At 38.8% G+C, this 72,089-nt stretch overlaps 4 protein-coding genes and 1 long non-coding RNA gene across 8 annotated transcripts in view; 2 read left to right on the forward strand and 3 right to left on the reverse strand.

The window, feature by feature from the left end:
• Positions 1 to 1,882: 1,882 nt before the first annotated feature.
• Positions 1,883 to 6,061, reverse strand: LOC108665161. The gene is made up of 4 exons (XM_018151886.2): positions 5,946 to 6,061; positions 3,699 to 3,816; positions 2,526 to 2,663; positions 1,883 to 2,406 (listed from the first exon to the last, which is right to left on the reverse strand). The coding sequence occupies exons 2-4, from the start codon at positions 3,814 to 3,816 to the stop codon at positions 2,327 to 2,329; spliced, it is 336 nt and encodes a 111-aa protein (XP_018007375.1). The 5' UTR covers positions 5,946 to 6,061; the 3' UTR covers positions 1,883 to 2,326.
• Positions 6,062 to 6,875: 814 nt separating this feature from the next.
• LOC108665165 lies at positions 6,876 to 18,078 on the forward strand. Of its 2 annotated transcripts, none has more exons than XM_018151890.2 (12): positions 6,876 to 6,998; positions 8,657 to 8,743; positions 9,160 to 9,207; positions 10,435 to 10,486; positions 10,955 to 11,308; positions 12,346 to 12,416; positions 13,304 to 13,382; positions 14,251 to 14,296; positions 14,620 to 14,915; positions 15,117 to 16,581; positions 16,734 to 16,858; positions 17,474 to 18,078. In XM_018151890.2, exons 1-12 carry the CDS (start codon positions 6,915 to 6,917, stop codon positions 17,812 to 17,814), a joined length of 3,048 nt encoding a protein of 1,015 aa, XP_018007379.1. In that variant the 5' UTR covers positions 6,876 to 6,914; the 3' UTR covers positions 17,815 to 18,078. The 2 variants fall into 2 exon arrangements, with proteins under 2 accessions (XP_018007379.1, XP_018007380.1); XM_018151891.2 differs by having other exon boundaries at positions 8,660 to 8,743.
• Positions 18,079 to 18,176: 98 nt separating this feature from the next.
• Positions 18,177 to 31,833, reverse strand: LOC108665163 (trithorax group protein osa). Of its 2 annotated transcripts, none has more exons than XM_018151889.2 (6): positions 31,597 to 31,833; positions 31,240 to 31,334; positions 22,464 to 22,605; positions 21,494 to 21,607; positions 20,430 to 21,220; positions 18,177 to 20,175 (listed from the first exon to the last, which is right to left on the reverse strand). In XM_018151889.2, exons 1-6 carry the CDS (start codon positions 31,669 to 31,671, stop codon positions 19,809 to 19,811), a joined length of 1,584 nt encoding a protein of 527 aa, XP_018007378.1. In that variant the 5' UTR covers positions 31,672 to 31,833; the 3' UTR covers positions 18,177 to 19,808. The 2 variants fall into 2 exon arrangements, with proteins under 2 accessions (XP_018007378.1, XP_018007377.1); XM_018151888.2 differs by having other exon boundaries at positions 20,424 to 21,220.
• Positions 31,834 to 37,423: 5,590 nt separating this feature from the next.
• LOC108665162 (zinc finger protein 268) lies at positions 37,424 to 42,977 on the forward strand. Its single transcript, XM_018151887.2, has 4 exons — positions 37,424 to 38,269; positions 39,854 to 40,070; positions 40,967 to 41,419; positions 41,726 to 42,977. Exons 1-4 carry the CDS (start codon positions 37,434 to 37,436, stop codon positions 42,038 to 42,040), a joined length of 1,821 nt encoding a protein of 606 aa, XP_018007376.2. The 5' UTR covers positions 37,424 to 37,433; the 3' UTR covers positions 42,041 to 42,977.
• An 8,927-nt stretch (positions 42,978 to 51,904) lies between these two features.
• The window catches only part of LOC125178208, a 29,584-nt gene continuing 9,399 nt past the window's right edge, over positions 51,905 to 72,089 (reverse strand). The window contains exons 2-3 of one of the 2 annotated variants that reach the window (XR_007156824.1): positions 54,848 to 55,087; positions 51,905 to 54,516 (exon numbers count right to left, since the gene is read on the reverse strand). This is a non-coding gene — a long non-coding RNA (uncharacterized LOC125178208). The remainder of the gene's footprint in view (positions 54,517 to 54,847; positions 55,088 to 72,089) is intronic. The other variant, XR_007156823.1, reaches the window with a different exon arrangement.

Below are 72,089 nucleotides of genomic sequence, written 5' to 3' on the forward strand. Positions count from 1 at the left end.
CTGACTCTCTCACTTTTCACACCGATTACCGACTGTCAAAAATTGGTACTCACTCACTGACTCACAGTCATCCGCTGGTAAGGAAACAAGGCGATGAAAGATTATAGTTCGCAACGGGTGGCACCTAGTACTCTTTCTAGTTTCTTTCTATGATGGTTCTTCCTCGTTTCCCTTTGTTTAAAAAATCTGATTAATCTGTTATTTTTTCAGTGCCACTTCAAATTCTGTCGACCTCAGCCACGTCTCGGACAAATTTACGGCCGGACCTGCGGCCGGTCTTGCGGCCGGGCTCCAAAATCAGTGTGCATAGAATATTTCACAAACTACTGAACGTAGCACGATGAAACTTGGTACACAGAATCATTATAGCCTAACGGTGATGTTTAGCTCGTGAGAGTTTTTTTAATTTCGCCTTCATTCGTCAGTTATATGACAATGGGTGCCGAAATTTGCAGTGAGCATGACATTTCTTCTAAAGTACAGAACAGATTCCAATGAAATTTTGAATATAAATTTTTGAATACCTAACGGTGATGTTTACCTCGTGATAATTTTTTCACTTTTTCCTTCGTTCGCGAGTATTTTTCACTTTCCCTCATTCGTGATTTAGCAGCAATACCTGCTGAAATTCGCAGTGAGCATAAAATACCGGCCGTAAATTTGTCCGAGACGTATAACAGCCCATGCCTAGACTTGACAGCCGGGAATCGTATTATGACACTATGTGGTAAAATATTCACAATTATTAACAATGGTGAATATCTTACTAAATCCGTCTCACGAGCACAGCTTCTGCATGAAATGATAGACAGTGACTCTTTACTAGACCGGATTTCATTGATCCAATAGGTGAGCTGTCGAAAACCCCTCTATCAACTAAACCATTTCAGATCTAGTGATAACAATAAAGTTTAAATATTTAGTCTCCTCATAAGAATCCAACACATCAATTGCATAATAGTAGTTGCCTTAGTCCCTCCGTCGTCAGCCTTGACCATGTAAATGGTATAAATCTCTTGTGCCTGACGTTATTTTCGAACACTACGTTTTCAAAAACACTTTTTTGTACAGCTTCGTATCGCCCTTGATAACAGCCCTGACGTATTGAGGACATTCCTGAATAATCTGATACATCAGGGTGGCAGGGTGGCCCAGTGGTTAAAGTTCCGAGTACCAAGATTGGCGCAGAGAGGCGCGGGTTCGATCCCAGCTCTGTGCGACAGTTTCTGGTCAGAATCGGCGAGGAGGCCGGGCGGTTAAGCATAGCAGAATTGTAGCAGTGAGTTGCGAGTTCGAGACCGCAAAATGCTGTGAATGTTCTGTGATGTTAAGAATCGGCGACAGGCCTACGGTCTAATAACGCTGAAACCGCTATTATTATTATTATCAACTCGAACAAGCCAGCCTCATCCCACGCATTGCACCAGGTCTCTATTACAGAAGGTAGTAACAATTCTTTCAATTTATTTCACGCATCGAGTCTTGATTGAAAAACTCTTCACCTGCATTATCAGCTCCATCAAATCAATCCATTATCGCATCGATTATATGGATGGTTTTTTAGAGAATTAAACCAGTTAATAACGTTAATTTGTCGGATGATCTGTGATTGCTAAACTAATCTTGAGAAATCTTTCTCCATTTACTTCTTAAAGGGATAGATTATTCCTCAAAACTCGATCAATCCACCATACTCGATTAAGCACCAACTAAAATTAACCTTTCCTAAATTATGAAAACATATTACTCTACAATAATATACGCCCTCCTAGCGAGAGCCATATGACTATTTTTGCAGCATTAGTAGTACGTGAACCGTGCGTAAATGACGTCCTAGTTGTTAAAAGAAAGTAGACATTTAAGGATCAAATGAAAATACTGCTGGTCAACGCATATTTATTTGTAAGATCAGTAACTTCAATCTAATATATGCAATTATTATTTGTTACGTATATCTTTAGCGATTGCAATGTGCCAAATATCAAATATATTTATGGCTTTACAAGGGATTGACGACCGCGTATAATAAACTACCGTAAGTGAAAAACACTTAGATGCCTGAAGACCCTGACGCGATCTAGATATCTTATAACTTGTTCTTTTCATTTGTCTACAGATATTTTGATTATGTATACTTGACGAAGCAATGGCACAGAGTTCACATAGTTTCACCAATTTCGAAGATGAAACAGTTTATTGCGTAATATTGATGGTAGTGCAGTTAAAAGCCGTTTAGATGAAGACAGAATTTAGTGTCATGGCAATGCTGCAGCAATAAGAGTGTTTATTGATGGTCAAGAATGTATTGAGTTGTCATGACGTAGCTTCACAGGCCAGCGAAATCCGAGTCATCAAACGTCGAGGCGCCGACTTTCTTCGGTGGCGCGTAGGGCTTCTTACGTGACGCTGCCCAACCAATTGCAAAATATTTATATAGATATATATTTTTAAATGTAAGCATATGAATGATAAGGTATAATTTTTAAGTCTCGGAAGTATGGGCATATTTGATTACCGCAACTGACCTGTGATGAGTTTGGTGGGCTTAGCAGGCTTAGTAACGCCCGCAGGAGGCGCTTCAGACGCGGGCCCAAGCAGAGAGGAGACGGTGAAGGTGGGTAAGTCATCCAGTGGTATCACCGTAGACGACACGGCCTTCAGTACTGTAAACAAATCATCGCAATGAAACTTATCTTTAGTAGCAATTAACTCTGCTCATATGATTCTAATTACAGCACGATATATTACTTAATTTTACAACTAAATCTCAGAGACGTTAATCGATCGTAGAGTGTAGTTCATATATTGTAGTGAAACCTTGCGCCTTCTTCCTCGCTTGTAATTACATCCGGTGATATGCTGGAATCTGATAACTTTTCGACCAGGGAAATAAGGCAGCTTTCATACACGCCAATAATACACAGCCAAATACAGCTTTCGTTCACTATTTATATAAAAATAACAGCTGTATCATAATGAATTTATCCGGTTTCAAATCAGTTCCATATTTTCATTTTTGTAACTTTTCTTTTGAAGTCAACTGATTTATATGAATACTTATGTTACTTATCTCAGAGTCAATCGACGTTAACCATTCATTCAATGCACCTTAGGTAAGTTATGGCTAGATATCATTAAAAAATTTTTCAATACGCAGTTGGTTTAATCGTAAGTTTGTATTGTTGAAACTTAATAACAGGATCAAGATAAAAGTTTATTTTTTATATTCGATTTCAGCATTTATAAATTGCAGTTTATCGTTTGTACCAGGCATTCGTACTGAATTTATTTCTGCAACCCATGCTGCCATGCAGTATACCACCGGCCTTACCTGTGCGTTGTTGCTACCTGACACAGAACTGCCACTAGCCTGGTCTGTGTTGGTTGCTGCATCAACACAGAGCTGCCACTAACCTGGTCTGTGTTGGTTGCTGCATCAACACAGAGCCGCCACTAACCTGGTCTGTGTTGGTTGCTGCATCAACACAGAGCCGCCACTAACCTGGTCTGTATACGTTGCTGCATCAACACAGAGCTGCCACTAACCTGGTCCTGTCTCTTATACACATCTAGATGTGTATAAGAGACAGCATCAACACAGCTGCCACTAACCTGGTCTGTATTTGTAGCTGCATCAACACAGAGCTGCCACTAACCTGGTCTGTGTTGGTTGCTGCATCAACACAGCTGCCACTAACCTGGTCTGTATTTGTTGCTGCCCGGGTTCTTCTTGTACAGCTTCATCGAGGCTTCCGAGCTTGTGGCGAAGGCCAGTATCACAGCCAACACCGTCAATATCAGCAGTAATCGTCCCATCTGTTCAGAAATCAACAATTTATTTTTTTAATTCATGTAATTTTCATGAAAGATGTTAACTGATCGATGTGTTCCAGATTTTTCCTATCATATTTAAATCAGTCCTCCGGGCGATACCAATAAGATACAGACAAATAGGCCTCTTCTTCCCACGACAATCTGAGTCTAATTATAATTCAGCTGGCCTCTTCATGTTTTTTATGTTCCTTAATCTTTTACAATAATTTTCTTGCATTCACTCGTTATATTTAACTCGTTCATTAGATACGATCGCTAAAGCCGCAGCTACTACCAGGAATAGGCGCAGCGCTTGTACAATAGTCGAGTTAGTTAAGTATTGTATTTGCAACGCATAGAACTCAGTGTGATTGGAATCTGAGCATGGATGCAATCATCCAGTGCATACGAACAATGCATTTGTGTTCGTTACACACTCTATTGTTAGGTGCGCTGCGCTGACTATTATTGTAGCCCAACTTGAAGGTACTAAGACAAGAACAACAGGCACCGTGTTATAAACTTTAAATATTTTGTAAGGATGCAACGGTATCGATCCACCGAAAAAATATTCTTATTTATGAAAAATATTATAGATTTTTACGAAGAGTAGTGATTGCTTTATACAATTAATCTTTCATTACTGCTTGCGCCCTTGTTATCCGATGTTAAGTAGCGAGACTAATTTCATATGTCGATTAGACATTAATTACAACCTGACGCCTCATTGACAAACCAGACAGTAATATTATTGGAGCGATGGAGCCATCGGCCCTCGGGGACTCCTTTGTACTAGTTCCTAGTTCAGCCATGATTAGTATGGCTGCGCGGACAAATTGTTCATTGTTGACCAGTAAGAACGAATGAACTGACTTGAGGCAGCAACTTCACCGTTTCTTCGTGCGAATAATTTTGGTCTTCGTGGCTATTGATTGCAAGGTATTGATTTAAGATAAAGTTGCATGGTGAGACTGGCTCGTGGTGTGGCCGTAACGAAGTGGGTTATGAAAGGCCAGGTGAGTGCGTGGTATTCTGACTGCTGCAATGCGTGGGACGCAAGGAAGACGGCCAAACGATTCAAGGACACGCGTCTTGACGAACAGCTCACCGCTACGTCTGTGTTTCCATGAACACGTTGCAAACTCCAGCGTCGGCCAGATGCTTGAAGTTAAGTTTGTTGTCGCATGAATACGAGGCAACCACAAATCAAGAACATATCGTTTCTTTTTCCATTCGAATTCACCGTACGAATTTATAGTTTACGTACAGAGTAAAGCGTGCGATCACCGACTTCGATCACTTGAGAAGCTATCACTGGATCAGTAATATGACCATGGAGCCTCATTATAAATTCTGTTCCAATAGAGCTACCGCTCATGCACAACATAAAGACATCTAGATATTATACAAATAGGCGATGAGAACGATAACCTGAATTCACAAATTCAATCACATATTTTCTGATAAAACGAGTTGATGTTGGAAACGAATGATGGACGCACAAAGGCAAAGTATTAAAAATTTTTTTTTGAGACGCAAGGTTAGCGGTCGAGAGTTAACACCTGCAACGTTATTAAAGTTTCTGAACTCCATATCATCTATAACGTGTCGTGGCAATGTTCCCGCTAAACAAACAGAATTTATTGTGATTAATAGCATATACGGTACACATCGTGAATCATGAGGTAAGAAAGTGACAATCTTGGTTGCGAATGAGACATTATCTACAAAAATTGGCATCGCTCAATTACAATCCAGCCATCCGCTGAAAAACGCCAGATTCCGAATAAATAAGCAAAATGGTAGCTAGTAACGAAACTGAGTTCGGCAACGAAATTCTCATGACTTTAATTCGCTAGCGATGACTAATCAAGCTCGATTGTGAGGCCCACTCATGTGAAGGAAAATCAAATTTACACAATTGTCGTTATTATTTTATGATTCATTTGACTCATATTAAATTAATATGTATTAGTGAATTTTCAGTAAATCGGCAGCAAAACCACGGGATTCATGTGCAATATTGATATTCAGAGAGGAAGTGAAAGTGCATATTCATGCTTTGTTTGAGTTTTAGATCAGTATTCTTAATGCAAGAAAACTCCTTATATGCGAAGGTATATATATCTCACCGTTTATACGATATAAATGCTTAGGAATTTACAGAATAACTGGTATTAAATGTCCCGGAGCTAAACGCGCAAACCTCCTTCTCACGATAGACCACATGCGACTGGCGCTCAAGGTTTCACTAGAGTTCTCAACCTCAAAGTCCAACATGCGGAAAGAATCAAGATCCCGAGTGGGCGCTTGAGGCGCAGGAGCTGGTTTTGCGGGTTGTGTAATCTTGGTGATTATGCATCCAAGAGTAAATTTCATATAATCACAGGAATTCTAACTACCCATAAATTATATTCTACGAAAGTTGTTTCTAGTGTTAATACTATATAAATAAATGAATGACGTACTTGTCACCAGGTGCAGGGTCGAGCGTGTGTAGTCAGTAGTATACAATGGGGTGTGGTTACAACAATGTAGAATCATATACTAATCGGTTGCAATCATATTTCGAATGCCGTATATAGGAGTTTATTGCTCTTTCGATCCATTTGCACCTTTTTGACTTTAAATGGATATTCCAATCGAGGCAATACTTAAATCATGAAATCGCTTTTCACAACTAATTGAATGGTTTAAACAGACCGAATTTAAAAAAGCATGAAGGCAAACGATTGTTTTTTTAATACAGACGACAGTTCTAACTTTTAAAATGTGTGAAAATTAATTTTCGGCTACGCCTCGTAACCTCGTTCTTACTTTCTCCTGACGCGTCACAACACCACTTCGTTGTCACTTTCAGTGAAAGTCTCCCATTGTCGTTGGCCTCACTTCCACTTGGCCATTACTTTATGCTGGCTGCTGGCTTCTTGTCTAATCAAGCATCGCTAATTGAGATAACAAAAAATGAAACTTGGGAAATAATAGTGGTTGCTAAATTAATTTTTTGCCTGTAATCCGCTAATTATTAATGTATTCCGCAAGAATTATCAAGTATTTATTACATAATATTTCCCAGCCTAGCCCCATCCTATTTAAATTGAATGGAAGACATAAATTATTGCGTTAATAGGCAAGTTAAAAACAGAAAAAATCAAACTAAGTCAACTGCATCCCTCTCAAAACGGGTGAGATTTTTTAAATCAAAATATCTAGTGACTGATTTTTAATTTATTTTAAAAGATTCTCTGGAATTGCTAGGTATATTTCAATAATTTCATATTAGGCTAGTATAGTAAGTATACTACCAGACACCAGTATATCTAGGCTCTAGCCTACCCTATGTCATATAATAATTTAGGTACTAGATATTTGTTGAAATTTTCCTAAGATAATTAAATGAATTATTACGTTTAAACTGACAAAAATTAACTCTATACACTTTGAAAAACAAATGTTGGGAAGTTGGGAATCTAGAAAAAACAACATGCTTATTACTCATTAGGTCATAAATCTCCTAATTATAATATTAGCCCATTGCCCACAACTTCACAAGCCACTGCCACTGTGCCACAAGTTCACAACTAGGAGTAGGCTACAAGCTGCAGGCTCAGCTGGTACTGGGACAGATGGACAGTGGGACTGGGAGTTGTATCATCATGCATATTTTGGCATAATTTTCTTACATAGAATGATGGACCAGGTTCTGACTAGGTAATGTCACAATTACGTTACTTCTATCTAATCCAATAGTTTCAATGCACATGTCACAACTCACAATGTTGTTTGTTTTTTTAACTAATGAATGGTTCTTCCTGGCTGACTGGCTGAGTGGCTGTTACTGCAGTTTCCACACTACAGATTCAAAGAGCTTGAAGGATTATTGTACTGCCATATATACAGGCCTTTCCAGGATTATTTTTCAATGCCAAAGAAACTATAGAGTATACTAGGTATACACTATACAATATATTACTAATACAAAATACAGCTCTTTTCAAGATACCTAATGCCTTAAAAAGCAGCAAAAAATCAAGCTTCAACAAAAATCTTGCAACTTATTGACAAATTTAATAAAAATTACACATTAAGAAATCTACTTGCTAAGCCATGGCTCACAATGCCTCACATGATGGCTGGAGCTTTCCTGCTACTTTTGAAGCTGCGTCATCTGCATGATTTCTACTATCATCATTTGTCAATGACAATGATAAAAGTCCCTCACCGCCTCACAGCACAGCAGATACGTATTGCACTTAACCCACTGCCTGTCAGCCTGTCAGGTCACTAATGACCACATAAAAATAGTCAGAACTATAATTTATAGGGTTTGTTACCCATGTACAAGGCATTTTTATTGTGCCAGAAAGATATGATTCATACTATTCAGTTTTGTTGTACAATTGATTGCTTATATTGAAGGCCAGCTCAGGCAGCTGTGGTGACACTATCAACAAGTGCTGTCTAGTAGACAGCATTTATCTTCAGAGAAATTATAAATTTTTAAATTGTTATTTAATCTGATTTACTGAGCCAGTGAGCTGCAAATTTTCACATTAACCAAAATATAGGAATGTAAATTTGCAATATTTATGTAAAAAGTTTGCTTGCTTTAGTCTTGCTCTCTACTGAAACTTCGAAATCCTTGCTATTTCTGTCATCACATTATTCACATGAACATATCACTTATGGACAATGCCTTAATTACCTTTCTGACTTGTTGTATTGTTTTTAGTGTTAACTGATAAGCTTCAAGATTTGTGCAATGACTACTCAAGGGGTCATTTGTAACTGATGGTAGCTTGTTAATTTCTTATTACAAAAAAATTAATTTTGATTTTTTCAGCAGAGAGCTGGAAAATCCAATGATGCCTCCAGCGTCTCATTTTTGACCAAGAGAAAGGAAGTACAGCTGCTACAAACCAAGGATCAGGTGTGCACCAGGCCAATTTTTCTTGCCATTTATTATCTGGTTCTTATATTTAATAGAAAATTACTTCAATTTTTATTTTGGATCAGCAAACTCTTGTACAGCAAACTTTCATGGCTGTGTTACTATAATGGTGGGTAGTCTAAAGTGGCAGAAAATAATAAATATGCTGATTTTGTGAGTGTGAAGTATAGGGATAAAAATACCATAACAAATAGTTTTTTGTTACATTATCATATCTTGAATATTAAGGACTAATCAGTGATACGTAGTAGTTTCCATTTTCCCTTTATATTGCTTCATATTTTGGTAATATTGTTTAATAGTTTTAAAGTAAAACTGTCAATTTCTGGATAAGTTCTTTACTGCAACTCTGTTATTTTTCTTACTCTCTATTAAAAAGAGACATTTGTGTGCAGCAACTGCTACAGGATGATCCAAACCGAGTCACTTCTGGACGACTAACAGTGAGTAATTGAATTTCATTTGTATTCAAGAATGGCAGGGAACATTCAGTATTGATGGTTCGGGTATATATCTTTTATATTATTTTTGTTTTACAAGATAGTAATATAATAAGGTTATATTTACTCTTTAGAATGGTTGGTAAATATTTTCAAAGAAGTCTTGCCAAGATTCCTTATATAATGTAAAGTTAAGGCCTTATATAACACCCGCTTCTACTTTGGCTTCAAAATACACCAGTTACAAGGTGTTCTAAATATTTTTTGGTACTCTAAGTTGCTCTGTTGTCATTCTGGACGTATTGCAATCATGTAAAAAAATAACTATCAGATATTTCCTTCCTTTCCTTCCTACCAAAGTCCATGCTGAGATTTTTGTGATTTTATTTGAAGTTAAGTCTTACATCTTTTGTTACCGTATTTTTGTTGCATCCTTGTTGAAGAGATAAACTTCACAAAGTTGTAAAGTAACTATTTTATGTTAGCCACTCATAATATGTTGATTTATACTACTCGTTTTAAACTTTAGCGTTAAACTAATTCACATGGTAAATTTTCCCTATACCCTGTATAGGCAAACCTGTATATTTAAATACCTATATATATGAATGCTGTAGACATATATTATTGTGAAACATTAATGCACTCAAATAATATTTCAAAAGTTTTATTTCTGTAACCATATTTGTTCTTTATACAGAAAAACGCAGCTTTGCAAAATTTTGCTGGTTGTAGTGAAAGGTTCACTTTTTGGCCCATTTCTTCAAGAGTTATGAGAAAAAATGAAAAGTGTTTTTGAAGGCCTGCACTACTTTAATAACTATTATTGATGTTCTGTGCATGACTGCAAGTTTGATTTCTTCTCATACACGTTTTAAGTTGTGCCAAAAAATATGTACCTACTATGTTAGATATTTCCATTTCTGAGATATTGGCTTTAATATGGAGAAGTGATATTCAGGATGGGATGTTATTGCAAGTTTACTATAGGCTTGGTATTAAAGTTGGCCTTTTCACTTACAATTCAAATAAATGCAGGTATCATTTATCTTTGGATTAATTACCTATATCATGTGAATTATTGTATTATGCATCGTGGTATTAATTATATCGTGTGAATTATTGTACTACTATTATGTATCTTGGTATTAATTGTATCATGTGAATTATTGTATTATGTATCTTGGTACTAATTACCTATACTATGTGAATTTTATTTTATTTTTTCAGATCAAACAAGGCATCTTCAGCAGAGCAAAATTTTCAGGAATGGTTTCAAGAGGTGAAATGGTTATATACCGTATATATATACACCCAGTGAAGGTTATATGGTTATATATATAGGTGTGAATCTTGCATCATTTGACTCCTTACATTCTTAGGTGAAGTGCAGAATAATGCATAAATCTATCAAAAACCGCCTAATTCAAAATGAGTATTTTTTGTAAAGTACTTTATAAAAAATAACAAGAAATAAGTTGGTTTTGAAAATGCATCTGTGAAAACTAGTTATAGGTTGCAGAAAACAGTTTTATCCGTTACTATCTTCAGTGAATGATTTTATTAAAAATACAGTGAGTAGCCAAGTTGCCGGTCATATATGAAAATTGGTTTCATCAAACTGATATTTGCAAGATTGTACTTTCAAAAATGTTAGTGTTTTGTTTGAAAAAACTCTCCGAAACCATTGATTAGCTGTTATGGTGTATGATTACTTTTCATCACATTAATTCGAAATTACTAATTTCAGGCTTGAACAAGAAAATGCAAGCTAAAGCTGAGGCAAGTCTGGCGCGCATCCTAAAGCTTGCTCATCAGGAACCAGAGAAGCGCACCAGTGACAGTGATGCTTCAGGTGGAAGTTCATCTCCAGTGATATGTGATGCTTCCTCTGACCAGAACTCTGATGCTGGCCAAAAGTTGACCATCACTCAAGACAACATCCCACCAAAGCCTGAGAATGAAGCTTCTTCGTCTCATGCAGCCACTCAAGCAGTGAATAATAAACCTCATCAGAGGTGCAAGACTCGCTTCGCCAAACCCTACTGTGTTGGTCCTGCACAGGCTCGTCTTGATGGCAAGCGCAGGACCAGTGATAAGTCAAGTGTGTGCTTGTTAAGCCGATACTCTTCAATCATATGTTAATACATTAGTTTTAAGCAAATACTAAATACATTAGTATTAACCATGGTTGAACCGCATAAGGTTGACCCACAAGGATTCCCGTCTTTCAGTTCAGCTTTCCTGCTACGTCACTGATATGGAGAAACGTAAACAATCCCGACATTCCCATGACGGATTGGTTGACTGGTTTGATCGCATTTCGGTGATTGGTCAATGTCCGTGACGTCATTGAGATCAGTGACGTCACAGGCGAACAACTCACTACATCCGCGAAAATGAGCTTCTCATGGGTCAACCTTATACTAGTCAACCATGAATATTAATCGCATCAGATTGATTTTGGTCATTGGTGCCAGTTGAATATAGCTGTTCAATGTAGCCTTCAAAATTGTCGTTACGTACTGTATTCTATTCTTTATTAACACGTTGACTACGTATTGGTACATATGCGTACCACGAAATGTATTTCTCCTGGTACATAATTCAGGGTTGCCAGCTAGATGGCCTAAAAAACGGCCAATTAAGTCAGTGAACAAAAAGGGCAAAAAGGCCTATAACTCAATATGTACTAGTATATTTGTAGGTTCTGGTGTAAAAATTTAATTTTTTTATTTAATTAGGAAGTGCTCCTTAAAACCACTATCGTAAATTTTAGCCAACCAACGAAATTGAAAAAACTAAATGGCGGAATTTGTCCGGTAAAAAATGAAAGTCTGGCAACCCTGTTCCATAATAGTACTAGAAAAATGAAACAAAAGTACAAGATGAAGCAATCGTAGTCAACGTGTTAAACATGCAGGAGCTATTAGCTTCAAGCGGTATTTTCCTACCATCAAGTAACGTGATCAATAATAACCAATAGTTACTATTCCCACCTACATTTAGTACTTAGTTATTACTTTCAATTGTTAGTACTTTCAGTGACTTTGCTTCAGTGGTTCTATTCTGCAAGCTATCGGATTTTTTTGAAACCTAACTTCCTCCAAAGTTCGTTGACCTGTTCTTATTCTGTGTCAGGCTCAGGCGCTGGTCCTGCGAGCGACTCTCGAGGTAGTCAGATTGTCACACCGACCTCCCCATCGACGCAGGTCAGAATACAGTCATAATATAAATAATATAAACACAATAATGGGGTGGTGACCGCTTTTAATAGGCCATGTTGGCCTGCCGCCGATTCTTAACCAGTCATGTCGCCGATTCCGGCCTAAATTTACAAAAAAAATTGTTGGAAATTTTTGCTGATGTGCTGGTTTCGGACCCTAAATTTTCTGCTCATAATCCAGAGTATCGAAACCGCGGTCATTTTGTCAACTCATTTAAAAGAGCTTAATAATTATCATAATTCGTCGGGGTGTTACTTTCAGCATGAGACGACTAATTTAGTATACGAAAAAAGTAAAATCTAAAATTTCAAATCAACCTAGTCATAACAGATTCTAATGGATGCTGATAGGGTCTTCAAAAATATTTTACCGTGGACATTCACTCTAAGATCTTGGGACAAGTTTGAGTCAAGTCTGATTATGAAAAAAGTTGAACTAAGTCGAGATTGTCAGGTACTTGAATGTAAAGGAATTCTACTCTTAAACATGAAAATTGTTGATGATACACGGTACTCTTGTTGACAAACTGTTGCTCTATAAATGAAAGATCTCACAAGTGCCAGATCATCATGTCTTAGTTCTGTTCTGGGCAGTTTTAATTTGTTTCGTGACAATTGAAATATGACAATAGTCATTGAATGGAGCATTTCATGCAGCAGTCCACCTTTCTCTTAATTTATGGAATTACTGAATCTCTCGATCATTGCGCATCGTAAGATGATTGTAATAACAGGCAGCAACTTAGTGGCAAGAAAGTCCAGGCGGAGACTTTCAAGCAGTGTGCAGGTTTTCCTACAGTAATTGATGATTTAAAGTCCGCCCAATATATCGAAGTTTATACCGAGCTTGTGACGCAGCTGTCCCGCCCTCAGGAGCCGCAGTACGCAGACTTCATGCAGCAGATCATCAGCAAACTGGACAACAACATCCGTGACATGAGCGCCGGCAGAGGTCAGGGGTTCTCAGGCAGCTTTCCCCAAGTATCATCTTTGACCTTCTTGCATCTTGTCCTTAATCTTGATACACTGCATTATGGCATTTTAAATTATTTTAATTCCACTTTATTATACTTTATTATTTCTCCGCTTTTCTTTCTGATCTTTAATTCTGTACAAAATCTTTTACATTATTTCCTTCAGCTCCTTACTTCCTATTACTAAGCACAGTTTTGTAGTAACATTTTTGATCCTCTTCCTGCTACTGAAGAACGGGCCATTCACAGTTCAGGGAGCTGGCGATATTTTAATTGTTACTGCCACAGTTGCCATCAGTTTGCAACCGACCAATTATGTGTACGTGCCCTCGAAGTTCGTTTGAACCAGACGAGACAATCGCTCCATAGAATAATGATAATGAGCTCATCTTCATTGGCGGCCAATCAATGTCAGATAACAGACAATGATGTCGTGGCACTGATTTTAATCGTGATAACGTAGTCGTTTTTGAGAGTGAAATTAAATTCACTCATAGGTTGTGTCGTAACCCGTTATGAGTCCTATTTTTCGAGCCTTCCATGCTTTTGGAATATGTTTTTAAATTGTGAAAAAATTTCTCATGGCTATACATTTTTAATAGCCGATTTAATAAACTTGAATCTAATTATTTTCAAAAGTATAAGCCTAGATGAAAAAAGTTGAGAGCTATGCTTGCCAGAGCAGCGTGGGCGCGTTTCTTAGAGTGAAAACATGAAATATCTACATTAAAAAACACTGCAGTTGCAAAAGTCTAGACAGAAAGCAGATAGAGAATGGTTGGAGATCTATCTGGAGTTCATTTAAATTATAATTTTTTTAGTGCTTAAATCAGGTTTTTTTAACAGATCTGAAGGCAGAGACGATCAAGAAGTTGGAAGATATTTACAACAAGTGAGTCGACAGCGTTGCTGTAACTGTCAACTACCAGTCGACTGCGTTTCTATATCTGTCAACTACCAGTCGAGTTATTTCAGTTGTGCAACATAAGTATCATGACGCCATAATGTTGACATATATGAGTAAAGTCATGAGATCCTTTTGGAATGCAGGATTAATTTTTGCACGTCCATTCTCACTACTGAAGTATGGCATATATATGTCATATGCTTGCATATATTAATTCAGGAGTCACGCTAGTTAGAATTTGGCAGATGTTTGTGTATTCAAAACGAAATTCTAAGATTTGTACACGTGTGAACAATATTTGTTGGCAGGGCCTCAGAGCGAAGACGTGCTGCTGCAACTACAAACTCTGGTCATGTTGCCGGCTACAGTAGCACTGATACTCCACTGCGTAGCCCAGCTACCGTCATCAGCCGAACGTCAGCGTGTAGCCCCACCACGAACACCAGTCTGGTGTCAGTGAGCAGACCACACACTGTCAGCATCCTGTCCAGTGTCAGCAGCACGTCGACACTCAGCAGTTTCCCCCTGGTCAGCAGCAGCCCAGCAGCAGCAAGCAGTGGCAGATGTGTTGCTTCAGTGAGCAGCAACACGGACGATGAATCGAGTGTGTGCAGAACGTTCGCGTCTTCACAAATTACCGAATCATTTATTATTTCGCTGTTTGATGAAGTTGGAAGTAAAATATGAACGTAATTGATAAGTAATAATCGTTTAAAATGCAACCAATATAGCGGTTGTATTTCGTGAACGTCTTGTTTGACCGGAAAATAATATTAAAAAGTAACGTTCTTTTTTGATGTTTCAGAACAGCAAACTGGCGTAGTTTCAAGCTCGTCTGCCATGCCGTCTGCTCTGGACTTCTCAATCCACCCCGAGCAAGTGATATGTGCCCCCAAGAAGCTCTTTGCTCGGCATGAAGCTAAACTGATGAACCCAAAACTCGTCAAGCAAGTTGATGAGACGTTCCATCATCCCACAGTCAAACGCAAGAAAATCTGGGTCAGTGAGACTGAAAAAGTACGTGATGAAGAATTGGCATTGCCATCAGAACCTAAAATGGAACTGTCGCGCGTTACTCTTAACTCACCTTTACCATCGATACAAGAAAAATCGGTTATCGCCGACCCATTATTGTATTTGAAAGGTTGCACCGAATCTAATAACACGTGCAATAGGAATGACTATGAAGAACTTCATCCAAGATCAACACAGACATGTCAGTTGGCTGTCATGGATAAAACTGAGAGACGAATGGTCCGTTTTGATGACCATGAAATGTTCTCTTCCGACGGTTCACATAAACATGAAAATTTTGACGATTTTAAACATGGAATTTCTTATCTCGATGATCATCAAAGTCGAAAATATGGCAAAATCGTTCGCATAGGTCACTGTCGCGATATCACAAACCGTTATAGGGAGATGTTATCTAGCTCCCAGCCGCTCCCTGATGATATGCTGTGTTGTTACGAGCCGCGATCCTTGGCTTTGCAGCCTGTCAGTCACGATTCCGCAAATCCGATGGGGCTCTCTAAGCCGAGTGTTGATGATGTATTGTACACAATGAGGATAGATAGTGGTCATGGGTCACAATCTTATCAGGATTGTGCGCGCTCAGCATTTCTTCCCTTTGCCTCAAAGAAAAATTGGTCCAACGTACGAACTTCGTCGAGTGGTAGCAAAGATTTACCTCAGTCAGCCGTTGTAAGATTTCCTTCCAACTTGTCAATGCCAGCGTTGCCTGCAAGTCACATTCCCACATCGACAGCAGCCAATACTCAAGCTCATGACGAATCACATTGGCATGACTGTGTTTGTACAGTAACTAGGAAATCTCGCAAGCCACCGACTGTCGAGTTCGGGAAGAGGGAGTCGGGAGCTCTTGTTGCAAGGTTCCCCTCCATTAGCAGCCATGGCAATTGTCTTGCCTCTGATGTGTGTTGCATGTCCAGCAATAGTTATTCGTCCACTTCAGCAGTGAGCTGCGGATCTTTCCCAAGATCTGTAACTGATGAAACAGCTGACTCGAGACCTCAAAATGATTACGCCTCAGGAACAAATTCCACGTCCAGTTATGGTTCGTCATCTAGAGCTGACGCTGCGTGCTCATCGAGGAATCGGAGATCTGACTTCATGTTTAATTTGGCCCAAGAAAATATTCCAGAAGCGAGTTATGACGCCAACACGAAGTTTCATGTGAATTCGTCATACCGAGCTGATTTCAACGATAATAGAGTCTATAAGAACGATCCTGCGACCAGGCATTTCAGGTAACTATCTTGAATGCTATGGAATTATGCATTTCATTTTTTTATTGTTTTCGTAATACCTTAAGTGCAGGTAAGCAATTAATTTAGTTAATTGACAATTATTTTTGCTGTACACCTATTGTAACAAGGTACATTATTTTTCCGGCGTGTAGTGACGGTCACCGCGGAGCAGATAATGGCGCTCAAGCTTCTGCCTGCACCAGATGCTTGTGCTGCGAGTCTCACTCCAGGACTGGCGGGCTGAAGCGCGAACAGATCTCTCCTGCTGCGGTCTGCGGTGAGACAACTACAAAAATCGTATCAATGGCGATTGGAAATAAGGAGTTACTGCTTTCATAATTGCATTTAGGAGTATTTTTTTCCCAAGAGACGGTACTATTACTTTATTTCAAGAGCTTTACTTGTTATTGCATGCGAGCTGCTCTTCCGACACGACATGGTTTGAGTTCTGAGCTGACATGACTGCCTTTTACTTTAGCCTCATCATCAAGTGTCGCTATTTTTTTCTGAATTAGAATCACGGCTAGGGCCGTGATTCTAATTTTGAGATTTTAGCGTATCTATTCTGTTGCTTCATGCACTGTTGATTAAATAGAATATAATGTGACTAGGCTATTATATTATTATTCTAATAATGTGTCAGCTCTCTATTATATATTACATATAATAAATATAATGTGTCAGCTGTCTATTGGTCGTTCCAGCTGAACAAATAATTTCAATGCTCAAGAATACTGGTGGGTGAAAATTGTGTTCGCTTTCTTGGAATCTGTAGATTGCACTTAGAGATAATGAAGTTCTTAACCCACTTTCGTGCACAAATTTAACCAAATTTTATTAATTCAGCAGGCTCATTCATATGTGTTTTATAAACCAAAATTTGTTTTCACAGGCGGTAATTCCTGTACGAAATCCGAAGTACGTCGTTACATGGCCGCCGCGCGCCCGTCCCCTGACGTCCCGACGGTTCACGAGAGTGATTCCAGTCGACGAAGAACTACACGTCACAGCGACTATTGTTCTTCATGCGCTTCATCTGACTGCCGTGCCGACTATACAAGAGGAGCACCACCACAAGGCTCTGTAGCTGACGTCCCAGCCAACGCACGACGCATCACAACACGAGACGCGCCCCCACAACACCCGCCCCAGTTACATCCTGGTGCGACCACCCGCGACGGGATCTCATTCAGGAGCTGCTGCTGCCGGTCTGTCATGTCCCATAGCCAGTGACGTTATGGGTGCTGCGTCTGTTCATTTCCTGAAGACAGTGCGCCATCGTACACGGGCGTTCAGATGATCATTTAAGATAAATGTCGGAACACGCCGCTGCTTGTCACGCCGTGCAGTGTATTTGATTAATCTTTTATTGTACTAAATTAAGCTGTTCGCTAGTAGGACATTAAGTTTTCTACATATTTTAAGTTATTTATCCTGCCGTTTTGAACTTTAATAAATTTAATACTCGTGACCTGATTGATGCAAGGGATCATACTATTCTTTCTTTGCTTAACCTAAGAAAAAAATTGCCGAATTCCAAAGGAAAAAAATAGGAAATTCTGCCCTGCGGTACGCACTACTTGAAGAACACCATGATTCATTGATTTTTATTGAGTTTTTATTCCAATTTTACAAAAATATACACATCCTATGGAGTACCGAGGAGGCATCGCACACTCCGAAGCATATTCGTTACACTCGTTACAAGTTTCAACACAACTGAAGAGTTCATCAAGGGTTAATTTGCGCGCTGAACACATCTTACTCCATCAATACTATTTTACTCTTCCTGGTAAGTTGGAAGCGAGATGAAACTAACGAAGCAAGTGAAGTTTTACGATGCAGCAACTTGAACATTTATCAACACCACTCTGGCATAGAAAAAAAGTACTACACAATATTACACCGAATCTACAATATTATTTTCCTCCATGAAGTCAGGATAGATGTTATTAAGATGACTGAATATTTCAGAAAGAACTGAAGAGAGGGCAAATTATTCAGAAATTCATGACGTCAGCCCAGGGCTGTAGTACGTGACAGCCATTTTATTTACAGCCAATTTTTGCCGTTTTTTGTTAAGGCTGCTAGAAAAGTTTACATTTCATTATACCAGTTAATTACGGAGTAGGTACACGACCCTTCCCAAACTTTAATTTATTCATAGTCACTTTATTCGTTAAAGAAGAACGGAAACAAGCTCTGGCGTTGCACTACTGTCTATTAGGATTTATGTAAGACAGGGGCTCCGATTTCATAAAAAACTCGAAGTAAACCAAGAACACCATGCTGCCAAAACTTTTCCATTCTAATAAATTTTCTAAATCATACAAAATATGGCGTCATCGAGTAAAGCTTTCTAGGAATGTTCGTTGAGATGTCGAGAATCGTCGATCCCAGACAGGTCAAGTTTTACAGTATTCGCTTTTACTATGGATTCAGAGATAATGGATCGAAATGAAAAGCATTCACTGCTTGACTCCACCCGCGAGTTTACTGATGCCAACGTACAATCAAGTCCGGATTTTTTGTATAATTCAACCGTTGAATCGTGATCACAAATTTGTATTTACAGTTGAAACTTGCATTACAGAAATTATTTTAGAATTTATGACCTGAGTGAATTTTTACTCAAGAAGTTTTCGGCGGTCATATTCTGTGAAAACGTGCTTCCTTTAAAGGAATACATGTGATGGGCATTTTTATTTTACAAGGCTCTAGCATTTGTGACCACAACGTCGACATGCATCAATGTACAGCAAACATCTCAACGTAGTTGCCTAGGTTAGAGTGCGCGTTTCAGGCATAAAAACCCAAGTAACATCCTTATAGATACATGTCTACAAACTTGTAAGCGCAATCAAAATAGCATCTGCAATTCAACAGCACACCCATACCACAGTTTCTTTACCCCACTTGCTTGAGACGAAGTTGAATAGATCCTATGCATAACATCTCATGAATGAATATAAGAAAAAAAAATATCTATGGTAAACAGAATTCATTCTTTACATTGAAATGTGTTGCTCAATAACTGCAATAGTTGCTTATAGTCTATTAAGAACATTGAAAAGTTTCTGACATCGTAAGACAAGTTCTTTCATGAATTTTTTCAATTTAGAAGGCAAACAAAAGGGATGGTTTCACTGAACTATTTTGAATACAAAATCTAATAAAAACGTCAACAACTTTGAACTTATCGTTAATGTCCTAAGTTAAGGTCTCTGTTACCTGACGAGTGTGAAACCTTTGGTTCCATCGGGACCACGTGGCATACGGATGATCCTGCCGTTACCTTCTTTACTGCTGAGCGTGCCGTTGGTTTTGCCTGTCGTTGAAATTGATGAAGTTGCCGAGGTTTTAACCGGGTTCTTCTTCTTCTTTCGCTTCTTCTTCTGTTTGTTCACGGTCTCCATGGGACTAGCTTCAGCTGCGTCAAGAGAAACGTCAGGAGGTGGAGAAGACGTGTTGGCTGGACTATCACTTAGGGGCTTGAGAGCTTCACCTGATGCCGCACCGTTGGCCATAATCTTGGGGCTTGACTTTTTGCCGTTCACCAGCGTTGGAGACGTAGAGTTGTCCGGCCTCAAGTTGCTGCTCAAACAAGTGTATAGTAACATGCAAATGCATAAATTTTCTTCACATTCAAATGAAGGATGTTGGATTCGATACAAAATATTCAATGAATGCAAGTTAGCTACCTTAGAACAAGAAATTTAAAATAATAATTCAGAACAAGGAATTGAAAATAAAAATTCAAAACAAGGAATTTAAAAATAATTCACGAATGTTGTCCATAAGGCAATGTTGTTGATCAGCTCGTAAGGGCCCTTCTGACATACCGGTACCTGGTATTTTTCTGGTTTCGTTTGTTTTGCTTCTTGTTCTGCTGGCGTTGATGCGGCGGTTGAGCTGGCATGGGCTGCTGCGGGTCTGCTAGGGCTGAGAGTGTCTGCGGTGGCAGCTGCTGCAGATTGTAAGACACTGGAGTAGATGCTTGTGTTTGCAGAGGTGGCTGTTGCTGCAGCGACATCATTTGAGGATGCTGATGAGGAGGCAAAGGAAAGGGATGAGGAGCATAGCAGTGGAATGGAAGTTGCTGATGATTGGTCACATACGGTGAGTAAACAGGGTTGGGAGACGGCATGTATGCAGGAGCCGGCACACCAGGTCCGTATGACGAAGGTGGGTATGGCTGAGCAGACAGTGAGTAGTCCTGAGCAGAGTATGGTTGAGGGAGCTGAGGAGGGGTTGGTTGTTGACCCGCCATGGAAGTTGGGTACTGTGGCTGACACGTGGTCATGGTTGGTGGATAGCAGTGGGTATAAGGCTGTTGATAATGATGAATAGCTTGACTATCACCAGGATAGAATTCAGGGACCGAGTACATAGTCAAGCCAGGCTCACGTGTAGGCACAGTTATTGGGGTCTGCTGCTGAACTATGTGACTCTGATCCTTATACTGTATATTATTTGACTGATTGTTGTTGGATGCGTTATTAGCACGCTTGTTTTGGGAGTTGCCGGAGGTCTTGTGCTTGTTTTGCCATTGCCCACTTGGCTTTGACTGCTGCTGCTGTCGCGCTGCTGCTCCGGTTATGAGACCACGTTGAGCGCCTTGAGCAACAGGACTATTGCCCTGGAATTTCAATGAGGTTGATTAGTTTATATGGCTTTATATCATGAAGCTATTACATGAAAAACGCAAATGACTCCAACTTCCATGGGAGCCATTAATTCTTGAAATTGCAAGGAAAATGTGGTCACTAACTTCTTCTTTTGTAATACAAAGGACATAAAAAACAAATTTGCTAATCCAAAAACCCATGATAAGTTTGTCTTAACTAAATTGCACTAAATTCACAACTAAGATTAGTTCAAGCCTTGCTATGAGAAATTGTCTTTAGCTCACTTTGGAGACATCCCCGGGTGCAGCTACGGATGAGGCGTCCGTCTTGTCGCTGCATGCAGTTGGCTCAGCATTCCCCAAGATGCGGATGCGGGCCTCATTGTACTCAGCTTGCCTCTGGAAAATGACATTAAAATATTGTAGTATATACATTGAAGATCATTGAAGAACCTTTTATAAAAGTTGCATGAAGTTTCCAGCTTTAATCACTTCGTGCAACACTTTAATCACAGAAGCTGAGACTATTCAAATTGGAATAGAAGGCAAATCTTTTGCACAATTTCAAGTAGTTTACTTGCATGCACTACAGAAAATTCTTAGTAACTAGCAAAGACTTAGTAACTAGCAAAGTTTCATGTGTGTCAGCTACACACATGAAACTTTCCATCTACTTTGTTCTAGAACTCTCCAAATGCTGGATTACGTATACTTCACATACTAACAACAGCAACAGTAAAGGCAGCAATGTTACTTGCAATTGATCCTGGTGGGAATGCCTTAACCTCATTGAATTCTGCCAAACATGATAGTAAACAAGAAATATAGACTTGGGAACTGTGAAGCATTAAAAAATTAAGTACTAGTCAATGACTTTATATTTGATGTTGCATTAAACACAGAGACGATGCAATCCTAGGGGCAAGCCTTTCAAAACAAGAAGCACCATCAAGTCAGTGAAAATAATTGTTTTAAGAGGAAAAGCTTCATGGGAGTAAAGTATTTTATCACGGACTTCAGTGAACAATTGGGAACAACAAAAACAGACTATACAATTTATACAGGGGAAATGGCAAAGTAATTCGTAACAAAGTAAAGCAATCATTTCAACCGTAAAGGAAAACAACAATGAGAAACGTGCTTTGTACATTTCTCATTAAAAATTAAATTAATTAAGAAATAATATACTCTTATTAAAGAAGTTCATTTTTCCACCAGCTGTGAAACACCATCCAAAAGGTGTCTCTTATATCACCTGTTCCAAGGTCTTGAGAGGAGCTTTAGGTTTAGCAGCCGCTGCATCAGAAGATGACTGTGATGGACGCTTCATGATCAGCACCTTCACCTCAGGAACATACTGAGTCCTACAGTGCTCATCACCACTTAGTATAGTCACCCTGAAAATATGAATAGATTATCAAGATGTTCATGTCAAAATGATATCACGGCATCTTAGAACTATTGAAGCTAAACTGAAACTTTATTCAATCCTTTGTAACTAGGAAACAGTGCAAAACCAATTGGATGATTAATTTCAATTGCACCTTTTTTATTTTTCTGGCTTAATTTTTTTCATAAAAATAAGAATGACAAATCACTGCTCATAATCTCCAAAAATCACTAGTAACTCACTATTTTTATCAATGAATATTGGAAAATTCTGGTGGCTGCCCAACATCCCAGAATGGCATGAGATTCTAAATGTATCCAAAATAGGTCATTCATGGTTTGGTCTGCCATCATGTTACACCTCCCACTGCAATGCCAAGGGGTACACTGATCTCATGAGTGGCTGCTGCTAGTCTGATGTCGAGCAATTTACAGACTGCATGTGGATCTATGTGACCCCCTTCTTGATCATCTTCACTAATCATTTATCCATAAGTGAACAATTTTTGCAATGAATGTTCTATAATAGAAAAATTTATGTTGACTATTGCAGAATGGTTTCAAGTTTTTGGTACCAACAAAGTAATGAGATAATCTCCAATTCTTTTATGGCATGTGTCACAAAATTTAAGCACTATGAACAACTGGAGATGGCACACTTCCTGTTTGAGCAATATCCAATTTAATTTGATACATAATGAGATTTAATTAAATGATGAAAAGTGGTTTCAAAGTTCAACTGCCCACCTCTTCTTACTCGTCTTAATACATTTTTTTCATGTTTTTGTTGATACTTTAATTCCAACTTCACTTCAGATAACACTGAAAACAAAACAGGCTCATGAATAATTTTCCTCACATTGCAAGTTTTCAAACATGTCATGTCTTTTAGAAATGCTAATTGTTTATAGTGAAATCGTTTGTGAATTACTTTTAAAAACAAGAGGAAACTCTGAGAACTTAGGCATGTGTCACATGGTGTTAATAAAGTCATCTTCCTTAATTGTTCTCATATTACTTTATACTTTACTTAATTGTTCTCAGAAGCAGAATGGTTTCAGGTGTGACAGAAGAGATGATAACATATTTGTTGTGAATGAATTGATTGAAAAAATGAAGAGGGATGTAAGGAGAGTCTACATGGCATTCATAAATATAGAAAAAGCATATGATGGGATTGATAGAAAATTATTATGCCAAATGTTGAAAAAAATTGGTATGAGTGAAAAATATGTGAGGATAGTTAAAGGTATGCATGTAAATCCTTGAGCAAAATATAGGTTTGGAGATTTGGAGGCAGACTGGGTGAAGTGCATGTGGGGTGTTCAACAAGGATGCATCCTGTCTCCACTTCTCTTCAGCCTGTACACTGAAGAAATGGCTGCTAGACTGAGAAGAATGGATGTGAGAGTGCCTGTTGGAGATGAAAGACTAAACATGCTACTTTATGCTGATAATACAGTACTGCCAAACGTGGTAATAAGGGACGGTTTTGAACATTTTTTGTTAATAACTTCTTACCATGAAACATTTCATAAACAAGTTTGGGCTCATTTTATATCTCTTTGAGAGGGCTATTGAATGTCATTTTCAAAAAATTCCATATGCTATTTGTAAGATGCCAGATGTAAAATAAAACCGCCCCAAATTACCCCTGGGAACAGAGTAATCCGGGGCACTTGAAATAAAACTCAATTTTAAAATGTTTGAAGCATGCAAAGTGTACTCATCCATTACTAACAGTACTCTGAAGTCCTTCTCTTTCATTGTAGATGATGTAGATGGAGAATAAATGACATTTTCTGTGTTTTTTACTTGTTTATCCTTTATTGATATCGCCATATTCATTCATTACCGTATTATTGATGTGATATTACTGTATCCATGAACATGCCATTGAGCATTTACAACAACCTTGTCCAGTGCAAGCTTCATATCAGCAGCCATATAGCATTTCTTCTGTATCAGTAAGCTTACAAGACGGCTCGTACTATCACACTATTTTAATTGGGTTAGGTGAATTCACTATAAAAAAGATCATAAAAAATGTGCCTGAAACAGAAAGGAATGTTTTAGACACAACCATCATATGTTTTTGAGAAATAAATCATAGTTTAGGTTAATTACTTTTCATCCTATGATGCCCAGGGCACAATTCTATATACATATGACATTCTTCATTTATACATGTTTGGTTGAAGACCGGAGCGTACTTTTTATTTACGATTTTCTTATTGTTCTTTTCGATAAGCCGAACGAAATTTCTAGCTGGAGCTTGGAGATCAAAAAGTAGATTACCGAATGACATTTTATTGCAGTGCGACGTTTCGAATATATCAATATTCATTATCAAGCAAGTGAACAGTTATTACAACGCTAAAAATTGAAATTTGGACATGACATAAGTTCATACAGAAAGTATTGTAGATACGGTTCAAAATCGAAAATCAAATTAATCCGAGAATAATTTCAACGTCCTGACGAATCCCGCGGTTTGCAAATTGATAGTCGGAGACTCGTCCTTAATGATGAGAGCCTCCGCTATCGACAGTCTCGTTGTGTCGGGGCACCGCATGACGACGCTGGTGCAGGCCTCCAACGTGGCACGGGTGATGGTCTCGTTGTGGGCCTCCAGCATATGATTCTTTGGTCCTCCAGCTTGCAGATGGCATGTGAGTCTGCGGCTCAATGTCGTGCTAGAACTTATGACATTCTGTGCACAATTTTGTGATGACCAATGATGCATTAATTTTTAGAATTTTTTTTTAGCTGAGCAAGGTAAATGTAATCAAAATTATTTGTTGTTAATCACTTTTCTTGTTAACTGGAGCCTTTGCTAACTGAGGTTGAACTGTAAATGCATTTTTAGGGGTGTCACTTATTACCCCTTTGTGCGGAAATGGCTGCCATTTTTTTTGGAACGAGAGGCAAAGTTTGTCAATCAGGTTTTAAAGCCAACACCTGTGTGCAACTTTTATGCAAGTAAAACTTTTTAATATGGTGAATATTTTTTTTTTTTTTGCTCCAGACTTTAGTAGAGGTACTTTTCCAAAATCACACTTCTCACACTTTTTTTCAGCAATTTTTTAGAGATAGTATATGTATGATTTCTTAACTAGCTTGATACAATTTAAAATGTTGAAGTTTACACTACTATTTTTAGTTTTGCAATATTTTGATTAGTTTAGCTGCTAAAACATTTCTACGAAATGTGGGACGAGCGTCCCGATTTACCCTGCCCATCCCTTATTACCTCGTTTGATGGTAATAATTAGTGAAAATGGGGTTGAACTTCAGAGAATGATTGACTATATAACTGAGGTGCTAGTTGTGAATGGAACAGCTGCTGATGTGGATAGAGTGGAGCAGCTGGGAGGATTGGGATGATAAATGAGGAGATACTTGGGAATGAGTGTTGACCAAAAAGGATGTGAGAGAACTAAAGCATCGAGTCTTAGTAAAGCAAATCAGTGGTAGGAATACTGGGCAGTACGGTATAGCAAGAGTGAGGTCAAGTAAATATGATGTTCGAAGAGAAGTATGGAAAAGTGTGGCAGTGCCTGGAATTGTTCATGGAATGAACGTTATTGCATAGAATGATGGCAAACTGGGTAAATTGGAGGTTTTACAGAATATGGTGGCTAGAATGGCATTTGGGGCTCCCAGATGGACTGCAGTGGAGGCTTTGCAAGGAGATATGGGATGGAGTACGTTTTGAGAGAGAAGAATGAAAGCAGCATTGAGATATAAAGTACAACTGGAAGAATGGAAGATGAACATTGGGCAAGTAAGATGTAGGCAGGTACCTGTGTAACTTGAGAGTAAGCAAATTAGAACGTAAGTGTCATGCAATAGTACGCAAGTGTTAGTTTCATGAAACATGGGCTTACCCTGGAAATAGACAAAGAGAAGAATGGCCGAGGACAGTACAGGGTGTAACAGGGATCGAATGGGATGACAAAGGATGGAAGAAAAAAAGTGAAATTATGTGGTTCAAGAATATGGAAGCAAGGAATGTAAAAAAAGGGCAGCCTGAGAATGAACAAGATGAAAGAGATGCAAAAGTATGAGTACATATATGACAGAAGTAGAGGTGGATACCTAATGTTCTGTGTGAGAGCAAATGCTTTGAGTGTGAATGCATGGACATACAGGTGGAATGAGAGATGAGAGGCATTTGTTTCATGTGTGACAGGTGAAAGGGAAACTGGAACATCTGATCATGGAGTGTGATGCATATGAGCAGGAGACTGGAAATGATGAGTGATACTGGATGATGAGTGTGATAGTGTGCTGGATGAGTGAACAGGAGACAAATGGATTGCAATTAAAGCAATCCCTTGATTAGCACGGTTTTGAATACCGCGGTTTTGATTAACGCGAAAAAAAAATTTGCAACCTACCCTTAATCTACGCGGTGCCAGTTATACATAATTTTCCTTGATAAATTACCGTCATAATTATGGACAAAAAGGGAACGCTTAAACGTAAAAATATCACTTTGGAGACTATGCTTGAAATAATTAAGCGTTTTGATAATGGTGAATGAATGTCAAAATATGATGAAAAAATATGATGAATTCTAGTGGAAAAAAAAATTATTATGTAACTTTGCTATTTTTGAGGATTCATTATAATTATTCCCATATATTCTTACGTTTGATTCAGGGTTGGCAATGATTAAATCAAAATGATTAAATCATGTGATTAAATCACTTATAAATAAAAAAAAAAATAAAAAATAAGAAAATCATGATTTTTTTATAAAAAAAATCATGATTTTTTTTATTTTTTCGATTTTTTTGATTTTTTCATATATTTAAATATATTGAGTGGCAGTCTTTAACCCATTAATGACGAGAATTATTTTCTGAATTTTTTTTCGGTTCCTTGTGAGAATATTATCATTTGTGATGGTAATAAGCAAAAAGTATGAGTTTACCCAAAAATCCCTAAGTGGTAAACACTACCTTGGCCTGTTGGCCATTATTGAAGGCAATAAGTGCCCTTTTTAGCCATCCATTATGATCCATATACTGTTATTGTTAGTTAGGCTAATTGCAACATAAAAAATACCACTTCAAAAACGACAAAAAAGTTGAACAAATCAAAAAAAAAAAATCAAATAAATAAAAAAAATCATGAAAAAATAAAAAAAATCATTGATTTTTTATTTTTTTTTATTTTTTTTAAAAAATCAAAAAAATCGCCAACCCTGGTTTGATTAGTGCGGTTTTGCTTAACACGGTAAAACTCGGGGATTTATTAACCGCGTTAATCAAGGGATTGCTGTATAGTGGGCCTGTCGGCTGTCAACAAAGGTGACTGCTGCTATGACTGAGAGTGGAAAGCAATATTTGGAGAGTGCACTGAGAATTAGGGAGAGGCGGGTGGCAAGGATGGAGGCGAGAACATTTTTCCATAATAATTTAATAGAACACAAATAATCATGCAGGGCCTAAGAGATTTCATATACATCTAAGATGAACTATATACAAAAGTGCAATAAATGAGACATAGCAATAATAAAGCAAATCAATTTCCTCTTGAATTTCTCTTAAACTTATTATTTTCTTCATCTTACCCTTATCACAAACTTTCGTGCCCCTCTAGCCTCTGCTTCAATGATGCTTTTACCTAGCTTGGTTTCCCTCTTCTCTCCTACTAACAAAACAGACATGTGAAGCATGGCAGATGGCCATTGTAAAGGCCTGACTCTGAAATGTATTTTTCAGAGTCACTACAACCCAAACCCAAATCTAGTGGTGTTTCTTTCAGAATTTTGATCCCAAAAATGCATACAAAATTATTTAGAATTCATAACTTGATGGAAAACAAAACTGATAATTTTCAGAAATATGATGCAAAAATTAATGATCATTTATGAATATCAGAAACTTTATGAAAAAGTTTCATAATTTATAAGAACAGCATGCAAATGAATGAAAATGACATGTGGTTATTCAATTAAATTACAATGCATAAAGTTTGTTGAGGTTGTTATGCTTTTACCAATCAACGGTAAAAGAATACCGTAAAATGGGGTAACTTAGACCACTTTTTTTCTTATAAATGATGCTATTTTCTTACTAGCTAAATTAAACTTGAATTGAAACATGCAAAATACAGGTCTATACTCTAGCTTCACTCACCATAAATTGCTGGCTCCTGCTTCTCATAGTCTTTATGTAATTTCAAAAAAAGTGATGGTCTTTGTTACCCCAGCTCTTGGGGTAACTTAGACCGGGTGGTAAAATCAATTATATTTTTTGGTAAAATAACTCCAAATAACTCCAGGTTTTGGTGCATTGTAGTAGAACTCTTCTAGTTACATATGCAAATGACAAACTTGAGGAAAGTGTCATAGTTTGCAAATAATTGTGTTATGTAGCCTCAGTATTAGGCCTTTAATGCCCATTGACAAAATTTTTCTATGTCAAATAGTTTTTGAGTTGTGGGGGTTTTTGTAATAAAAACGAAAAGTGGTCTAAGTTACCCCGCCGGTCTAAGTTACCCCATTTTACGGTACAACAAATTTGTGGGTACGTACTCAATGTTGGTTCTGTTTGATGGCTTTGTGGGAATACCATGAGAATGAAGATAGAATTTTCATCCATGGATTCCAAATTAAATAATAGAAGTGTCAGCACTGCAGAAATAGATCCATGACCTGTTGCTGATTCTTGTACTTTTTGGGAACCAGATCTTTCCATAACTGACTATTGATTGATATAATTGCTGTCCTGCTGAACTATTGGCCTAGTCTGTAAGGTGCTAGGCATTTTAAGACTGAACATATGCATCTGCATAGCTTTGTCTACCTTGTTCTTGAAGGCATTCATACTCGGAGCGCCAATGATGCTATCAGGGAGGCTGTTCCACGTGTCTGTGGCTTGAAGCAAGAAGAAATGTTGTTGCATAGATGTGTTAAAATGTATTTTTTTAGTTTATAGCCATGGCCCCTGGTGTTGGTTCTTGTTTCAAATTCCAGTAATCCTTCTGGGACCTTGTATAAACCATGAGTATACTTGAATACTTCGAATGTCTCCATGCAGATGTCAATAACTGAGGCTTGGAAGCTTCATAATCTTTAATCTTTTCTCATAGGACTTGCCTTTCAAGCCTGAAATTATCCTTGTTGCACATCTTTGAACACTCTAAACTAAATTTTTGTCTTTCAAGTTTTGGTGATCACACAACGTTTTCAAACTCTAGGTTTGGGTGCACAACAGCAACAAACAACTGCTTCATCATTGCTTCTGCATCTAGGAACTTGAAAGAGCATTTTATCAGTCCAAGTCGCTTATTGGCTTTATTAACTTGGCCTTCAATATGCTTAGAAAATTTAAACTCATTGTCGATATTAACTCCTGAATCATTTTCCATTTTCAACTTTGACATCAATAATAATAGGATCTGGAGGTAATTTATGGATCCCAATTAAACATAGGAATGAAAATTATTTCAGAAACATTATAAGAATATGCTTGTGGGATAATAAACTTATGTAGTCAATGGAGTGAGTCTTTGAAATGACAAAATAGTTGAATTTAAAATATTTAGCTACAAGAGTGGTATTATTGAATGGGTGTTAAGTTAACATTAGTTTAATCATTTAAAAGTTGAAAAATATCTAAAACCTTCATCATAAATAAGCAAATGGTAATTAACTTGAACAGAATATAAAGTTAACAATATTTAAAATGATTATTTCGATTCATTATAACTGCAAACAAAAAGATTGCTAGATAAGGCTTCTTGAATCAGCTCCTTTCACATAGTTATTAATTATTTAAACCAATGTGTTTTAATTAAATTTAAAGGTTAAATGTTTTTAGTATAAAACACTTGGCAACAGCATATTGATATGGCCAGCTGCTTTGACAACCAGAAACCAGTATCAATATATCACATAGAGTCGTAGACTGCAGTTGTGCACATGCTTTTACTGTATCCTCATGAGGCAAACTATGTACATGATCCTGCTCCATCAAACAGCCTCTGCGATGTGCATTGCATTGAACATTTATTAGACTTCAGGATTGGAATTTTCCTACTTGTTTCTGAAATCTTGCAGCTCCAATGTGATGAATTTTCAATACATTTCAAATGTCGCAGCCAGATCATGCACTTTTGTTAACAATTTGGATAGGAGGTAATAAATCTGGCAGAAATCTCATGGTTCCTGAAATTGTGGGAAACCTCTAGCTCTAGTCACGGCCCTAAAGGGAGATGTTTTCCACACTTTCTCTGCAGTGTGCATTGCATTAAATTCTTATTAGTGGCATGATTCATTTAACTTCATGAAGATTAATTTGTAGTGTTCAACCATGAGTCAAATTGTCAATGAATTAATATTTATCATTTAGTCTAATTGAAATCTAAGCATTTCAACTTTTATTAATTAATTGCAATTTTAATTCATCATATTTTTCTTCCTTTCCTTTCTATCTCAACTAAAAATTTTTGGACCAAAAACCTTTAAAAGTTGGATCAAAAATAATATGTTACCATCATTTTTATACTAATTCCATCCTGCCACTGCCAGTCATAGGACTCAAAATCAATTAGGAAGAGTCTAAAAAGAGCTCTGCTACTTTGCTTTACACTACAAATTTTATTATTAATTAGATTTTACTTACTGCTTGTTTAGGGATTGTTGAGGAACATCATCATTGTTTGGGGAACTGGAACAATTCTTGATCTTGATCTTACTCAGCTGTTTTTCCAAACATTCCTGTAATCATTGTAATATATGAGAACAATTGTTGTCAAAGAAAAAGCCTTGGGTTTAATTTAAAATTGTATTTCTACAACAAAAACATCAATGGACACTGGATGGGATCATGGGATGGGTCATGACTCATGGGTGCTGACTGTGCTGCCAGGATGCAGAGTAAATCAACTTTAGTCTACAAATTTCAATAACTCGACAAAATGGTAAAATATTGCATATATAGCTATTATAGTACATCAACTTTTCTATTACTGATACTGACTGGGTTTTCAGCAATTTCTTCCCAACTTTCAGCTGGCGGGGCTGTTTTGCGGTTCGATTCCTCCATCTTCAGCATAATTAAACCAACTAATAAATTTACTAAGATACAAGTGATGACAATTAATAGGTAAATCTACTTGAAGCCACGCACTACTCAGCAAGCCACTCCACACCTCTCAGCCCCAAGACCTCGAACGCACGAGCTGACTAAATTATCGTCTCATCTCCTTACGGCGGCTTTAGAATACAGCTGTGAAAATAAATTGTAAACTCAATTCACTATAGAACGGTGTGCAATTTATTCAAAAGAAGATTTTTTCGAATATTTAGTGCCAAATTTTAAGCTTAAATAACCAAAATAAATTAGAGCTGCAAGTAATAAAAATGAGACAGAAATTAGAATTTGCGTTGTTCGGTTTATTAGTTTATTTAAAAAAAATTTTGGGCGAGTTAAATCTGAAGAAAAAAATCGGGCAACTGCTGCTTAAGTTTATAGAATGCTTAGTCGTAACGAGAGCAAGGCTTTATTTTCATTTCCCGATGACCAATCAATTGCGTTGATATCTGGCGCTGCATATTACTTCACCACCGCATAAATGTCGATTCGAGCTCTAACGACGACAAATGGAATGAAACGGGAGCGGTAAAACAATAAAGATGTTTTAAAAAATAATATTTTTGTGTATGATCTGGACGCTAGTTAGAATACTTGATTAATGAACGATTAGATGCATGCTTAGTATACCCAATGTAAAAGAAAATGCATTAAATACAGCAAGGGCGCAACGAAAACCTGTTTAGGATTGCCTCTCTATAAGAAATTCACTCCTAGATTGACAAGAAAACAACTCGTGGAAGTAAATTTTAAACCGTTTTAAACGCCGTAACAGAAAATGAATGTTATGAAGCTATTACCCGTTGAAAACTATGAAAGACTGTTAGGATTTAGAATAGCAAAATTTATTTGAGTTACCCCAAACACATTACACCATTTTCTCATTTATGGAAAAAAGCCGCTGTTGTGCTCGTCATGTCCGTCAGTCCGTCTGTCTGTGACTTTACGTTTTCGTCGACGAGAAAATGCGCTCTCTGTCAGTCACTACAGTGAGTACTGAGTTATTATATTTTTTTCTCATTAGTCACTACGACAAAGTTTATTTGATGTTACAGTGCAATTTTCATATGTTGTTGATATAAATGTTTACCTTTTCAGTCATCAGTGAAACAAAAAAAAAGCATTTCTCAGCTTGTGTCTACTGTCTAACACTTCGAGAGTAGCATTTTTTCAAGTAGCTAACTGCGTGAAATCGCCAGTCTGCTCATTTCTTTAGTTAGTGTAAAGGCGCATCGCCTGCCGAAGACCACAACTGCCCTGGATGTAATGGACCATCATGATTCCTGCCTTCCGGAACATAGCCTTCAACACTTCAAGCCGTCCGTATCTAGGCCGTGGGTCGAACCAGCCCTCGGTCGAACGGCCACTTGTCGAAGGACGATAAATTTTGGAACAGAACTATGCTATCTGAAACCTAACCTCAGATGCGGTGAACGTAAAACTACGTAATTTAACGATGCCCGGAAGTCAGATTCGATCCGCGGCCTGGTGGTGCACGGCAGGTGGTGGTCAAGGCAGGAGGAGGACAAAGCCGAGTGGTGCACGGCTGATTGGTGGATATCCGGAGAGATCCAAGGCGTTCGATTCAGGGCTTATTGGTGCACAAAATTGGTGGTGCACGGCTGCGCTCCCGTAAAGGGTAGTGTGATTTAGATTTTATATATTTAAATGTGAGTTTGCTACCATCAAACTAACTTGCCGCTCACTGACTTTTTACCATGTGTTACTGTTACAATAATATTATTTGATATTATATTAAATTGTATGATATTATATTGTATTATATTATATTTTTTATATTATTATACCTGCAACGCAGATAAAAGGATAAACCTATTATTGACAACTTACTAAATACATTATTGAGGAATGAGTCTAAAGCGTGAAGTACAGTACATTCAGGAGACCTGATGAATTCAATGTTTTCGTGAACACAAAACGCGATGCAATACTTTTATTCAATTTGTTCAAGTATGGAAATCAGCTGGGACATGAAACTGTCCGTGAGGTGTTGATGATATTGAAGAGGATTATAAATACTCGTATATGCACGTATAACATTGGCGGCATCGAAGGCAAAGTAAACTGATTAGTAAGCGATAATTTCTGTCCTATATGCTGCTCTGAAGAAAACAGTATGCAGATTATGCTATAAATATTAATTTTCATTATAAAAAAATTAAATTTTTTATAAAAAATTTGACATGTGCAGATGTCGTTTCTTGGATTTCATTATAATAAGTCTACAGTACAGCGATTTTTACGTTGGTCTGAATTATCCAGAGATCAATTTGATAGTTTCAATATTCATATGAAAATGCGTCCCTCAATTTCGAAATAAGATCAATGAGCGTTAGTTTGGAAATTCCCAGCTTCCTGCTAATGTCTGCAACTGGCCTCGGTTTTGGATCAACATGCACAAAAGCGAGCGCACAGTCTCCCATTGCGTTCGTTGCGATAAAAGGTTTTGTGGATTGGCACATTAATTGAATTCTCTGAACTAACGATGATTGATTTGTAGGATAACGCGTTCTGGTACAAGTCATCAGGGAGGACCCTGGGAGCGAGAATATTAGCAATGATCTGCAGGAATTGATGGAAGCACCGGAACGGAGGCACCGCACAAAGAGGCGGGGCATGGTTTCCAATAACATTTTGCATCTCCCGCTGCGGGTTAATGACTTAATAAAATAAAACTCAGCGGGCATCCCGCCAGATTGCTTTCACCAGGCTAAAGGTTACACCCAAAACAAGACACTCGTTTGTTCTCATTAGGTGCAGGTTTCAAGTGAGAAGCTTTCTTGCCGAGACTGTGTGGCAGAATTTCAAGAGTACGAGCACAGTGGATCATATATAAATTATATAAGTCGTATATAAATTGTTATAGAATGGGTTGATTATTTGTTTATGATTTTACGATATATTCATGTTCATGATGTTATAGAATGAGGTTGCCGACTGATACATTATTTTGACGAGGGCTTTAGAAGAATTGTGCTACACTGGCGCATCGAATGTTTTAAGTACTGCATTTCTCGAGTTTTTGTATCTCTACACGAATGTTACTAAATGGATATTTCCGTTTCTTGCTGTTGGTCTTGAAATAAAAATATTAATGCTTTATTTAAAAACGATAAAGAAGAAGTCTGAATCTAAGTGAATGGGATTAGTATGATGGAAGAAAAGTAATGGGATGACGCGCATTAAAACTCTGCATGAGTTTCCATAACAATATATAAACTTGACTCAGTCGGTAACTTCATAAAAAATTTATTTTAGAATGAAATAATACCTTACTTGCAAATTAGTATTTTTAACAACTATATTGTGACTCACTGATGCCTGGGGCTAAAGGCAATAACGAAACGATTGCGATGTAAATTAAGCACTGCACGCGGCTTAGTTACTCATGAGTGATCGGTAACATTATTTACCCATCGCTCACGGCGTTATTTTTAGATGCAGAACAAAATAATGGCTAATTAAGACATCGTGACTGCTATGTATGTTATCATGTAATTATTAAAATTTATGAACACTACTTTGCAAAACACTTTTATTGAACCAATCTAATTTATGACTCATTGATTTAATTTGTCACGAGATCGAAAACGTTGCGATTTTTTCAGAGCGGCATTCTTAACAATGAAAAGCGATCGAACCTTTGGAGGAGTACAGGTATTGCTTATATAGCCGTTATAATTTGCTGCATTTTAGGAGTCTAATAATTGGTAACCAGCTTTGAGCGGCGATAGTGAGTGTTTTGTGAACAAGTCCGTAAAATTTGCGCTTTCATGCTTGTAGCGTGAAGTATGCCGTACAATGTGTGCTTAACATTGCTGCAGCGTGAAGAATGCCGTACAATGTGTGTTCAACATTGCTGCAGCGTGAAGAATGTTGTACAATGTGTGCTAACATTGCTGCAGCGTGAAGAATGTTGTATAATGTGTGCTAAACATTGCTGCAGCGTGAAGAATGTTGTATAATGTGTGCTAAACATTGCTGCAGCATGAAGAATGTCGTATAAAGTGTGCTCAACATTTATGTGCAATATTACGAATTATTATATCAATATATTATATTAACGTCTAAATTATATCAATATTCGCATTATCTTACGAATATGAACTAAGTGTGCAATATTACGAATGGCATGCAATACGCGAATCACATTTCTGCAACATGAGCGGCCCGTGGACCAGAGGGCGGCCGGGGTGACCTGCCTAGCGACGACTCGGAGACGGAGGACGACGAAGGTGGAACATCAGCGTGACCGTGGACTACGACGTCCTAAACTCATCACAAGGTCGCAAGGTGCAAAACATCGCAGCTGCTCTAGAAAGTCGTCTCATTTAAGAACAGTCACGTTCAAAGTAAATAAAGCCGCTACACGTACACACACGAAACACACCCTATACACACCCTACTCGTATGCAATCACTCAAAACAGACAAACACAACACAACTTCCTCCACACAACACTCACAGAATACAACCTCAGCTCATATACAAGGAACAAGAAAAGTGCTCTCGCACACAACACACACAACGTAAACGCCCTCACACAACATACACAAAAAATATCTCTCACAACACATATACAACTCAAATGCCTTCACGCAACACACACAATGTACAACAACACAACCGCTGCTCACACAACACAACCGCTGCTCACACAACACACTCAACGCAACCGCTGCTCACACAACACAACCGCTGCTCACACAACACACTCAACACAACCGCTGCTCACACAACACACTCGACACAACCCCTGCTCACACAACACACTCGACACAACCGCCGCACACACAACACACACGACACACAACACACAGGCCGCACAATTGGTGTCGAGAATTGTGTCTCTCGCGACAGTTTACGAGCGAACACAAGTCGAGCGCCACGTCTTTTTTCCACCGCCCGCGAGGTCTCTCATAAATTTTTATGCTCCGCTCATTGTCATCTCACGCGCCTCGAACGCTTTCTCGCGCGCAAGATTTCGTGGCTTGTTTTCCCAAAGCTCATGGTTTGTGATGTGAAAATCTTCCTTCCGAGACCGTCGCGTCTGGGAATGAAATGCAACGACCAAAGTCCCTAGTTATCTCTTTTTTTTTCTCCACTAAACTCCTTCCACACACCTTTATGGCGCACAACTCCCTCCCCCCTTCCCTCCTCACAGTGCCTCCACCGACTCGTTTTTTAAGAACTGGTCGCACGGGCGGAGTCCAGAAGTCGGTGTTGCCAGCTACTGGCGGACAAACCTCGAGTAGCTTCCCTAGCCCCGGCCTCATTGGCTACCAGTGTGCAGAGGCGGACTATGTAGGGCGCGTCCTGCAATTTAATTGCAGCCAGCAACGATTTATCAGAAGATCTCTTCGAGTAGTCAAGAGCCATAACTCTGAAACTGATTCAGAAAATTCAAGAATGATTTGAGTTTTAAATTTGACCAGAAGGAATTCTAAGCACTCGTCTTTCTTTATGCTATTGAAAATCCAATGAAACTTCTCTCGCTCAAAAACTGCGGCAAGTTGTAGAAGCGTGACCCGGAAATGCACCTGCAGGAGACGTGATTGGGAAGAAGGGCAACGGGAGGACGAGACCCGCGGGTGCCGTATGGAGCGACGCTGCTACTGCGCTCTGCACGCCGCGCCCTGGAAGCTATCGGTGCTCGACGAGTTACGCCAGTAGTCGCTGCGGTGCTGTGCCCTGCGTCAGGTATGACGTGTGATCTGCACTCCTCTGCTGCATCTTCTTGCTCCGCAAGTCCGCCTCCCGAACAAGTGTTGTGGGACAAGGCATCTCTGATAGTTATGGCGGCAGTTCAAGGCTCTATGGCTTCTGACGCCCGACGTCATTTGTCGGCTTTCAGCGCAGTCTTCCCGACGATGTGCAGATTGTCACCAAACGAGGCAACGCCTTTAGTAAACCTGTCTACTTTTGAATCCTACCTCGAGCTGTCGCGCCTCTCTAAGACGGCAAAAGTAGGATCTCCAGCCAACACCAGCTCCAAGTTTGACTTTGCGAATCTTGCCGAAAGCGTTTCAAGGAATTCAGTTAATGATCATGAAACACAAGTAGAGGAGAAGCAATTTAAAGGTAGTGAAGCTTTCCTGAGTCCATTGGCAGCTACTCTCCGTACTCTGCCTCTTCTTGCCGGTAGTTATCCTTTACTTTTCAGTCCATTCTATCGGTCAATTATAACAAACAGTAGAAACAATCAACATTATCTTCAGTCAAAGCAGCAAATTGACTTACCCGTCACACCGAGTCAGACAAGCCCGAACTCTGAGTCAAAGATAATGTGTCCTCAACGAATGCTCAATGAAGAGTCTTCTGCAATGCAGGCCGCAACACCGCCCTTCAAGAGGCCTTACAGCTCGCGGACACGCGCTGCTCGCCCCAAGAAGCAGTTCATTTGCAAGTATTGCAATAGAAACTTCACTAAAAGTTATAATTTGCTGATTCACGAGAGGACACACACCGACGAGCGGCCGTACACATGTGATATCTGCAATAAATCCTTCAGACGACAGGACCATCTCCGGGACCACAGGTGAGGGCGATACTCAATTGACTAAATGCTTCCCTGGAGAGGTAGCATTTGTGAGGTTTTTCGAGTGTATTTTAAATTATGACAACATTTTATGCCGTATAGAAATTAAATTTGTGGTGAAACTGTAAATATTATTGCAGCATTCAAATTAAGAGGAATGTGCAAATTTTTGGAATTTGGAACTTGTTTTAACAGAATAAAATACATTCGTTGAGTTAAAATTTGACTCACTTATAACGCTACCGTAACCTAATCTGCCTCACTTTATAACACTATACCGTAGCCTAATCTGCCTCACTTTATAACACTACCGTAACCCAATCTGCCTCACTTTATAACACTATACCGTAGCCTAATCTGCCTCACTTTATAACACTACCGTAACGTAATCTGCCTCACTTTATAACACTATACCGTAACGTAATCTGCCTCACTTTATAACACATACCGTAACCTAATCTGCCTCACTTTATAACATTACCGTAACTTAATCTGCCTCACTTTATAACACTACCGTAACCTTATCTGCCGCACTTTATGACACTATACCGTAGCCTAATCTGCCTCACTTTATAACACTATACCGTAACCTAATCTGCCTCACTTTATTATACCGTATAATTATCTGCCTCACTTTATTACACTACCGAAACCTAATCTGCCTCACTTTGTAACACTACCGTAACCTAATCTGCCTCACTTTATAACACTTATAACCTAATTCAACTAACGGAATAACAGCAGCAATATGGTTTGCTTTAATTTTTATCAAGAATGTGAACTTATTCAATAAACGGACGAGAATATAAAATGCGTGAAATTATAGCAAAATAATCCAAGTGATAGAAGGGAACCAGGATATGTGCTTCAGGTAGAAATTTTAAAGCGAACTAATCCCGGTGATTGATGAATGATGAACTCTAGCACAAAAGTGTACGTCAATTTGAAAAACAAAATCAATCTACTCCAACAAATTGATGTTCCCGAGCAAGATTATGCATCTCATTTTGAAAATTGTTAGTAAAGCAGCTTTGCTGAGAAGCATGCTCTGGAAAAATTACACTCAAATTGAATGCTGTGACCTGACTGTTGGATTAAAGAAAGATGCTGTGACCAGACAGTGTTGGATTAAAGAAAGATGCTGTGATCATAGACAGTTTTGAATTAATGAAAGATGCCGTGACCAGACAGTGTTGGATTTAAAAAATATGCTATGACCAGATAATGTTGGATTAAAGTCAGATGTTATGACCAGACAATGATGGATTAAAGAAAAATGTTGTTAGCAAAACATCATTCGCTAAGCAATATGTATGAAATTTTTCAACATTGTAATGTGCAGTAGATCATTACTAAAATATAAATCAGTTGAATTTAGATATGAATATCCACGTAAGTAGACCGCCACTTCATGAACATATCCTAAGAGTTTGAACATCCGTGAACAGAGTCAACATTATATGGTTTATCCTGAAGTTGAGTCTGCTCATGAAGCAATATTCATCACAATAATGATTGCAGTTTCCCTTTCACAACCTCGCGACTGACGAATCAACAATAAAGTTTCTGATTCTCTGGCTGCAGGTACATACACAGCAAGGAGAAGCCATTCAAGTGTACAGACTGCGGTAAAGGGTTTTGCCAGAGCCGCACCCTGGCAGTGCACCGAGTCCTTCACTTAGACGAGTCTCCACACAAATGTCACACTTGTGGCCGAGCCTTCAACCAGCGCAGCAACCTCAAAACTCACCTCCTCACACACACCGACCTCAAGCCCTACACTTGTCGTTTCTGTGATAAGGTACGCTCAGACTAAGGCATGTGTGTCCGGATACATTAATTGCCGTCAATGCGTTTCGTACTAAAGGCCTGTGAAAAGAGTGACCGTCGGTAAAGCGATGGTTAGGTTCCCACTATATAGGGCAACTGAAAGTTTCTAATGACAACACCAAAAGGCTATAGAGAATCACATTCTGCGAAGAACATTGAAGGGAAACCTACTCAGTTCTGCGATGAGGTAGACTTATTTGAAACGAAATTAAAGTTCACACTAAGTTTTTATTTATTCGTTAGCAATATCAATATGGACGCAATTGATCACGATTCGGTAATAAGTCTGCTTATCATTATCTCAAAAAGTGTATTAGTGATACTTTCATGATGTTCTCAAATATTTATCTTAAAACCAAACGGATTTTTCGATATCATATTAATAGTTATGTTAAGGATATCAGAAGTTATGTGAAATTGTGGGCGATTTGTAAACGTTTTCCTTATAAATATGTTATAAAAGTCAAGCAACCATATAGCTGCATAGACTTGGACAAGTAGTCACCATGGTTGAACATAGGTTGAAGTCATGGGTTGGTTGAACATAGATTGAAGTAGTCATGTCAACTAGTAGTTCAACCACGAGTAGTCACGGTAAGGTACAGAATATCTTCAAACAGAGCGCAAATTAAATAAGGTACAATCAAGTTGCCTTCTGTAGATTTTCGAAATAGTAACAACCAGTCACACGAAATGGTACGAAATTGGTGGTCCTTCCACATGCTGCCAGGTAATTTCATAGAGGTGACATAAGCTTTTGTTCTTCAAAGTTGGAAAGACAATCCTATCAACTTTATACTGATGATGCGAAATTTAGATTTTCTCAGAAACAGTGCAGATCTGAACATTTTTTAAATCTTCTGGCAGGTGTTCAGAAGAAACTGTGACCTTAGAAGACACGTTTTGACCCACAGCGGAGGAATTGCCGGAGAGATGGGGACCGCATCGTGCCTAACTTCTTTCAACCCCTCACACCTAACTACCACACACTCGTCAACCGACCATGTCATGTCTCTGCAGCCATTGACAAATGCCTTCAAGGAAGTGACCGACAGCATAAAGGCCGCGGAAGATGAATTGTCTGGCGATGCCACTCCTATACACTCCTACTGGGGCATGAACAACAATTCTGGTCATCATGCACTCTTAGGAACAAGAGACTTCTGCATGAGTCAATCTTCTGATGATCTCCACGAATGCAACGGAGGAAATCGTCGTGGTCCAAAAGATGTCAACCATGAGGAAATTCACGAACTATCGCTGAGCGAAAATTTTCCTGGCGACCAAGAAAGCTTTAAGACTTCGAAACGGAAATCTGAAGTAAGCTTAATTATCATATCGAATGCAATTTTCATCCATTGATAACTTTTAATACATGAAGTGATTTGAAGTGAACAGTAAATGAACTTACTGCGACGTTTTCAATAGTTTTCAGCTGAAACACACAGTCCTCATTATTGCTTCTAATGAGAATTACTTTATAGGTGTCGTGGTGTCTAGAAAATAAAACCACGAGAATAATTATTTTAACTGACTATAATATTAATCATGTTTGTGAAAAGCTTGAATATATAATTGCTTTTGAATTATTGATATGCGATGATTTTAACCGTATTTCACTTGCAGCTCATGACATCAGCTACATGGCGCAGCAACGTAGCGGCAGACGCCCCTAAGGTGGCACCAGCCTCCAGTGTTTTCTCCAGATTGCAACTGGAGCAGCGCCATGTTGAATCTAAAAATCCGAGCAAGAACGCTCAGGAAAACAACACGAGAACCACATCTAAGGGCCTTCCAGGTTCTCATGGAGCTTCAAGTAAGCCTAAATCGGAAGAAGAAGCTTTGGAAAAGAAGCGAGACACTCAAATGAAAGACGAAGATACGATTCCAGTAAGCAGAAGAGCCTTCAGCATTGCAGCAATTATGCATGGAGTGAAATGATTGAAATTTTACGTCGGGTAAAATATCCTGAAAAAATTATCTTAAAGTCTTTTGTGCAGAGTTTGGTAAGGAGCAACTGTTTGTGGGTCGGAAAATGGGAATTCACATCTAACGAAAATAATTTTTTTTAATTGCTTAAATCTATTAAAATGATTAATAACTCTCTGTCTTCAATATTCCGTTCTCGAGCGATGGTTTAGCTCTATTCCTGAACCGTTTCGCACTTTTTAAAATCAATTAAATTCATTTTGATATGCTAAAAGTTTTGTGTCACAATCTGCCTGAACTTTTCACCAAATTTAGTGATTCCTATATTATTTCAAATAGAACATAGTCGTTGTAATATTCGCCCCTATTCCTCATTTTGATGTGTTTTTACATTTGGTATTTGATAGCAGGAAACCGGAATGTAAGAAATATTTTTGTATATTTTCACCACATTTCAAAATAAATCGGGATATTGTAGTCGAATGAAACATCATTGCTGGTCATATTCGAAACATTGCCGACATCCAGGGTACTGATCACATACGATCTCTGAGTGACGAAAGTGACTGAACTCAGTTGCTAAAGTGAAAACTGAATTGATTTTTAGCTAGCTAGAATATATCTACTGATTGTGAAATTATTTCGGAGCGAAATCCGGCTGTTCGCATGTTTGGTTTTCACGAAGTATTGGTAAACCTGGACTTGCACTTGCGCTACTTGTTTACTCCCTGGAAAATGCACAGACTCAGTTCATTATATAGAGTGTTCAATTGCCTTTAACAACAGCGAACACTTATGACACTTAGACGGCCACGGCTCTCGATCTTAACCATTCCTTTAGGTTGCTAGTTTGTATTCAAAAAGTACGCAGTGCTTCAGCGAGGTAATGTTGAGTTTATATTACTCCAATCATGATAATATTTGAAGTGAAATTGTGTTGAAAGTTGATTTATTTTCCGCACAAATCTTCATTTCTTAGTAAAGTATTCAGTAATTTTATTCTTGGTTTTCTAACCTGTTGAATGAAGCCCTTAGTGATAGGTAAATTTTACACTTGGACATATAGATGTTGGGCATGTGCATGACGAGAACCTTGTTGAGGTTTTATAATTGCAAAAATATGAATTTTGCGATCTGCATCTGAACAAACGGTATCATCCATACATCGGAAGCTTATTTCAGTTGAGTGAATTAGGCAGGGCGTTACGCTATGAAATCTACTCAATGTACCCCAAAGCTATAAATCTACTCAATGTGCCCCAAAACTATAAATCTACTCAATGTAACACGAAACTATAAATCTACTCAATTTACCCCGAAACTATAAATCTACTCAATTTACCCCAAAGCTATAAATCTACTCAATGTACTCTAAAACTATAAATCTACTCAATGTACCCCAAAACTATAAATCTACTCAATGAACCTCAAACCTATAAATCTACTCAATGTACCTCATAGTTATAAATCTACTCAATGTACCCCATAACTATGACTACTCAATGTACCTCAAACCTATAAAACAACTACAACAAAAACCTTACTAGATGACGTTGGTGAAGCTCACTCCTCAAGTTTCTCGAAGTCCGAGGGCGGGACCCCAATATAAGGCGCATGCACACGAATCGTTACGTTGATCATCAGTTGTACTGTCATAAGGGCTGCTTAATTCCTGTTGCAGTTTTGCAGGGCTGTGATGATAAAGAAAAATTTCATTCGTCCTGAACTCTATATTATGAGCACACTAACTTTTTTGATAATCACCTCACAATAAAACCTCTTTACAACTTACCTCAGAGTTTAGTTGTAAGGCAATCCTTACAACTCACCTCACAAGTGTTCAGTTGTAAGGCAATCCCTTCAATTAATTCATCTCACAAGTTCACTCTCCGCTCACCATGAAGGATTTCAGTATTAAACCATATCCACAATTTGGTTGCTGTATGGCATGTGGCTATGGCACATCAACAACTGCCAATTTTGGTGCAAGGATGAAAATGTGTGGCACACCCATGGCTGTGGCGTGTGGATGATGATGTATGGCACGCCCATGGCTGTGGCGTGTGGATGATGATGTATGGCACGCCCATGGCTGTGGCGTGTGGATGATGATGTATGGCACACCCATGGCTGTGGCGTGTGGATGATGATGTGTGGCACACCCATTGCTGTGGCGTGTGGATGATGTGTGGCACGCCCATGTGGCTGTGGCGTGTGGATGAGCCACAGCCACAACGTGGCTCTCGCGCCTGGTCCGCGTCACGATGCGCCTGGGGCGGCGTGCGTGCGCATGCGTCTCTGACGTGGCCAAATTCTCAGACATAATTACGCAGGCATATTTATTTCCTGTCATGTGGATTTGTGCACCGCGATTAGTTCAAATTCAAGACATATAATTTTGCGAGTAGGATAATTTATTTATGGCATAAATATTGTCATTCTTCGCGAGCAATCATAACCTATTGTACTGAATTCTAGTTACTAAGGAAAACTTAGACTCAGTTTTCTTTTTAGAGTATTTTCTCATTTATGGAAAAAATGCACTATTGTGCTCGTCATGTCCGTCTGTCCGTCTGTCCGTCCGTGACTTCAAGTTTTCGTCGACGAGAAAATGCGCTCTCTGTCACTCACTGCAGTGAGTACTGAGTTATATTTTTTTTAATTTTCAACAGGAGTTATTGCTGGACGAAAAATGATTTATTCCTGAGTATAAAACGACCAAAAGATAACAATACGAGCCGAGTTCTTGACAAATCTTAACACGCAGGCAGCTCTACTCAACTGTCACACAGTTTCTCAATGTGCGAACAAAGAATTAAATCTGATCGACAGAACTCAGGTCTCTGCCTACGATCATTTTTATGCCCATTTCTATGTTCCTTCACTCGAAGCCATGAAAAGATTTCTCGATATCTTGAAGAAACGTAGACAATTTGCTGGAGGTGATCGCTGGTCAATACAGATAAGCCTCCTCGCCCCACAATAGACGAATTGAAGAAAGCTTTGCGGCTGCGACAAGTGATGGCGTCACAAGACCTTCACACGACGCCTTTGTTCACTCATAAGTGTTTATTTCAGGGCACACAATAGACAGCCAATAGGGTCCACTCAGCGACATATATGCTCCGCCGTACGTTACACGTTATACGAATTACACGTCACGCTTAAGCGTGATAAGTAATAAGATGTGATGTATGCGATATAAGATATAATCATATGGTGTCAGACTTTTCCATCACATATAACATATAGGAATTGTGGTCACATGACTTAATTCTTCATTGATCTGCTCTGTGATGACTTATTACATACGCGGTGCTACTCATAGCAACATGATTGATAATATGCTTTGCTGCGGCAATATAAACTGATGTGTATCCTCATAATAAAACTAACGTGTATTGTAAAGCTGGTATAAAAGATACTCGATTAGTGTGCTTCATATTACTTGAATATGAAGTACAGCGATGCAGTACTCCTACTGGGTACAGCTGGTATAAAAGATACTCGATTAATGTGCTTCATATTACTTGAATATGAAGTACAGAGATGCTGGTATCCAAGATACTTGACTAATTTTTTTCAGGCTTGAGTCAAATTTAAAACTGGAAAAGTTTTCTATAAAAAATTTCCTTGAGCGCTGCATTGCACTGAAATTAACCTAACTTGATAGTTGGCTTGCAAGCTCAAGGGTACGTTATAAAAAAATTAAAATCGTTATATAGTAATCTAAATTCAGGTTTTATCCGAATGAATATACGATCAAATTAAATTGAATACGTTGGTGTTACGCGTTATCCCTTCAATCGCGGAGACGAAATTCGAACACCGCGCCTTTATTCAAATTACAGCCACCGTAAGTTAAAGTGGTGGAGCAAAGTGATTGATGCCTGATAAAAGATAAGCTGCTAATACAATTTGACATCCAACTTACATAAGCTTTGTATCACTAATGGACAAACCTAATATTAGGTAAAACGTATTCTGCTGAGTTGCACTTGCTATTTGGAGACAAGTGTAATCTAGAAATACACAATAATCGGGCCTATGGTTTCGGCATCTATTACGGATCAAGGTGATTGTTTCGGTGATCACATGCATGTCATTTAAAATAATCTTTATGGTTGTTCTTCCTCAATTTTCCTAAACGTTTGGTCGAATATGATAAGGTTCAGGTAGTTTCATAGATAATGGATTAATTTTTCTTCATATACAGACAAGAAAAGCGAGAGTTCTCGCAAGTTAAATTTAGAATGTACGAGTAAGTACTGAATAATATTCGGTAAGTACTGTTTAAATGGTGAATCGAACAAGATGGAGCAACTACCGCATAAATTTAATAAACAATAAAAATGTTCACTTTTTTAGAGAAATTGCCTTTCACTCGGTCATCGGATACAGAAGATTATTTTAGATTTCACAGTGGAAAAGAAGACTCGCTTTCACACGCCTGAGAAAGGCAGACCCAAGATGTGCGGCGTGTTGGCTCGCTCACAAATACAATTGAAGGAATTCTACAATAAGCAACCGATCGGGCAGCTCTAGTTGAAGATCTTTTCAGGTTTTAGTGGGAAAGTTTAGCGGAACGAGGATGTTTTGTTGAAATCTAAAGCCTCAAATCACTGGGGTTCTTGTTGAATTTGCTTCAAATTATACTTTAGCTACCAACGAGCTCACTTGAAGAGGCAATGACAAGAGGTACTTGATTGGGAAAACGAATTATTTCTGTGATTCTTTTAAAGAACTTTCTTAACTTGATTGCTATTGAAGCTCTACAAATATTAGTGACGACACTATACGGAAGCCATTTATTTGGAGTTAATCAAGAGATCGGGAGTTGAAAAAATTTAAGATACTGGAGATACCATCAGCAATATCCTTGTAGATAATTATAAGATTGGAAATAGACTCTCATTTTGTTGTTTTTAGTCAAACACCGACACGGGGCTCAAAAGCCAAGTGAAGCAAGCAGCTCACATGAGAAGGAGAAGCGACGCGGTGCAGACTTGACCTGGCAAATGACCCAGAACGAAGGCGGTGTCGTTGAAGTTTGCATTGCACCAGAGGACGGATCACTCCGGATTGAAAATTAAAGCCACATCTTTCCTGGCTGACGGGCAGTCGTTCGTCGGCCAACAAAGCACCGCCTTAAACTTGTATTATGGCTATGGGCAACTAGCCAAGCGTGAGCAAGTGCCATCCGCTGACCCTGGTGGCCAATTACGCTTGTGCTGTGCACGCGCAACTCCTTATTGCGACGTGAGTTATGGGCAGCTCGCGAGCCTCGCAGCCCGATCCTCCTTTGGCTGCCTTCAGCTCAGGAACAGGTGAAGTAATATCAGTCTCAAAGAGGTTACATTGCTTCAACACAAGTCCTCAGTTTTGCCTTCAGCTCAGGAAGAGGTGAAGTAATATCAGTCTCAGAGAGGTTACATTGCTTCAACACAAATTCCCAGTTCTGCCTTCAGCTCAGGAACAGGTGAAGTTATCTCAGTCTCAGAGAGGTTACATTGCTTCAACACAAGTCCTCAGTTTTGCCTTCAGCTCAGGAAGAGGTGAAGTAATATCAGTCTCAGAGAGGTTACATGCTGCAACACAAATTCCCAGTTCTGCCTTCAGCTCAGAAACTGGTGAAGTCGTCTCAGTCTCAGAAAGGTTACATTGCTTCAACACAAATTCCCAGTTCTGCCTTCAGCTCAGGAATAGGTGATGTCGTCTCAGTCTCAGAGAGGTTACATTGCTTCAACACAAGTCCTCAGTTCTGCCTTCAGCTCAGGAATAAGAGAGGTTAAGTTTGTTGGACGCCAGTCATGAAGCAGCAGCTGAACATGAGCAGTTGTTGAGCAGCAACTGATGAACGATAGTTGTTGACCAGCAATAAATGAACAGTGGTCATTAACCAGCCTTTGATAACATGACTTCCTAAAATCTATTTTTAACGCTGACTTTTTATAATGTGATTTATTGTTAACATGCCCGAACACTCATAATATTTTACGCGACATTGTCCTCCTTACTACATTATATTTGAAAATCATCTTATAATTCTGGCCCTTACACATATCTAGTTAATTGACCCATTTATATGTCATTCACAGTGTTTCAATGAAACTTGACATTAACGACAGACCCTCGACATTCTTTATAGGCATGCGACTATTATTTCATAAACTATTGAGAATGAAGGCTAGATCAGCGCTGGCCGACTTCCGGCCGATTCATAGCCATTCTTATGCCTGCTCAACGTACTGCGGCAGTCATACGGTAATAATAATCCAGCTGATTGTTTTTTTTGGACGGAATTTTTTCAAACACGCTGTTTCGGACCGTTATGATTATTAGGTTTTATCGGCAAAGAAACTGGAATTTCTGCAGATATATTGATTCAATTATATATTAGTTTTTCATTCAATGCCCAATGAAAGTACTTGTAACGTACCACCGTAAGTCTTCAACCTTTTGTTCATTTTACACTGGGCGGGCGATTCGCAGTCAAAAATGATCTTGGATGGCAGGATTAGCTTATTGACTTTTTTTATTTCTGTATGCATGTATTGAAGATAACTCCGGCTCAAATTTACGAGTTTGCATAAAGAATCCGCATGGGTGTCATTTAAAGACTTTAAATGTAAAGTTTCAAATATATAACTACCATTACGTAATATAGTTTGAATACATTTATTTCAATAATGATGGTCACTTCTAGACAACGCGGCGTGTCGAAGAAGATCGTGGAAGCTCCCGAGAAAGAAAGGGCTGACGCTGGAACAACCAATTCCATAAGTCACACGGATCCTTGTCGTGACGTTAACATGTTCTTGTTAGCGGTATAGTAGGTACCGCTCCAAAACTCCAAAGGAAAACTCATATTTTACTCGAGGCATTCATGGACCACAAATGAGCAAAGTTGAGAGACTTTTTCAACTTATTGGTTGGGTGACGACGTCTGCTGTACTTTAGATGGAATTCATTGCAAGATTTGGGAGCGACCGCCATCTGCTAAATCTTAGATGAAGGTCATCGTCTGCTAGCCGCTTGGTAGTAAATCGTCGCTTGCTGAATTTTTAGGTAGAGCTGTAGTCTGCTAGTCGCTTGGTAGTAAATAGTCCCCTACTAAATTTAGGAGTGGGAGTCGTCGTCTGCTAGGCGTGTGGTAGTGAACCATGGTCCGCCAAATCTTAGTTGGGAGTCGTCGTCTGCTGGGCGCTTGGTGCCGTGTGGAAGATAACTCCGAGCGCAACAAATGTCTGGACTGTGCGCCATGACGCTTATTTATTGAAAGGTATTCCCGGGAGACATTTAGAAGTGAAGTTCTAGCTTGAAGGGCCGCCGCTATCACTAGGCTAAACGTCTTAAGTGAGTCTGATTTGTTCACTTCAGTAAGGAAAAATGCATCTTGTATCTATTTTTTGATTTAATACGCTTTTAGGAACATGTTCAGTAGAGATGGATTCAGAGGCTATGAATTTGGCACCTAATTGACGAAAATTTAATTTATACGACTAATCGTTCCGTGCGTGCTCTTTGTTATATCTTTGTTTTTTTTTTGCGTCAAAACAACTAATGTGTTTTAAAGGATTTGCAGCACACCTGTCCGAAGAAATAAATTTCAGTAAATTAAATTGTAGAATAATTTTTAATTCTACCAGCAAGTAGTGACATGCTTACTCTTTTCATTAAGCGACGAAGGTAAGTCGTGTAAGTTTGTTAACAAGTTGTAGTGAAGCATTTTTGAGCAGAAAATTACTCGTTCATATAGCCATGCCTCTCACAAATTAAACGAACGACGCAGGTTTTGGAGAAGTTTGATTTAATTATTTTAGTATGGGAGCCAATCAAGTTCACTAATTTAGTTTCATCCTTTTTATAGGCCTTTTTATATAAGCCTTTTATAAAAAAAAACAAACAAAAAAAAAAAGTTTCATCCTTGAATACACTATTCAGAAAAATAAGACTTTGTTACGCTCCAATTATTTTCTCCACAGCAAGTCATTGTTTTTTATTACAACATAAATGATAAAAAAAGTGAAGCAAGTGAACCCCTCTTTCAGCTGAATACGAATCATGCATCATCATTGAATTATCATGTAGATTTGGTCAACTTCTATTGAGGTCTTGACATTAATTATAATCAAATTTCCGGTGTTACTCATAATATTGTGATAAACCTGAAGATAATGTAGGTTTCAAGCACAGTTTGGCTAGACTGTAGCTTTATTCAGCTGAATTATAACCTGGAAAAGGAGAAGATATTTGATCGTTTACACCAATAAATTCCTACACTAAAGTACTTAGTCAGTACTTTCACATCACTAATCAAGTATTAAACATTTCGTAATGCCTGAAACACATGAATTACTATTCACTGTTACTGACCATCATTGCTCGCAACCCGATCTCCCTAGACTAAGTTTTAAAAGCCCTGTTTGACTTAATTTAATATTTCGGTTGGGGGTTTCCGCCCACACAAGATTTTAGAATGATATTCAACTTCAAATGAACCGGTTAATTACAACATGGATATTATCAACAAATTGCAGAATATCCGGAAGCTTAACGAGAGAAACTAGTGGTTTACAAATACCCTATTAACTCTCTAGACGTGGTAGCGCAGACTTGACTTTCGCTAGGTGTGGGTTCGCTAATTTGGACGCATCATTTGATAAAGTGGCGTCATCAACGCTCGTGCGCGCTGGTCCGTTATCAGAGGAGCGCTGAGTCGTGTCGTCGTGGAATGCGTCACTAATAGAATAGTTTGTTGTCTCAATTGTCACTTGACACCCAACACCACGCTTAGATAACCTAATCTTACAAGCACATCTTGATGAAGAATGACCCTAACATTTTGATGCATATTCATATTGAATTCATTTTTTCATTATATCCTTTGTGTGTAAATGATTTATACAAGTCGTGTAACTCAATTATTAAGAACTTACAGAAGCAGTGCTCGAATAAGCGACAAACATGGCGTTTGAGAAAGAGAATCTACATCTACACGTTTATCTACCCTCGGCGACCGAGCGTTCCCGGTCGCCGACGGCAGAACAGCTGGAACAGTCTGCCGGCATCCGTAACTTCGGGTCCTTCGATCGTTGCAGGAACGCCTAAAGACGGAACTATTTCGTACAGCCTATGAATTTAGTGCTTAGTCATTTTATCCGTTCCCATCCTTTCTTGCGTTTATTTATTTTTCGCTTGCTATTAATCTTATGTGTGACGTGCCCTCGAAGTTCGTTTGAACCAGACGCTACGATAAATGCTTTGTAGAAAAAAATAATAACAATTTAGATCGCGACGTAACACCAAGAATATCATCTCGGTAAGCAGTGTAGCTTATATTACGAGGTTCCATTATCAATATTAACTATTTGACGGTCTTCACAGCTGAAACAAATTTACGCTTATTGGAATGCATACTGATTTTAAAAAGAATTCATCGGTTCCAACAGTTACTAGGTGTACTTATTGGGCCATATTTGCTCTCCCATGGGATAGTTCTAAGCTCAGTATGTATTTAATTATGTGGTATGTTCATATATCTTCATATTTGTTGACAATCGCCTTAAGTTGAATATGCAATAGTTATTGAACCATGTCATAACCAATTAGTTTCGAATTTCACAAGTCACGATGTATATGAATTATCGAATAAACTCTTATTAAAGTCTCAAGGGTTGGCTATAGTGTGTCATTTACAGCCTCTTTGAAAGACTTGATTCGAATGTATCAAACAATTCGTGGCAGATCCGTATACTTATTGAGCTAAACCCTGAAATTCATTCTGCATTCAGTAAGCGATGAAGGTAAATCGCGATTTCCTTAACCGTACATTTGCTGGTAAATATTCACCAAAGGTAAATGAAAACAATTATCTGGATGCTAAAAAACGACATTTATTTTCTTGCAATAAACTCTTAAATACAAACTAAATATAAAAGCATGGCGGTTCACTACTAATCTGCTCGCATGCTGACGAATGCTGACGCCTGATTGCACTATTACACGCAGCACCGATCACAACATCCACTGTGTCATATTTGACCACTGACGGCCAACGATCGATCATTAAAAACATACTTATACTGTTTCAGAAGGTCGCACATGATAGAAAAAATACCAGATGCTAACTCCTGCATTCTGATGAATTTCACAGCAGTTTAATATATCTTTAATCCTCATTTAATTTTCGGTTTTTAATAAGCATATGCTATTGTACTCGTAAATAATGAATGGGTAACTGAAGAACGGTATTGCTGAGCATCCAGAGATGAGGCGGATCACTACTTGTGGAGCGTCGCAGTCTCCTTGCGCTCCTCGATACTCGAGAGCCACGGCGGTCGCGGACTAAGAGCTGACTTAACAGACTAAATTTTGTTGCGCACATTTGTAAATTTCAAAGAGATTACATGTCACATGCTATAAGACGGTTCACACTGAAAATTAACTACTAGTTGTTATAGCAGAGAAAAGGTGCTGAACAATAACTATCCATCGTCTGCCCTCGTGCCAAAACCATTCAATCTTATAAAAGTCAATATAGGAAGATGGCTGCTGGCCTACAAATTCGGGATGTTATCGATGGAAGATTAAAATTGAAGTTTGTTTACTCACGCGCGTGATTACGTGCAAGGTCGTTAAATATTTTGTGAACAACTTCAAACCTGGTAGGCAATATAATGGCAGGAGGAGAAAATTTTCCGTTTTTGCCCAAAATCCCACGATATTTAAAGATTAATATTACAAATACAATGCACTTATAGACTTGTTGCATTCCCTAACCACACTCAAGGAGCTCAAAATTTACCGATGACTTGATTTATAATGGAAAAAGCTGGAGCAAGCTACCCCGAAACATTCATTCAGCGTCCTCGAAACATGTATTACGCAGCAGCACGCTCCCAATAATTCCACTTCATTTATATTGCTCGAATAAGTTGAAAATTTCAGCATAAATTCAGCTTTCTACAGCGAACTTTACGTGAAATTGAAATTAATGAGAGAAATCATTATGCCTCCGACAATAAAGCAATTAAAGACTATAACCTGATAGCATCGCATTGACCCAACTTGACACGAATCTGGCCCAACATTGACATGAGAACACAATCAAGCAACAAGCAATTCAAGTCAAAATCATATAAATAATATATACAAATGATACCTTACGCCTGATACCTTATTATTCAAGCCATTATATTTATGACTGGCATACTCATCACCAATCAACGAGTTTCCTCTTTTGGATATTTCTTATCAAACCTCAGCTGTCCGCCTGAATTTTCAAGGCAAAATAAGTTTGAATGCCAATAATAATGAAAAAAGAACTGATCTAATCTACTCCATCGATAGACTGTAAGCGGCAAGGCGTGGGCAAATGGTCAAAATTCAAACATTTGACACAGCGTTCCCGAGGCTCGACATTTCCTTGTATTAATTCAACTCACTTTCTGATAACTAATTCGATCGATTAAACAAGTAAAAGTGACTGAACTTTGACAAAATTTGCTTAGAAATTATGTGCATAAAATGTATTATGTTGTTAATTAAATTAATGTACAGCTGATGCTTGAGCTTAAGCTACCAGATTAGTTATTATCGGATCACAATTTGTTGTTTAGGTTATCGGATCACTCGAGAAAGTTTAGCGTCAGAGATTTCGATTTATAATATACGGAATACGGGAAAAAATTGCTATAAAGATTTAAGCATGATTAAACAGTAAAGCATGGGAAATTAGTGTACATAAGCATTCAATTCGCATATACTATTTATCACAAAGTAGCCTAGATAATTGAAGTAGTCAATTTAGTTAACAAGTAGTTTAATCACATAAGTTTCATGGCATCAATGAATTTCACTATTAACATAAAAACTTTAATAACCTCTAATAATATCTGTTATTATATACTTAACCGTTCTTGCAGAAAATAGACAACTTTCATGATGATGTAACTTCTTTTCACGAATTAAATAGTGAATTCCATTTTTTACGAAAAGCTCTGAAATGTAAGAAAAATTTTCCTGCAAATGTTGCTTGATGGAAAATTTATGCTAGTTTTTCTACATTATATTCAAGCACGCCGATTCAAACGAGATGCAAAGACTGTTAATAGCGATGAGAGTGCATGTTAATGCTTTATAATATATTAACTCACACTCGAAAGCAAAGAAATACGAAAACTTTTATTTAATTAATCAAAGGAATAAGGCAAATTGTCCGCGTTTTCGACTTTTTTAAATTTGTAGTTGTCAATGTCGCAAACATTCCTCATATTTTCTTCATTAATCAAAAAAGATTGTTGTAAGATTCAGAGCCGAAGTTACTTCTCATGCAAGTATTAAATTCTTAAAGTACAACTACAATTAAAAACACGAAACAAATCCCACAGTAATATTGTCAAAAGAATCCATTCGTCGCCAGTTGTGGACCTCCATCGTAGCTGAGAGGACAGCCATGCAGCTCTTCACGACATCCCGCATACCTGCTGGAAAATATAGAACGAAAATCAAACAACGCTCGGTGGAAAAAAACACGTTTACTATGCTGATGAAATTAAATTGAGCGGAAAGCAATAACACTTTATAGTTATTAAAAATCAATTTTTACATTCGAGAAGTTACTACTTTTATAAATTCTCTTTCCATGTCGGCAATTAAAGCAGCCCCCTGATGTCCCCTTTATTGTTGATCACTGCAAAAGATCCAATCACCCGACTACCGAGCGTTAATGTCAACCAGTGAAGAGTTATCCCGAGATCAGCGCACCCTGAATATCTTATATAGACATTAATACGTCACTTAGAGGCTGGAACGCACTCAGAACACGTCGGGGTGACGTTAATTCGCCACCTGGAGACTGGAGCGCACCCTGAACACGTCGTAGTGACACTTGGTTCTCTCTGCATGCGCACGTTCGTGTATTAAGAGGTTGTAGGGCTTGCGGAAGATACGCTGGCAGTAGCGGCACACAAACGACGTGCCTGAGGTGCCCGAGTTACGCTCGTTCAGCGGCGCCTGAGAACCGTTCCAGCCTCCCTCGGGCATCTTGATGGTGTGCTGGTGGCGGAAGAGGAAATACAATGTTAGTACATCTGTTAGTTAACTGATGGTGTGCTGGTGGCGGTAGGAAATACAATGTTAGCACATCTGTTAGTTAACTGATGGTGTGCTGGTGGCGGAAGGAAATATAATGTTAGCACATAGGGTAGTCAACTGATGGTGTGTGCTGGTGGCGGTAGGAAATACAATGTTAGTGCATAGGGTAGCAAACTGATGATATGCGCTGGAGGCGGTAGGAAATACAATGTTAGCACAGATGTTAGTTAACTGATGGTGGGCTGGTGACGGTAGGAAACACTTGGTTAGCACAGCTGTTAGTAAACTGTTGGTTAGTTGGGGACAGGAAGGAACGAATAATCAGGGCATTTGTAAGTATATCGAGGGCATGCTGGTTTTAGTAAGACACAAATTGTAAATACATTGCTATTTGCCATCTGATAATGTTTTGCTGGTAGCTATGGAGATAAGTGTCAGCACATTACCTGAAGTAAGTGACACATTGTAAAAGAGTAAGAGCTAAAGAGCTAAAGAGTAAACACATTGGGATGACAACTTCATTATTTGCTGACAACCGTAAGAGTCGTCTAGTGAACACTTCGGTATGTTAACTTGATCACATGTTCTGGTGACAGTAAGAAATATAGTAGCAAATACTGGCTGGTATAAGTTTACTGATGTGCTAAAGTCAATGTGAAACTAAAAGTAAACAGCGTCTTCTTTTGATGAAATGAAAGTGAAAATGAAAATAAATAGTTGACACCTTGGTTTTAATGAAGGAATCGAGCAATGAAAATGAATAAATTACATCATCAGTTTGAAATCATTTGAATGCACCACTTATACAGATAATTAGCTTCAATTCAGTATATTATACAGTTCCATATAGTGTAGAAGAGACGCTTAATAAAAGATTGTATGTGCTCAATCATTTACTTGATGGAACAAATTCAAATCTTATCATCAATGAATTATATCAGCCTGAGTCGTCCCTAATTCGGACGCACGCTAGGCCCTTCATTAAAGTCCTGTTCGCTTTTGTTTCAGCGAATGCAAAGTAGCGCGGCTTCCAAGAAGCGCATTGCCAAATCACCGTCAAAAAGCCACCAAGTTTATCGACGATGGCGGCCGTCAGATCAACGCTCGCCGATTACGACCCGTCAATTAAGGTAACGCGTGAAAGCTGCACAAAGACTCGTTGCAATTAAGGGTAACGGAGGGTTCGGATTCCTATTGAAGATTTGGCTCGTGGATTCCGTGTTCGCATGTGCGATAAGCAATGACGAGGAGAGCCATTGTTGTCCGGGTCACAGCTACAAAGGAGAATTATCGCCCGGGACGATAAGATCTAAAGTGCTTGTCGTCCTCGACTCTCCGCCTCTTTGATGAGCTCGCTACGACGCTCTCTCAAGTCTGGCTGCCTTCGTAAGCTTTGTGATAAGACGCGCCGTGATCATAATCGTCGTATGGGATCAAAGGAATACATAGAGGATAATCCCTTGTACCCTGCATCTTAATAATTTAGTTTCCCTCAATCTTTGGCCGATCAAAAGTTAGCTGTGAGCAGGGCTTCTGTAGTCACAGTTTGTCTTGTTTCAGAATGATGGATGGTATCGATCGGGATTATAATGGCGCTATTGAACCGAATTTTGTGTTGCATCATATAATTTCTGCGTTTCTGTTTAAGAACACTCGAGTAGGTTCTACATAGTTCATGTCAAGTAGCAAGCCGAAGTCCTGTGCTGCGGTATCACAAAAGTGACTGGCTTGGGGTTTTTGAGAGTTTAAAAATGGCCATCAATTGTGTACGGTAAACACGGCTGAGACTCTTCATGCTAATGGCAAGACCATTGAATTGCTGAGTTTGACGATCGAGACATCGTAGTACTCGAACATTTCATGGATGAGTTGCAGCATGTGTTAGTGAGTTCACGACCAAGAGGTGAGTATATAGCAGCACGAGTTGAAGAGGTCACAAATAAGAGGTGAATAGCAGCATAAGTAAGGGAGTCCTCATCTGAGAGGTGAGTAAGCAGCATGAGCTAGGGACTTCACGAATAAGAGATGAGTAGCAGCATGAGTTAGGAAGTTCATGCACGACAAAGAGGTGAGGAGAGAAATTGCACCGTCATTGCCATGCCGAGGATCTCGCTTGTCCCTGATAAAATCAACGGCTTGATAAGTGAAGCCGCTAATGGCTAATGGCAGGTCGGCATTGATACGGTTCTTAATTTCAATTAACATCTTATACTTAACTGTGCCAGGGCAGAGATGTTCCCTTTTTAAGAAAGCTCTTTTCAAGTTCCTGAAGCAATAGTTCCATGCGGGAAAACTTAAATGTTTGATGATGATGATGGGTACATATAAATCAATGTCTTTGATTAGCTGCATTTGAGTCGGTCAAGAGATGGAGTGTTTTACTTTAGAGTTTGTGCAATCGCAAACACCGTTAAGAATTTTCGAAGGAGTTAAGCTTAGAAACTGAATTAGTCATTAATAATAAGACATTGCATTCTCTTCGGGGCAGATCTTCGCTGACCCGCGTCCTGAAATATAGAACGTATAGCGTGGCTTCGATTCTCTCTTCTACGTGAAGACTCGAACCTCCCATCTCATTGATTTCGAGACCAACTTTTTGATTTATTAATTATAAATCTAGAAATAATTTTATAAACGGGCAAAAATTAATTTGTATTTGAAATTTAAGGAGGACACAGAATTTAGTGATACCACGGAGGCGTGGCAAGTTTTTAAATAAACTGAGATGCGCGTTTATAAATCGCCCTCAATATTTCTTATAATTTATTCAAACAGATCTTTTCCGACGGTCCTTTGCCAGCACTTACTTAAATTATTCAATCAAAAAATTTATTCATATAACTTGAATTAAATGATACTCTACCCTATACAATAATTTAAGAATGGATAGCTTAATGAGCTATATATAGGTAAAATAAGTCGGGATGAGAATCAAGAGATTCTTTTCAACACAAGCCAAAATGATGGCAAATATGCGTGCTACGAACGTTCCACGTACAAGTAAGATAAGAACCACTCCGGAGTGAAGAGGGCGGATGTTTCTCTATGGATGTAGAAGTGATTATTAGTAAATCAGGTAGGAATAGCATTATGGATATGAGAATAGATGTGACCGGCACAGACTCGGGCCAACAAACACAGCCACAGCGCAGGTCAACAAGTCGCCTATTGGCGCAACGCAGCGCGAGTGTTCCGGGCAAACCAAAGCGTTTGGGTGTCGCGTTTTTCGTAACGCAGCTTTATTTTTTATTGAAAGTTTTTGGAGTGATTTTTTTCACTCCTGCTTTTTTGTACTTGAGGCTTTTCAGGGTCCACGGGTGGGGTGTGTTTTGATGCCTTCTGATACTGATCGAAAGTCGAACTCTGTTGAGATCAATATCCCGATACAGAGACGCTCTGTCATGCAGGATACTTCACAAACTCTGAGCCTTCAAGGCAAATATTTTTCAGTTGAATTGGAGCTGAATGAATCAAGTTAAAGATTTTATACATTTCAGTAGATGTCTATAGTGTCATTCATTTATACTCATCAACACCAGGTGGGCAGGCAGTGAACGAATTGATTGAACTGGACAACTCTGTGCTTGCTTTGCGTCGCAATTAATTGTTTTAATTGCTTCTCATTATCAAAATATTTTAGGATTGGGACATTTAATAATTACATTGGAAATAGCATATAATTTTAAAACTATTAAAATCATTTTTTATGACAGCAATGGTTCGTTGTCTTCTGTTCAAAAAGTTGTCAATGTAAGTGCTGATATAGACATATTCTTCTTTATCTAAAAAACTGAGAGAATTTTACACATAAACCTTTAATTTTTAACGAAATTCAAAAACTGAAAAAATCGGCTGCATGCAAATCACGTTCACTCACCGTCATCTTGAGCAATGAACTATGTGAGGATTACTCGACGCCTGTTGCAGTCAGTCATGAGTTATACTAAAGCTTGCATTTTGTACAGTAACTGTACATATAGTGCATAATTTCTTACAGATGATACACTATACAAAATTATTCCACCGAGTGTTATAGTCTTGCAACCATTTCAGCTGGCAACTCAGTTAACAAGGCGAGAGCATGAGCGAACTAAGAAAAACTTAAAACGACCGAAATTATAAAACACCTGCGATTATGAAGTCCATTTTGAAATCAACTTTTAATTTTATTCAAGTAAATAATTTTTTAAGGACTGAAAAAATTGTAAGCAGCTGAAACTTCCCTAAAATATTCCGGCTAGGCAAGCCCACCGTTCACATTAATTCCATTGAGAAGAAACCAAATTTAGTGTCGTGACAGCTTCACTAGTCACCAATTCATGTAAAAATGTACAGTTTGTGGCCTGAGGGGCCCCGATGCTTGAGCAAGCAAAGCACCGACCAAAGAACGCGCTGAAGACAACTGATGCAAGCACGTTTAGGACTGCAGGACTCCGCCTCTGACCAGCGCTTGTACCGCCCTCCCTCAAACACGTTGGCCACCCACACTCCAAACGAGACGCGATACCTCTTATGTATACGGGATACCCTGCAGCTCTTGATGTATACGGCACGGGATACTCTGCATCTCTTGATGTATGCGGCACGAGACACTCTGCATCTCTTGATGTATACGGCACGAGACACTGTGCATCTCTTGATGTATGCGGCACGAGACACTGTGCATCTCTTGATGTATGCGGCACGAGACACTGTGCACGCTTTATGTATATGTATCTACTACTCGAGACCATATACAAGTTTTCTTTGTAAAACTTTAAACACTTCACGACGTTGTGTACATGGCTCGTAACATGCTTTACATCACTGAGGACATATGCGACTCGAGGCACCCAGTAAGTCGTATTTACAAGCTAAGATTAATGAAAATATTAGCTACAACGGATCTGATTACTATGATAAGGGAAGCGCATGCACAAGATATAGATTGAACAGTATGAGCTTGCCTATAGTGCGGCCAACTGTCGCGGGTCTCGGCAGCCGATGGAAGACGACTTTGATTGCAAACAGAGCGACTCATCCATTAACTATGGAACTATTGAACCGACTTTTGTGTTGGTGAGTTTGGAGCAAGTGCTGATGAGGAAATGCCTGTGACAATTAACGGCGAGGTCGTTGAGGATGTCGATGAGGATAAGGCCAGAATTACAACAACGATTAGGCCCGATAAATTCAACGTTGAATGTTTAATATGTTAAAAATTCGATGTTCAGGATAAGGCTCTAACAGTGGCAATAATGAAGAAATGTTGTTGATTCAGTTGCGATAGCGATGACATAAATGGTCCTATATGCTGAGGATAATCACAATTACGAGGATGATGATGGAGCCGCTATAGTTAGTGCACGGAGCGTGGCGGATAGTTGTCTGCAGAGAGAGCAGAATATTAGCATAAGAGGGAGTGCCGCAGGGGCGCTGCGTTACTGACAATTGCACAGATCTCCTGCACAGTTCTAATCCAATTATTAAAACAACTGTATGGAGATTTACGTAGCTGGATTGAAGTTGTGCATACCTGCATCAATCTAGCTAGCCTGCCACTGCCATGAAGTTTCAGGCATTCCGTGCTTATTATACCATCTTCCACATTTGGTCGAATTCTGCCCTCAAAAAGAAACCACGAAAATATTTTGGAACTCATACACCTATTAATCTCTCCCGAAGACCTTTAAAGGATTTTCTATTCAAATGCAATTACGATACGAATATCATGCTGATAAAAAGATAGGTCTTCAAATGGGGTCCATAGAGCCGATGATAGAGGCAAATAGAAACGGCGCATCAACTTAATGTATTGATGATTTATTATATCTTTCAAAAACCAGCAATCCTAAAAATATCTCCCTGTTCTATAATGTTTTTGGCCCAATGGCTAACGCGTCTCTCGCATGCCACACGTTCCCACATCTCAGCCGCTTGGCTTGCTGAAGAGAAGAAAAAGATTGCGGGCAACAGCGGCCATCAGCGACCGCCATTGCGCTACCGTGCGTAACACAGAAGCCGCTACTGTTTACCTCCTCGTCGTGTCCTCCTCCTCGTCCCCTGCCCCAAACTGCCCTCTAACCCCCTATTTCCTCTTTATTTCTTTTCCTCATATAATGTTCCACTTCCTATGTGCACCGTTTTTCTTAAACTCCTTTAATATCGACCTTTAGTCATCTGCTTCAAAATTCAGAGCATTCATTACACGCGTGGGACTCGAAAAAAAGTTTCGAAAGAAATCACTAAAACAAAATCCCGCACCTCGGCAGAAATCGTATATTGACGAGGACGAGGTCTGAACACCCTTTTAGTACCTCTCACGAAATTTGTACTTTTGGCGCCATTCTCTATGTTCCAGGCCTGCCAGATTCTATGAATATCACGTTTTCTATCAATTTTTTCGAAAAATTCATAGAAGTAAAATGTTTTTATTTTTACATTTTACGTTTGAATGTGAAGTTTCATGATGATCGGATAATAACTTTAGGAGTTATAGGCTATCTCCAATTTAGGTTAGACGGTCCCCTTAAGTGAGTGGACGGCGGCCACTGAACTGTGGGCCAATATTCCTATATCAATAAATGATATAATGACTATATATAGATTATAGTTATATTATTGATGTGTATTTGTGCCTGATGGCCGCCACAAATGAATCAAAATGGCGGCCGATGATGATGGACCGCCCACTCAGATGGCGGCCAATCATTGGACACAGCGCCATCATCACGACAATCATTATCATTTGACATATAAGAATAATGATATGTTGTCATTATTGTTAATCCCATATCTTAATCCTATATTCTTATTAATTATAGATAATTTAATTATTTATTATGTAATAATATAGGAAAATATAAAATTAATTACAATAATTATAATTTGGGTTATAATTATGTATAATTTTATTATAATAAATATTATACAAAAAATAAAATATATAATATGATAAAATATTAAATAATAAAACATAATATATTGTATTATAAGGTCATATATATTTAATTTATTACACGCGTGGGACTCGAAAAAAAGTTTCGAAAGAAATCACTAAAACAAAATCCCGCACCTCGGCAGAAATCGTATATTGACGAGGACGAGGTCTGAACACCCTTTTAGTACCTCTCACGAAATTGGTACTTTTGGCGCCATTCTCTATGTTCCAGGCCTGCCAGGAAGCTGAAATTTTGGCTCGTAATAGAGCTCGATTTCCTATTGACGAATCAGGAGTCGGATTCCCGAAATTCCCCATGGGGAAAACACCAATCCCCAAAGAGTGGGAATTTTTTAAAAAATTGGCTAAAAATCAACCAGACCTCGCACGCGCTTCAATCTTGGCTCATTTTCTTCTTTTATGGTGGGGCATGTTTCCGGAACATCCTGACCCGATCTGCCGAAAAATGTGCCCCCCACGGGGGTCAAGGACTTTTTGGCAAAAATTCAAGGCGAAATAACTCGAAATCCGTGCTTCTCACAGGAACGTTTATTTAAATGAAAAATCATCCCCAGACTTGTTTTATGATATGCCGTTGGAAAAATTTCAAAATTCGAAAAAATTTTTTTTTCGCGATTTTTGCCGGATTTTTTCCAAGTTTCTCCCCACCCCCGGGGTGGGGAAAATTTCAAACGAGTTATTCTCAGCCTGGATTAAAGCCACAGGCGCCAAACTTGGCACACATGTTGGGCATGATTGCAGGTATGCCATAAACTTTTTTGGGCCATATAGGGTCGTTTTTGTGGCGACAACGAATTAAAATCTAATTTTCTTCAAATGAGTTTTTTGTGAGAACTGCGCAGTCGATCGTCACCAATTTTGACACGCATATAGGGACCATCGGCGTGTCTTATGTAAACTTTTTTGAGGGGGTCATCATTATGAATTTTTTCGAGAAAAAAATTCAAAACCGAAATATTTGAAAATTTTTGAAAATTTTTTTTTCTCAGTCAGAAAAGAAGCCACACGTCTCAAACTTGGTACACATGTTGACCATGATGAGAAGTATGTCCCTGTAAATTTACAGTTCTCTAGCATAATTTTTACGGCTATAAAAAATAAAAACCCCTCCCCCTCCCCACTCAATTACTCGGCGACAAAGCAATGAATTGACTCGAAACTTCACACATGTCTAGGGCATGACTTCCTGTACATGCGGTGAAATTTTCATTTGATCATCGCTTAGTACTTTTTTCCACAAAATCGAAATAATCGAAAAAAACGTGCAAAGTCCGAGATCCGGCCAATTTCTAAGTCCCAGGGTATTGAGGGTGAGGCGAAGACCAATGAATTTTCAAAATTCGTTTTCTCAGCCGGGATCAAAGCCACAGGCGCCAAACTTGGCACACATGTTGGGCATGATTGCAGGTATGCCATAAACTTTTTTGGGCCATCCAGGGTCGTTTTTGTGGCGACAACGAATTAAAATCAAATTTTCTTCCCCCGAGTTTTTTGTGAGAACTGCGCAGTCGATCGTCACCAATTTTGACACGCATATAGGGACCATCGGCGTGTCTTATGTAAACTTTTTTGAGGGGATCTTCATAATGAATTTTTTCGAGAAAAAAATTCAAAACCGAAATATATTAGGTTAGGTTAGGATAGGTTAGGTTAGGTTAGGATAGGTTAGGTTAGGTTGTAAAAGTTATGTATGAATAATTAAGGTTACATAGGTTAAGGTAGGTTAGGGTAAGCTGGGCAAGTTTAGGCAAAGATGGCCAAGGTGATAATGAGAGATATTAGGGACGGTTTTAAACTATTTAAAAAGGCTCAATTCTTTCTACGTTTTCGGAGTTTTGTTTGAGTTAAAATAAGACAGTTGCAGAGTGAACTGATGATTACTCATAATGTGCCTGATGCTGCAATTGGATAGATTTAAATTATGCCTGTGGGTGTTGGAATATGCTTTTTGTGGGCGATATTTTGTTGGACTACCGAGGGTTATTATAGAGTTTAGTATTGGGAAAACGCGAGCCATTGTTTATGAGATATATTGGCGTGACTGATGAATGATGAAGATTCGAGTGTTGCGATTGTTGTGATGGCTATTCTAGATTGATTATTTTGATAAGTGATAAGACATGGGAGTGTAAGAATATATTGTATTATGTGAATGATGGAGAGTGTATGGTGGGGTTGTTTGAATTGAGTGAATTGGTGATAATGTGTTTGGAGAGAAAAGATTGCGCTAAATTGATTGATGAATTTGGTATATGTTGTTTATGATATTATTTGTTGTTGTTTTAGTTGTACGGTTTGTATATGTTTGTTGTATGTGTGTATTTTTTAGAGGGATGTCTGCGGTTGTGATGGTCCCGTGTATGCTGGTTATAGAGCAATGCTGCATTAGCCTAGCTCCTCGAAAACTAGACTTCAATATTTCCATGAAAACAAGGCCGCAGTATTTCGATCCGCAGTCCTAGGGAAGGACTGCGGGAATCTACATGAAGACAAGACAAAGTCGTCCATGAGGACAGAGCCCAAGGGTCATTACTTTGGCTCTGCCGTCAAGGACAAGCACCAAACAATGGCTTCACTCAAGCGTCGTCCCGACCTCCGACTCGATGCAAATGAAGCGATTTGCAGTCAAACCAGACTCCTATTTGGCTCTACCTTCATAAAAATCATAGTTGGGATATCAGCGGCTGCTGTCTTAGAGGCGAGGAAAGGCTTCCTAAATATCGACTATGAGTTTTGATCGAGTTGGGTACGGAATTTCATGCGGGCGAATGCTCGCTTGAGCCATGAATCATAATCGAATATTTTGTTAGATATTTGACATTCGCTGGTTTGAAACCCGCGATTTGGATTTGATTGATAATTTAGTATTTTAAAAATTATTTTAAAAAGCCTGGGGTGCAGTAGAAAATTATAATTCGAAAATTAATCAATAAAAAGTTTATCATCGCCTTAGCTAATGCCACCGATGATAGAACTAAATTTATATTACACTGAATAAGAATAGTTTTAGCGAATTCTAGGATCCATATGTCGTCCATGGTCATGTTAATGTCTGGCTTTCGGCTGCGTAGCTGCTGGTTTAGTACATCCCAAAACTTCTTACTGTAAATATGACATTTTTTGAACATCTGGCACCGGAACTCGTTACTATAGCCCAGCCTCGTCTCAAATGCTCAATCCTCCGCTGGTGGCCTCCAGCTTTCCCCTCCTTCCCTACCTCTCCCCTCCTGCTTCGGCGTTTCCTTTTGGACTGCCGTATATATGCCCTCGCCCTCTTCAGCAGCTACAGGGGAGAACTGTCTCCTGTACGCGTCCCATCCAGAATTACAGCTCTAACTTCCCCGCTTAATTGCAGTTCTAACGCTGTCTCCATCTAACTCCGACTCTAGGGTGCCAACCAAATTAATGGTAAATGATAAAATTAAAATTTCCCGTACTCTTACCCTCTAAAAGTGTGCCTTTTAACCTAAAAATAGAGCCAAAATATTTTGATTAAGATATTTCAATATTTACTGTTTGCACAAGACTCTAATTTTCTGATTATAATGCCCAATTGATAGTTTTTCAAGTATATTTGATTTTTATGTCGAATGATGCACGAGTGTAAATTTTTATTATTTTAACAGGAAATTAACAGTTGAATTACATATTTTTTGCTGGCAATGCTTTTTCAAAGTTTGTTTCCTGCTAGATTCTTTGTTTGAGCAGAAATTGTACCGTCACGTCGTGCAGTACAGACCACAAGACCGCAGGTGAGGTTACAACGCTGTAGCTTCTATCTTGCTCGTAATTTGTACTATATAGGAACAATAGCATATTCCTTGTTTCATGTGAGAGTAAAGTACACCAGTGAGATATATTGTAGAATGACATTATATTGTAAATGAATTCATAAAAATATGTTACCATAGATGCCTAGCTGTGTGCCAGTCTGAACATTTATTAACTGATCCCATTTTGTTTCACACAGGGGACTAAAGATAACTGTTATAATGCAGTACTCAATCCCATCTACTTCCTATCACACACACTAGTGGCACTTGACTGATCGAGTGGAGGCACATCTGAAAGTATAACTTGGTCCAAGCTACCATCAAATGGGCAGGTTCTGAGCAGATTTTTTACCTACACACACATAGGCAAGAGAACTATTCAAGAAAGTGCTGCCACTACTGCTCAAGAATTAGTAAATTTTTGGGCATAAGCAAGAATTCCCACTAGGCAACTGTAGCATATCATCAGCAAGATAAAAGAGCAGCACAAGCAATGACGGTGTATGAAAAAAAACAGCCAGTAGACGAACAAAAACCCAACAGCCGGAAGAGAATCAATTTTGCACAAAACTCCATGACCTCTTTGATGTTGTGCATGCGGATGCATTAAACTTAATCAAGATTCCAGACGACCGAAATTTTTTGCCTGCACAAAGAGAGAAAGGATGACGTGGAAATTTGGGTGGATTTGAAATGGTACTTCGTGGTATTTAAAAAAGATGACACGGTAGAGACCAAAACGCATAAAAAAGAAGAAAATGTGAAGGGCAGTGGAAGTCACAATCAGCCACGTGTGAAGTTATTGAGAAGGGTCAGCAGTATTAACAGCTGTACAGAAGATGAGCTCAACCCTGCCATTGGAAGTTATTTTATGTATTGTTAATAATAACAATAAAGAGATCAGCCAACATCATCACCACTGATGTTGCTTCTGCCCTTGATCGCACAAAGGTCAGTGACCGTAATGTAAATTTCATCTTAGCATCAGTGGCTTAAGGCGTTGGGCCACGATCCATCCCAGTTTGCTATTAACAACAAAGAGTCAGTGCGACGATCCATCAAGCACCACCGCAAAACGGCAGCTGAAAACATTAAACAAACATTTGGTTTGCAGTTTCCAACGGGGCCATTGGCAATACATTTGGATGGCAAGATATTGCCAGCCCTCGCAGACAAACTGATCGTCTAGCTGTGAAAGTTTCAGGCATTGGATCCACGAAACTGCTTGGTGTTCCCACGATTCCAAGCGGAACAGGTGAAGCGCAAGCAACTGTAGTTTTCCACCTCATTGAAGACAGGCAACTCAAAGAGAGAATCCAGTTAATGTGTCTTGATCGTCGAACGTCATCGCTAGCAGTTTCCTGTCTCCAAAAAATCTGTTATTCTTGACAAACTTTCAAGTAGCTAAACCAAGCGTACTGCATTACTGTGTAGTAAGTCAGTGGCAGTAGTGCACCGTAGAATTTCAGTTGTGTAGTACACCTAATAATATTTTGTTGACTTACACTGTTAAGCATTTCATTAAAACTGTTATTGTAAAAATTTAAGCTTCATTTGTAAAAAAACTCAACATTCGTTGTAACCCGTAAACAGAGTTGGATTATTAAAATTTTTGGATTATGCACTCTGCTTATGTAGTTGAACAAATAAGTACCAGGAGACCGGTGAAAATAAAAAACTTTTGGTATGCACCCTACCCGATGCCAGCTTCCCACAACCGTTCGAGCCGCGTGCGATGAGGCGTTGGATTCCGAAGAGCTCCCGGAGCTCTCTCGCCCGACTCTAAAAAACTTCAGCGCTATCACCGGCCAATGGAAGTTATATGAGTTATGCTATGGAGTTTTATCCATTTAGTTTGCTCATCGTCGTCACTAGTGCTGTTACTGTAATTGAAAATAATATAACAGTTACCTGAGTGAAATAAGGTGATGTTTTGCCCTGAGACATTTATCATGCAGTTTGCTAGTGACATGCAACTGTCGAGTTGGTGATCGTTACAGCGGTACAATTAGAATTACTCTTGCGGGTCTCGTGTCGTCCACTCTTCGGCCCAGAGTTACTTTTCTCTAACCCATAATGATGTACGTTTAAACTTAGAATTGTCAAAAAAGTTTTGCTCCTTCTTCCACGCGTATAGGCCATGGGCTTATTTCTTCAGTGCCGACACTTCTATTCTATTCTATAAGTACTCTCCAAAATCTAACAACTACAACCAAATTCATTTGCTCTGCATGGGAGGAAGTGTCAGGACGACCGACATGAGAAAAATTTAGCATGACTCTGTCATGGGTTAAAATGACGAAGGAAGTCACCCAGATATTAGCTGAAGGAAATAAGAGGATTCGCTTTTGAGATCCGCCATCACATATTTAATTACTCGAAGGCTCAACTAAATCACTCGTATTACCGGCCGACCATTGAAAATTCAACCATCTGTCAACCATGATTTTTTTAACAGGGTAAATGCGAGAGTCGCTTTCCTACCCTATTGAAATTTCGAGTTGGATCGAGGTCGGCAGAAGTTTAAGTACCCGTCATCTCCACGGCATACCGCCAATAATTTCCATGGAGCATTGCGTTGATCGTGACATTGAGGGCGATACTGAAACGGTAATACATGCACCAGCGACATCTCGAGCTCAACACTTAAACCTTTACTGCCCATGCGCGTATGAGCTCGGTCTTGAATTCCTTATGCTATTCCTACAATACTCAGCAGAATTCGTCGGGCGAAGCTGGCTTAGCCCAAAACACAAGACTTTGATGAGAACGAAGAATTGATGCAAGTTTTGTTAATCTATTGCGCGTCAGTCGATAGCGACGAGTCTCTGAGATGAATTTAAAATAAACCTATAATGAATTGTGGACGGAGATACAACTATTTGTCCACCAGTAGTAAATTTGATCAGTTATCTACGTGTCCTTAATGTACATTTTGAAGGGCAAGTTGTGGTTGGACGGTTATTTGAGATACTTGCCTAGAGTAACGTAATACTCTTATTACTTACTAGAGTTACGTAATATTCTTATTACTTACTAGAGTTACGTAATATTCATAATACTTGCTCAGATAATCTTTGTGTGTGGAAACGAGAAAAATACGTATGGAAAGCTAATCATGTTTTCCGTTTCCAGTCCAAGTTTGACGAATTGAGAAATTTGTGTTTTATCCATGTTCTTTGCCTGAAAATAAACAATATAAATAAATTCAAATTATTAGAGACGCATTGTTCTTATATTGCACGGTTTAACGTTATTGTAACGCGACTTCCTCAGCTGTTTTATTGTTGAACGTCGTAATATGATTGACCTTTCAGACAAGTTTTGATATAGATTCAGTCAGTAAATAGAAATTACATCGGCGTCAGCAAGTCCTAAGAATCTGTTGTAATAAGTGAACAATTAAGGAAAAATTGTATATAGGGTTTACTATTTGGGCTTTGAAGCTAGTGTTCTTTAGCCGCATCAACCGCACGAATTATGTATGTTCAGAAAAGTACGGATAATTTTGAACCTTATGAAATATTACTTCTTACTCGTCAATGAATTTTTATAGTACAAGATTAGACATATATAATACTTCAATCATCATCGTCATTGCCTATTGTAAGTAAGATGGTTTACAATAATAGGTATCAGAATACATGAAAAGCATCCCATTTAAATTAAACAACGGACAGATAAGATAAAGGTTTCACAAATTCCTCACCTCAGAAATTTTTGAAAACAAAATTCTCAGAAAACCTATTTTTATTAAAGCTACACAATGGAAAGTATACTTAACAACGGACAGATGAAATAAAGGTTTAAAAAATTCCTCACCTCAGAAATTTTCGAAAACAAAATTCTCAGAAAACCTATTTATATTAAAGATACACAATGGAAAGTATACTTACTTTTTTCTTATTTGGCATTCTTTATTGATTTTCAGCACACCTCAGAGATCACCAAACGCTTGCATTTGAATATCATTCTCTGGATAAAGGTTGAGACGATTTAAACCTTTGCCCACTTCACCGATGAGAGTGCAAAGTTTCTGTGAACTAAATTGCAAGCAAAATACTTTACAGTTTACACTGAAAGACGAGCACAAGATTTGAGCAAACGAGCGTTGGGTTCTTTTGATTTAATTTAATTTCATATATGCAAAAGATATTTTCCAGCCAATCAAAATTTGGATCACACAATGTCTCCTTTTGCACTGAAAGTTAGAATATGTTTGCGATTACAGCAGAATCCTCTGCTCATAAGTGAACTCACAAACTGCCTGCCTGCAAGCAGCACTGAGTGTTGTAGCAGGAATATCAGCAAGTGCTAGCAAGCAAACACTGCAGTAAGCAGTCCAAGTTCAAAAACGCACCGACTTCTTACCAATAGGCACTGCAGACGCAGAGAGCAGTCCAAGTATGAGGACGCACCGACTTCTTGCCAACAGACACTGCGCAGAGAGCAGTCCAAGTACGAGAACGCACCGACTTCTTACCAACAGACACTGCAGAGAGCAGTCCAAGTACGAGGACGCACCGACTGCTTGCAAGCAAGTATTGAGAGCTTCCCGTCATGAGAGATGCCTTTGTAGGCGCACCCCGCACACGTCCTTCCTATGCGACCACTGCAGCTGCTTTCCTCCTGCACCTTGCCTCGTATTCATCGCTGCCTCGTTCATATGCAGGGCTTTTTCTGCCTAAAACATGGGCTGGTGCGACTATTTTAGTGGTCGTGTATATCGGTCGGCCAAGAGCTTAGGCTTGTCACGGACCAGGCGGGCTACTCCAGCCAATGACATCATCAAAACCACCCTCGCCGCCCGTCGCTTATCTGCCAGGAAATGCGCGCTAAAGCTACAAAGGAAGACCGCCTCGCCAACCAGACTGCAATTACTTCCTATCGCGTCCCAGGGGATAGAGCGTGCGGTAAGAATATCGAATATTCATGCAATGATCTTAACTTTGTGTCTTGAATCTCCGAGCATCTGGAATCTACGAACGGGTAGTCAGTGAGTTTGAAGTTAACTTCTGAACTGCATTTATTAACCAGAAGTTTTTCATTTTTAGCCTTGGATTAAACTGGTTTCATGAACGTTAACGATCGGTTTTTAACTGAACAAAATAAAAATTATTTAAAAACACATGTAATTTACTTAATTTTTTTACACTTCAGTGTAATGTCAGGTATTGTATTGACACTTCAGTGTCACGACAGGTCTTGACACTTCAGTGTCAAGGTTCCAAACCGTCGCCGATGCACACCGGATGTGCCACGTTCGCAAAATTGTCCAGCAAGTTGGCACTCGAGGTGTCCGGTCAACTCCTCTCTGCAAAAGCCGGTCCTCCTTGAGCTCACGGATAAGAAATTTTCCGATGTCGTTGTGAGAGTCCGGATCTTCTCGAGGTCGTTGGGAGTCTCCGGTTTAACGGATCCACTTCTGACCGGTCACACTTTTACCGCAAGAAAGCGGATGTGCACGAAAAGAATTAAGGAACCTGGCGTGCCACTTATCATGAGGGTGCAAGTCCAACTCTTGCATTGCCTGATTAGAGAGGGCGTTAATCTTCTCCTCGAATGCCAAAGATGTCGTCATGCTCGGCTGTAACTTCACTGGCGGTCTCTTGCGGAGAACCAGGGAAGTCCTTAGGTCGGCCGGCGTTGGCACTCCTAAACTATTGAAGCAAGACTGCGGGTGTCTCGGTAATTTAAAAACTTTATAGGCAGTGCAAAAACAGAGGTAATAAAATAAGTCTTAAGCAATGATGATTAAACAAAATAACTGCTAACAATGACTATTTCGAACAGTTGAGCGATGCATCACTTAAATTTACATAATATAACCAAAAGGATTTGGTACCAGAACAATAGAGTTTTTCACTACACGGAAAAATTTGTCTATTAATTCTTCAGAAATGGCAGTTTTCCTCGGAGAAGAGTTTTCCGAGTCTTGCACCGAGAGCTGCATGTGCTACAATGCGTGATAATCTCGCTAAAGCTGAGAACTTTTGTAGTTCTTTATAATCATGAAATTCTACACAAGTGCCGTATCGGTTAAGTGATGGGTCGATCATGATACGTCTTTTCCTTTGTAGTTATTATTTTGAAAGTGGTTTCCTTTTCGAATGGACTGAAGACACTTCATAAAAATATTGTTCACAATAACAAAGCATCGTAGTTATTGATGATTGTATTCCTGCAATGATCCTATACCTACCTATACCTGCATTGGTAGGTGCGGCAGCTCTTCAACACGATGGATGCT

Source organism: Hyalella azteca, unplaced genomic scaffold (genome assembly GCF_000764305.2).
Source record: "Hyalella azteca isolate HAZT.00-mixed unplaced genomic scaffold, Hazt_2.0.2 contig7890, whole genome shotgun sequence".
Taxonomy (NCBI): Eukaryota; Metazoa; Arthropoda; class Malacostraca; order Amphipoda; family Hyalellidae; genus Hyalella; species Hyalella azteca.

Excerpts from the sequence above, each read along its gene's own strand:
- LOC108665161 (XM_018151886.2), bottom strand. The coding sequence starts at position 3,816 with ATGGGACGATTACTGCTGATATTGACGGTGTTGGCTGTGATACTGGCC. Across the intron at positions 2,664-3,698 it reads CAGCAACAAATACAGACCAG|TACTGAAGGCCGTGTCGTCT; the intron begins GTTAGTGGCAGC and ends ATTTGTTTACAG. Across the intron at positions 2,407-2,525 it reads GCCCACCAAACTCATCACAG|CGTCACGTAAGAAGCCCTAC; the intron begins GTCAGTTGCGGT and ends TTGGTTGGGCAG.
- LOC108665165 (XM_018151890.2), top strand. The coding sequence starts at position 6,915 with ATGGAAGACATAAATTATTGCGTTAATAGGCAAGTTAAAAACAGAAAA. Across the intron at positions 10,487-10,954 it reads TTCAGGAATGGTTTCAAGAG|GCTTGAACAAGAAAATGCAA; the intron begins GTGAAATGGTTA and ends TACTAATTTCAG. Across the intron at positions 14,297-14,619 it reads TTGGAAGATATTTACAACAA|GGCCTCAGAGCGAAGACGTG; the intron begins GTGAGTCGACAG and ends ATTTGTTGGCAG.
- LOC108665163 (XM_018151888.2), bottom strand. The coding sequence starts at position 31,671 with ATGCTGAAGATGGAGGAATCGAACCGCAAAACAGCCCCGCCAGCTGAA. Across the intron at positions 22,606-31,239 it reads CAACAATCCCTAAACAAGCA|GGTGACTATACTAAGTGGTG; the intron begins GTAAGTAAAATC and ends TCATATTTTCAG. Across the intron at positions 20,176-20,423 it reads CAGAAAAATACCAGGTACCG|CAACTTGAGGCCGGACAACT; the intron begins GTATGTCAGAAG and ends TTGTTTGAGCAG.
- LOC108665162 (XM_018151887.2), top strand. The coding sequence starts at position 37,434 with ATGACGTGTGATCTGCACTCCTCTGCTGCATCTTCTTGCTCCGCAAGT. Across the intron at positions 38,270-39,853 it reads GACCATCTCCGGGACCACAG|GTACATACACAGCAAGGAGA; the intron begins GTGAGGGCGATA and ends CTCTGGCTGCAG. Across the intron at positions 41,420-41,725 it reads CTTCGAAACGGAAATCTGAA|CTCATGACATCAGCTACATG; the intron begins GTAAGCTTAATT and ends TTTCACTTGCAG.